Source organism: Nannobrachium achirus, assembly GCF_963921795.1.
Source record: "Nannobrachium achirus genome assembly, chromosome: 15".
Classification (NCBI taxonomy): domain Eukaryota; kingdom Metazoa; phylum Chordata; class Actinopteri; order Myctophiformes; family Myctophidae; genus Nannobrachium; species Nannobrachium achirus.
The window spans coordinates 55,272,749-55,344,837 of record NC_137822.1 but is presented as its reverse complement, the minus strand read 5'-3'; the positions used below and the strand labels follow the sequence as shown (position 1 = coordinate 55,344,837).

Here is a 72,089-nt window from a genome sequence, read left to right as displayed (position 1 = left end):
TGAAAAATCATGAAAATTCAAATTTTTCTATAAGTGTCTTTTGAATCCTTCTAAGGTTTTTTTGAAAAACCTATGTTTCTATGTCAGCAATCTGGCCAGCCATCGTCAAAGAAAAGGTCCTTTTCACTTAACTGGAGCTCAGTTAGTCTGTTCTTGAGAGACTACTATGTCTGTGGTTCTCAAACCTTTTCATGTCAAGGACCCCCAAAATGATATGTATTTGGCCACGGACCCCCATCTCAAAATATTTAGTTCCAGGGACCCCCCCAGAAGCAAAATTTGAGTTACAAACGTTCGCTTTGAAAATGCATATATTCAAATATTTGCACACATTTTCACAACTTTTTCCAAAAATTGCAGATATACAAGCTCGCAGCCGCGCTGTGAGCTTGTATATCTGCTATTTTTCAATAGTTAAAGCATCCAATAATTTTAGGCCTAAATGGTTAAGGATCTTGGACACATTTGAGACGGAAGAATCTGTGTTGCCACTTTTAAACATTTCATCTACAAAAAAATACAAATAATCGACGCAACATCTGTGTTGTCGGATCGGAGATCAAACTGTTACCAGAGTTTTGAGTTGCAATATGTTAATAATAGCTAATAATATAGAATTTAACTTTATTTTGCATTTATTTTTGACAACCTTATTTATATGATTTTCTGAAAAGTGTACAGACATTTAAACTCGTCTACTCCACCCTCCCCGTCTCCCTTGCATAGAAATTAGGAATTACAAATGAAGTAAAATGATAGTGAAATAACAATTGAATGTGAACGTCAAGGGGTCTTAGTTTAACCTATTCAGTCACCAGTACACACCTGAACATATGCCCAAAAGCCTGGTCTCTGGTATTGTCTTGGGTTTTCCGTTCGTGGGTCCACGAAGACATGTCGTCTTGAGGCAGGGGTGAGAAACTTTGATGATGGAGAGGGCCACTATATTTTCACACTCACTCCCGAGGGCCACATTGCATATACAGTCAAACATAGCAAAAGTAGCCGATCTACAAGCTCAAAACACGTCACCAGTGCGGCACAACACGTCACCAGTGCGGCACATTTTGAGCTTGTAGATCTATTTTTTAATTGGGATCCTGAATCTTTTTTTTTTTTTTTTTTTTTTTGCCATTTTTAAATTTGAACCCTGAAAGTTAGCTTTTTTATTTAATTTCAAATGCATTTATATGTTCTTAACTTTATGTACTTAAATACAAACATATTGGACAATGGACATAACAAAAGACTAGTGCTAGTCATTAAGCTACCAGTATAGACTGAAGTAATTAAAGCGGGTCATGTTTGCATGTTTAGAATTGTAACAGCTGAAATCAATTATAGTATATCAGTATTCTGATATTAACCTGCGGGCCGCATTAAGTGCAGGTGGGGGCTGCATGTGGCCCCCGGGCCGCCAGTTGCCCATGTATGTCTTGAGGTTTCATTGTCAATACCGTGCGTGACCCCGTCTCTCCTCTAGGGCATTAACGACTTGTGATTTTTGCAAGTCGACTCGACTCAGTAAAAAGTTGAGTTGAAGTCGACTTTATCGCTTGATGACGTCATCACATCACACACGACCTCCCAATTATTTTATGATGATTAACTTAACTCATACAGTGCCAAACGACTTTCAGATCAACTTTTTTTTTTTTTTTTTTTTGATTTTTTTTTTTTTTTTTTTTTTAATTCTTTTTTGGACCCCATTAAATCTAGTTAACATGATTTCAATCGCGATTTTGCATGTTCCACCCCCCATACAACCCCATCTTTCATACAGGGCAGCCATCTTTGCTTACATAATGTAAAACATAATGGCTATTATCTCAAGAATGCCTGAACGGATTTCCAATCTTTTTTTTTTTGTTTGAAAGCTGTGAACAGCCTGCACAAACATGGTCTGTGCATGGGCGTGCATGATCTGTGCACTATAAATTACATGGAAGTCTATGGAGATTTTCTGGCAATAATGCCACTCGAGGGCATTTTTAATTGGCAGTAACTGAGTTAATGTGAAACATTGTTTTCTCACTCAACTGTAAACAAACCAACATAAGGTTTTAAGTGTATAGAGGGTATCTGCACATTTCTAAAGTGCCAATTTAAAGACTTTTTAATACCTCTAAAATGACAAATTAAACATTGTCCAAATTGTCAAATAGGAGGCAGAAATTGTGAAAATAGCTGATCTACATGCTCACAACGCCTCGCGTTGCGAGGCGTTGTGAGCAAGTAGATCTGCTATTTTCACAATAGAACCATGTTATACCAAATTGACAATAAGCAATCCTACTGTTTGAATGCTGGACAGACGCACACATGGAGCAAAAATAATGATAGAAAAAAATGCAAAGGATTTCTTTTTTCTTTTTTTTGACTTTCGACTTTCTCTGGTGGGAGTCGACTTGTGTAATGAAGTCGACTGTTGTCGACTTTTTTGTTAAAGGAGTAGTTCACCCATAAAATGACTTTTTTTCTATTGATTACTCATGCCATGGAGAGTAGAGTTCAATAATATTTTTTGGTTTTTGTCGCATTCCCAAGACAAAAATGTGATAACAATAAATTTCCCCCATTCATTCCGGATGGTGACCCGTTTCGAAACGGGTCACCATCCGGAATCAATGGGGGTAAATTTACTCAAATCAAATTTTTGTCTTAGGAATGTGACAAAAACCAAAAAATATTATTGAACTCTACTCTCCATGGCATGAGTAATCAATAGAAAAAAAGTCATTTTGGGGGTGAACTACTCCTTTAATGCCCTACTCTCCTCCTGTCTAGCTGATCCACCCCCTGTCCCAGCCACACGTGTCCAACCCCTGCCGTCGCGTCCGGTGTTCCCACCTCTGCGTTCTGTCTCCTGCGAACAAGGCCCTGCCCGGACCGGGGGCCGCCAATCTGGCCTCCCAGGGACCCACGGCAGTGTGCCGGTGCCCACCAGGACTGTCTCTCAACAAGGACAAGGTCACCTGCGCGCTCTCCTTGGACGCCACCTTCCTGCTGCTGCTGTCTCCAGACACAGTCACACAGGTAATGGGGTCGGGGGTGTTTGTGTCAATTCCCCTTGACCAACCCATTTAGGCCTAGAATTATTGAATGCTTTAACCAGTGAAAAATAGCAGATATACAAGCTCACAGCGCGGCACCGAGTGCCGCGCTGCGAGCTTGTAGATCTGCTATTTTTGGAAAAGTCGTAAAAATGTGTGCACGCCTTTGAATATATGTATTTTCAAAGTGAACGTTTGTAACTCAAATTTTGCTTTTGGGGGGTCCCTGGAACTAGATATTTTGAGATGGGGGGGGGGGGGGGTCCGTGGCCAAATAAATATCAGTTTTGGGGTCCTTCACATGAAAAGGTTTGAGCACCACTGACATATAGTCTCAAGAACAGACCAACTGAGCTCCAGTTAAGTGAAAAGGACCTTTTCTTTGACGATTGCTAGCCAGATGGCTGACATAGAAACATAGGTTTTTCAAAAAAACGGATTCAAAAGACACTTATAGAATCGGGTCAAAATTCAAATTTTCACGATTTTTCAAAAATAGCAGGTCTACACGCTCGCAGCGTGCCGCGCTGTGAGCTTGTATATCTGCTATTTTTCAATAGTTAAAGCATAAAATAATGGTAGACTATAATGTGTACCCGTTCTAAATGGGTTAACTCATTGACTGCTTTACCACGAGTTTACCCCATACATCCAGGCCGCCACGCCCAAGTTTCGGGCCCCATTCTATCTTCTAGGCATGATCACGATCACAAAATTGCATGTTTGACCCCCATACCAACCCCATCTTTCAAACATGGCAGCCATGTTTGTTTACATTTGATGAAAACATAATGGCTGCTATCGCATGAATGCCTGAACGGATTACCAAGCAGATGTTTTTGTTTGAAAGCTGTGAACAGCGTGCACACACATGGTCTAGGCATGGGCGTGCATGATCCGTGCACTATGAATTGCATGGAAGTCTATGGAGACTTGTGGCATCCTGGAACTTCAGAGATTTTTAAAATGCAGCGAATGAGTTGACTAAAGAACATTGTTCCTTACACTGCTAGTACTGTGGAGCATGTAGACCACCTTTACATTTAATTCTTATTCTTTTGCCTTGATGGTGTGATAATGCCTGATTTTACATTTGGTTGCGCTCTGAGAATGGCCCGTTGTGAGCGTGTAGATTTGCTGTTTTTCAGAGCACAACACCAGAGTGCAACCAAACATTGTTTGTGACTCACATCACGGAATATCTTGCAATTTCCTCAGAATTGCATCTTTCTAGCTCTTTAGTTTTCGCCATTGGAAAAAAGGTAGTCGACGGAATCGACACTACATCAGGGTTCACACGGTCATGAAATTCCTGGAAATATTTTTAAATTAGAAAAAAAAAATTCCAGTACTGGAAAAGTTTTGGAATTGATCAAGGGTCCTGGAAGGTCCTGGAAAAATAGACATTTATTGTCTTTTGGTTTATTGTATTTGGTTATTATTGTGTAAATACCTCTGAAATTACGAATTAAACATTGGCCAAAATGTCAAATATTAGAGGCAGAAATTGTGAAAATAGCAGATCTACATGCTCACAACGCCTCGCAACGCGAGGCGTTGTGAGCATGTAGATCGTCTATTTTCACAATAAAACCGTGTTGTACAAAATTCCTCAACTCTTAGTGCTCGTCAGGGTGCCCGGTTCAAATATGATTATTTCGTGGGTCACGGCCAGGAAAGGTTGAGAACCACTGGCATACACTACCTGTCTTTGGGCATTGCACATAGGAGTAAGCGACTCCTTATTGAGCTGAATTATTGTTATATACAGTAGTCCTGGAAATCGGGTTAAATATTCTGGAAAAGGTTTGGAAATTAATTGGTAAAGATGTGTGGGAACCCTGCTACGTCTAATCCACTCCCGTCTCATCTCCACAGGTTTACCTGCGCTCCCTCCACGAAGGCTCCAACCTGAAGAGTCTTCCCAGCAGCCGCGTGCTGGGCCTCCCGGGCATGTCGGTGTCCACGGGGCTGGACGCCGTGGTGTCGCACATGTCCGTGTACGTGGCCTCCTCGGGCCTGGTCACCCAGCTGAGACTGGGCAACGCCAGGTCCAGACAGGGACTGACGCCCGTTGGACGAATCCTTAGACTCAGGGTAATGAATACTCCGTTTTTACGCCGTCTCCTTCTCGCTGTCATACTGTCGTCGTCTCCCTCGCTGTCATACTGTCGTCGTCTCCCTCGCTGTTATACTGTCGTCGTCTCCCTCGCTGTCATACTGTCGTCGTCTCCCTCGCTGTCAGGCAGAGGCGTCAGTTGGGTATGCCAAGGTATGGCAGCTGCCAGCTGCCATACCTTGGCTACAGGGGGGAAAACAATTTCAACTTTTTCTTGAAAAACGGATGCTAAAATAAAAATAATGTTTCGAAAATATTTTATAAAAAAAATAAGCTTCATACATGTGTTTCTTTTCAAAAAATGACCACAAAAAGCGTAAAATAATGATAAAATAATCATTTTGGCCTTTGTCAGACCGACACTTTGTTTACATTCTAGTCTATTCTTTGATAGATAAACAAAGTGTCAGCCTGACAAAGGCCAAAATGATTGTTTTATCATTATTTAACGCTTTTTGTGGTAATTTTTGAACAGAAACACATGTATGAAGCTTATTTTTGTATAAAATATTTTCGAAACATTATTTGTATTCCAGCATCCGTTTTTCAAGAAAAAGTTGACTATAGCTCCTTTAAATGTACTTCTTAAAACAATGTATCATGCTTGTTGCTAAGGTATGGCAACATGACTGGTGTCTTGCATGCGGGCCTTCGCACTTCCTCAAGGACCCCTGGGGGTCCCCAGACCCACTTTGAGAACCAATGTCCTACACCATCCTGTCACAATTATTACATAATCGTCTTATTGCAATTATTTGACATAATCGCAATTATTTGACATAATCGCAATTATTTGACATAATCGCCTTAATCATTTACATGTATCCACCTTTAGAATTTACTGTAGCATTATTTGCGGGACACTTCCGGTTAACAGCAGACATACAAACTCGCGTCGCAGATGCAACCGTTGTGAGCTTGTAGATCACTCTCGGCTGCGGCGCCGGAAGCTGCCTGCACATTCTGCGCAATGCACGATGGGATGTTGGAAAGTTGTGGATACAAATGTTCATATATTTTCAAACATTTAAAAAAAAATGTGGAAATAGCAGATGTACAAGCTCACAACACAACGATGCGTTGTGAGTAGACCGGCTATATTTAAGTATAAAGTTGTCAAATATGTCAGTCATTACTTTGTATATTTAGGTTATGTGTCATATCTGTCATGTGCAACTTCAAAGCCTAAAAGCCAAACAGAAATTGAATTGTCAATGACAAAAACATAATTAAATCATTAATCGCAATTATTTGAGTGACAATTAATTGATCATGTAAAATTACATAATAGTCCAGACAGCCCCTACCTCTCAGCGGTCATATTGTCTCTCTCCTACACTGTCTCCCCCTCAGCTTTCTGGCTATCTGTCTCCCCTGCACTTCAGATAATACATTCAAGCTATGCTAAACATGCTGTCTCCTCTAACGTGGTCTTTGTAGGATGACGTCATCACGGCTATGGCGGTTGATTGGGTGACCTCTAACCTCTACTGGAGCAGCTCCAAGCTGCCTCTCCTCCACGTGACCTCTTCTCACTTTGGTTATACCATCCCCCTCCTGCAGGGGTCGCTACAGGTAATGGCCTCAACCCATGCCATGATGTTGCTGTCGCCAGAAACATGCCATGTCCATATTGCATTTATTTTATTTTATCATAAATTAATACTATTTGTCCAACAATATTTATTTTTATTATTTACAAGGGACACACTTTTGTAAATACCAACAGCATGACAAGGCGCTGAACAGCAATAAAAAGAAGAAGAAAAAAAAACTGCAAAAAAGGCAAATCTGTTTGCAGAGAGCTGCCGCATTTTTTTATTTTTTTTTTATTTTTTTGTGGTGGACACAGCCCTTTTACCGCTTGCCCTAATAGACCCTATTCACGGTCCGCATGCGCACTCAGCAAATTTCTCAGCAACTTCCTGGTGCTGACGTCAGCTTTGAAGGGTAAACTAACACAGAAATTGCTGGACATAAAGCCAACAAATCATTATTTCGAACGGTAAAGTAAATTATAGCTTTGTGCCTTTTACTATCTTGTGTTCTTCATCATGCTAGCCGTATTTTATACTTTACTATTCGGAAATTGCATTAAATTTGCGATTTCTGTGTTAACTCTATGGGCTTTTAGTAGGGTTTCCCCTTCAACCGTGACGTCAGCACCAGGAAGTTGCGTAACGTGAATTCGGTCAATTCATACTTTTGTATATACTGTACAAACTCTGAATGTGTGGATCATAGATATAAAACCACTTGCTAACATGTTCTAATCTACTGTATGATTGATAAAATGACATTTTAGTTATTAAAATGAATAGCCAATGAATAGCTTCCTTGTCTTTCTCTCCCTCAAGGGGACCACGTCCATTGCACTGCTGCCCCGTGCTGGGCGCCTGTGTTACTCCGTGGTCAGGAAGGTGGCGGGCAGCAGCCGCTCCCAGATAGAGTGCGCCTTCATGGACGGACGCAGCTGGCAGCTGCTGTGGGGCAAATGCAACATGCCCACCTCTGTTGTCTTTTCAAGTGGGGGAAATGAAGTCTTCTGGGCTGACATAGGTGAGAGCATGGACAGCCGGTAGACGCCTCCTCTGGCTAAGGGGCATTGGTAAAAAAAGGACTGGCATTCTTTCAGGCAAGCTTCTGGAATTCTGAAGGACGCTTCCGCGTGCGTCACAGAAGGGGGTGTTCGTGGAGGCCAAGTCGACTCAGTCGATTTCATTATACAAGTCGACTACCACCAAGTCGACTCCCACCAGAGAAAGTCGAAGTTGAAAAAAATATATATATACTTTCTATTCTGAAAATAGCAGATCTACATGCTCACAACGGCGTTGTGAGCATGTAGATCGGCTATTTTCACAATAGAAAAGATATACTATATACAACTATATATTTGACACTTTGGACAATGTTTAATTTGTCATTTTAGAGGTATTAAAAAGTCCTTAAATTGGCACTTTAGAAATGTGCAGATACCTTCTATACACTTAAACTTTATGTTGGTTTGTTTACAGTTGAGTGAGAAAACAATGTTGCACATTAAGTCAATCATCTGGGGACCCCGCAAAATAATTGAGGGGGTCGTGTGTGATGCGATGACGTCATCAAACGATAAAGTCGACTTCAACTCAACTTTTTACTGAGTCGAGTCGACTTGCAAAAATCAAAGGTCGTTAATGCCCTAGTGTAAACGTTTGTCTCCTCATGCCAATAAAGCTCCTTTTAATTGAATCTAAGTCCTGGAAAAGACATGCAATTGTAGTAGCCCCCATAGTTAGTACAGCCATGAACCAGGCTACAACAGCCCTGCCAATCGGGGCTCAGCCCTATTGGCATGACGGTTTGTGCGTTGGTCTGGCGAGCGGGAGCCCCGGGTTCAATCCCTGCTTCCGCGCATCACTACACTATGATTGGTCAGTAGTGCCTACGACACTTCCACTGCCACTTCTTCTCTCCCCCCATTTCCTGTCAGTCTACTGACCTATTAGTCTCGCGTAGCCAGACAACTATTCCACAATCTCCGAATGCTATATAGAGTCTGGAACAGTTGCGGCGAGTATCGGAAGTAGCCACTGCTGCACTGAACTGTAGTCCCATTGGAAACATAACAGGAACACAATAGCTCAGACAAAGTCATTTTAACGGCCTATTCTTGTTATGGGTGTATAGTTTAAGAAAGCGTTTGAAAACATCATGGAGGTAACACCAATAACACTAGAGAAAGACGAAATAACGCCCCCAGAAATATTGAAAGGAGACATAACACTTCCAGTAGGACATGTTATTGCTACTGCACCAAGGGAGCGGTTGCGTCACATCCACTTTATCTCGCACTCATCGTTTCTATTTCCGTGCCCCAGACTGTTGACGGGAGCATTTCCCAAATCGCGGAGTCAACAGTCTGGCCACGCGATACTACTGTCCTATCAATAAAGGCATAAAAGCTGAAAAACAAATCTTAAAAAAAGGGAAATGCAGCGGTGGATGAGCTATCTAGCTTTTTATATTTGTGGGATGAGACATGGTTCTCAAAATGTGTTGCACTGTGAGCTTGTAGATCTGCTTTTTTTCTGGTAAAATACTTTGTTTTGACAACGGATTTTCCCTGTAATTATGTGCATGTTGTAATGTAGGTGATGATAGCATCAACTCCATTGGACTGGATGGCTCAGGATACCGGCAGTATAAAACTGGGCCAAATCTGGTCACTTTCACACAGACGGACAACCTACTACTGTGGATCACCAGAGAGAAAGGTGAACACACACACACCCTGCTGATTGAGAATGCTTACTACATTTCTTTATGCCATTTTTAACCATAAACATTTTATTTTGCTCAGCCTACCCCAAACTGTAAACACATGCTCTTTATAACTCTTTTGGGGGGTCAAATCTCCTGCACTTATATTTAATTACTATTACTATGCACACATTGTACTTCTATGGATATACAATTTAATTTGTTTACTTTGCTAAATTATTATTCATCATATTCTGTATTATGCTAATGTTTTTGGTAACTTTTAAAAAAAAATCGTATTATTATAACTTATAATTATGTGGCTCATCATTTCAATATTTCACTGTACAGTGAGCTTCCTATTGTTGGGACCACTAGATTGCAGTACAGAGGCTGATTAAGGCCGATTCTTCAAATGTCTTCTAAATACTTCTAAGGTTTTTGAAAAACGTATGTTTCTAAATCAGTGGTTCTCAATTCTTTTCATGTCAATTATGTATTTGGTCGCTGACCCCCATTTCAAAATAGTGTGTTCCAGGGACCCCCAGAAGCAAAGAATTGAGTTACAAATGTTTGCTTTAAATAGCAGATCTATATCTGGAATTTTTGTAATAATTAAAGTATCCACCTGTTTCCGCGATAATTTACTGTAGAATTATTTGTGGGACATTTCCGGAGAACAGCAGACATACAAGCTCACGTTGCCGGAAACTGCCGCACACCTTCTGCGCAATGCACCATGGGATTTGTGGATAAAATAATGGTTAAAGTGGTTAAAATCTGTGACAGATGTTTTCCAGGTCTAAATGGGTTCATTGTCTTTTCTTTATCATTATATTGTATTGAAATATTTGAATTTGCTTTTGAAAAATGTAGGCCTATGCATTTTTCATTTCCTATTCCTCCATCCACAAAGTCTTATTTACTCTCTCAACCCATAAAAATGGGTCATGGAGCCACTGTTAGGGAAACACTGGGTCTAATTGCAGGGGTGGGCAACTTTGATGATGGTGAGGGCCACTATATTTCCACCTTCCCTCCAGAGGGCCACATTTGTCATTCTACTATTGCATACTAGAAGCAAAAATAGCAGATCTACAAGCTCAAAACGCATCGCGCTGCGATGCGTTTTGAGCTTGTAGATCGTCTAGTTTTGCTTCTTTTGAATTGGAATCCTGAATTATTTTTTATTTCTTAATTGGAATCCTGAAATGTAACATTTTGATTTAATTTCAAACGCATTAGTTATATACTCATGTTAACTTTATGAACTTAAACACAAATACATTGGACATAAAAAAAATACATTTTAATACTACTATACTAGTCATTAAGCTACTAATATAGACTGACGGAATTAAAGCAGGTCATGTTTGGAATTGTAACAGCTGAAATCAATAATATATCAGTATTCCGGTATTAACCTGCAGGCTGCATTAAGTGAAGGTGGGGGCCGCCAGTTGCCCATGTATGGTCTAATGTGTGTCTCTCTTGTCTCCCTCCTCCCCCAGGTACATCCAGGCTGTGGTACAGTAACAACACCCAGCACAGAGAGCTGTGGTTCCAGGTGGAGACCAGCTTTGTGACCATGAAGTCCTACAGCCGGACCACCCAGTCAGGTTGGTCTCTCACCGGGAGGCTTCATGCCTTTTGTTCATAATGGTCTTTCATCAGAGACTACCCTGTCAACCATGCGGCAGAGCCTGGTCTTAGTCCAGGGTGTTTAGAGTTGCTATTACCTCTCAACAAACCAACCCTCTAGACCTCCCAACCGTTTTGATCGAATACTTAACTAGTCAATGTAAAGAGCATGAGGGGCAGTCAGACATCAAAGCTAGAAGGATAACACACAAAAAAAAAAATGTTCCGGGGATGACTTTCCATTGCGGTCCTATGTAGTAGCAATATCACAGGCCCCTTATTTTATGGAGACATATAGCCATCAAGTTAACTGTGATTTATAGTATATTGGGGCTGAGAAATATTGAGTTATATTCCCTGTAATTTATATATTCCTGTCTTATCATCCATCAGTTTCATCATTCAATTAAACTATTTATCGATGTCCTGTTATACAGATTCATCTAAAAAAAAAACAAGGATATTGTGTAACATTCATTTTCTTCTGTAATATAATTCAAAAATTAAAACATTCGTACATTCTAGATACATTGTGAGTGCAGTGAAATATTCAAAACCTTTTTTGTTTGAATTTTGAATGTTTATGGCATACATTCATGAATATCAAAAATCAATATCTCAAAATATTACAATATTTCAACACGACATCTCTAAAGAAGGATTTATAATACGGAAATGTCAACCTTCTGAAGTCAGAGTTGCTTAAAGTCCACTTAAGTTTCTGCAGTCAGTGACGATTTGGAGTGTTATGTCATCTGCTTGCTTTTTTACACAATATTGGATATATTTGTCTCCACCAGACGCACACACGGACTGTCCGTCCGTGTGTGCGTCTGTGTGTGCGTCCGTCCGTCTGTTAATCGGATGCCAATTCAGAACCTCTGCCCCACATTTTTCACATGGGCCTGTTCTAGCGCCACCATGAGGCCGATGTTTGCAAAACACATTTCTGTACACTACTCTTACAGATGTTGTCAAAAAATCCTACAAATCGGTTGGCAGTATCTCGAAAGTCATGTGATGGATCTGTCCGATTTTGCATAATTATTCCATCCTGATTGGCTTAAATTGGCTTCAACATTTTGTAGGATTGAGCTGTTTTGAACAAAATGCCTCAAATCACAAACGCAAAGTGCAATTATCATAAAATCACACATTCCCACTAGGCTGAGGAAGAAATGCCACTTATTTTTTTTTTAAATCAGCCTTATGGTGGCGCTATAACAGGCCGATTTGTGGTTTTACCTATAACTCCACCGATCAGTTTCAAACATTGTAAGCGCACTCCCTAGAGGCCAAGGAAAAACCCTTTCCCTACATTTTTCACATCATGCTTTTATAGCGCTTCCTGGAGGCCGACTTATGTAAAACACATTTTTGGTTATTACTCCTTCAGATTTTATCCAAAAATAACACAAATCAATACACATAATCTCTACAGTCATGTGATCAAGACGGAGCTGTCCGATATTTCATATTCTATCCTGATTGGCTAAGATTGGCCTCCAAACTTTGCAAGATTGGTCCGTTTTGAACAAAATGCCTCCAAACTTTGCAAGATTGGTCCGTTTTGAACAAAATGCCTCAAATCATTAATGCAGCTTGCGCTTAACGTGAAACTTTGCACGCACATTCCCACTAGGTAGAGGAACAAATGCCACCCTTTCACATTGGCCTGTTATATATCAGGTCGACCTTTGAAAAACATTTTTTTTTCTACAAAATCATGCATGCAGCGTCCGTGAAACGGACGTGAAAAAGGCCTATTATAATGCCACCAGGCCTATTATAATGCCACCAGGAGGCCAGAATAACCTTCCTGACCTGGTGGAGACCTGTGCTCGGAAGAGCACTGCTTCTAGTTTAAGATGAATCTGTAATTGGTGATTTAGCAGGGGTTGTAGTGGGACGATCTGTCTGTCTGAGGTCTTTCCATATGTGTGTGTGTTAAATGGGTAACACTTTGTAAAGGCCTGTTATTAATAATGTGTAGCCGGCATTGAGTGGACTGAAAAGGCCCTCTCAGATTGTATTCAAGTTGAATAGAGTGCAGTGCAAGGCCACACGATACCTTGTGAGAGACCAATGTTGGCAGGCTTTGAACGACCCCAGTCTGTTTGTTTGTGTGCTGAATGGGTCTCTCGCTCCCTCTCTCTCCCCCTCCCTCTCTCGCTCTCGCCCCTTTCTTTCCCTTCGACCCAGAGCATGGTGCATGTAAATGGTCATGTCTGCAGCAACGTCTCACAATGGTGGTGGGAACCCTTTCCTTGCAGCTAATGTCTATACAAACCTCTACTTGAAATTCTTCTTTTTGGCATGATCCAGTTCAGGGTTTTTATTATCACATTACATAAAACCGTGGTTCTCAAAGTGGATTTCAGGGTTTCTCTAGGTTCCTTTATGAGGGTCTAAATTGACTCGTACAAGTCTGTAAGAGGAGACCTTGAAATGTAAAAGTAAGAGACCTTGTTGTGGCAGACCAAAACATTGATATTTATTACCATATATCATAGATAGCAGAAACCTTGTATCTCTTTATTACAACGTTGTTGTTTTTTTCTCACTACTTTTGCAAGATTGTGAAAGTGGTGAAGTGTCTGTGGATTTGATAAATATTGAAAAGTATTAACAAGAACTTGTGACTAAACAATAACAATAATATTGGATCCACTGGAACACAACACACGTTCTTTGTTCCATGTCCTACGAGTATAAACTAGACTCAAATGTTGGGGACTGACTAGTGGAGAAGAGATCCAGTTGAACTAAAAGAAAGAAATTCCATTTTGATTTCGTGTTTGGTTGTGGCTAAAATATGAGTAAAACTAAATGACATTTTATCCAAAAGACTATGACTAAAACTAAATCAAAATGTTCTGTCAAAATCTGCAAAAGTACAACTTGAAAATATATCTTTTTGTTTTTTAATCCAGGGTCCAACAGCTGCTCGGAGCACAACGGGGGTTGTCAACATCTGTGCCTGGCCCATCCCGGGGGTCGCACCTGCAGATGTGACCGCGACTTCCGCCCCGTGGGCGACACCACGTGCGTGCCCCTCCCGCCGTGCACGTCGGTCAGCAGGTCGTGTTGGGACGGCAGCAAGTGTCTCCTCTCCTCCAAGTTCTGCGACGGACACGTGGACTGTGCCGACATGTCCGACGAAGTGGACTGTGAGTCTCCCGTTTTTTTCATTCAAAACACAATTTATTCCATTCATAACGGGTACACATTATTGTGTATTATTATGTAATGCTTTAACTATTAAAAAATAGCAGATCTACAAGCTCGCAGCGCGGCACCGAGTGCCGCGCTGCGAGCTTGTAGATCTGCTATTTTTGAAAAATCGTGAAAATTAGAATGTTGACCCGATTCTATAAGTGTCTTTTGAATCCTTCTAAGGTTTTAAAACTATGATTCTGTGTCAGCAATCTGTCTGGCCATCGTCAAAGAAAAGGTCTCACACTGGAGCTCAGTTAGTCTGTTCTTGAGAGACTACTATGTCAGTGGTTCTCAAGCCTTTTCATGTGAAGGACCCCCAAAATTATATTTATTTGGCCACGGACCGTCGGACCCCCATCTCAAAATATTTAGTTCCAGGGACCCCCCAGAAGCAAACTTTGAAGTACAAACGTTCGCTCTGAAAATACATATATTCAAAGATTTGCACACATTTTCACGACTTTTTTCAAAAATAGCAGATCTACAAGCTCGCAGCGTGGCACTCGGTGCCACGCTGTGAGCTTGTATATCTGCTATTTTTCACTGGTTAAAGCAGTCAATAATTCTAGGCTAAAATTCTCGAAGGGACTTTGAGGTTGCCCTCGTTTGCAGTGCCGAGGTGCATCGCAAAACAAATGCGATATAAATGTCACGTCCATAATAAAACATGATAAACGTCCCCCTTAGTATGATACAACACAAGATGCTGTGTATGCAGACATTTGTGGATATGCCTGCAATCAAAGTGTTAAAGCTCATATAAGCTTGTAGATCTGCTATTTTTTGATAAGTAAAGCAGGGGTCTTCAACGTTTTCAGGCCAAGGACCCCTTATTTGAGAGAGAGATGAACAGGGACCCCCACAAGCTTTTTATAGATGAAAAGCGCGATTGACAGCACGATTATCAGTGTATGTTGGATTCATGTAAATTTGTGTTTTCAGATGTTTAACCGCTTGAACCGTCAATACTTCATTCTGTACTTGGTCTGCTCTGTTTCCCTTGTACACCAAACCTCTTTGCCAAAAATAGCCGATCTACAAGCTCACAACGCCTCGCAGCGCGAGTTGTAGATCTGCTATTTTTGGTCAACTTCACCAAATATGGATTCGGAGAAGGTTCAAAGTATATATAAAAAAGGAGAAAAAAAAAGTTTCTTTCACACAATTAAGATTTGGAGAACCCCCTGTAGTAACTCTGAGGACCCCCTAGGGGTCCCGGACCCCCTGTGGAAGACCCCTGAACCAAAGTATAAAATAATGGTTAAAGTGGTTAAAATCTAAAGTGGCACTTTCTGCCTTTCCGGCAGAAAATCTTTTCAAATACAATCAATTTGAGGGTTCATGACATGAACATGTTTTTAGAACCACTGCCCTAAACCAGTATCTCTCAACCACTGTGCCTGGGGACCTTTGGTGTGCCCCTTGAAACTGCTTGAAAGCCAGTATTGTATTTATCATTTTAAAAATGATTTGAACTAGTGAAAACAGCCGATCTACAAGCACACAACGCCTCGCACCGCGAGGCGTTGTGTGCTTGTAGATCGGCTGTTTTCACTAATGCTGTGCGACAGCCTTGTGTGATGAAGCAGGGCTTTACTTTGCGAATAAACTTACACATTTGAAACTTAGAGATACAAGGTTTCTTCCCGACAGTGGCGATATTTACACCCCCCTGTATTATGTTGGTGTGCCCATGGATTCTTGGGACATGAAAAGTGTGCCCATGCAGAAATAAGGTTGAGAAACGCTGCCCTAACCCTCCTCCAGGTCCAAACAAGATCTCGATGGCGTCGGACAAACCCAGCGCTCCCGGTCCCGACCTGAAGAAGAAGACGTCGTCGCCGTCCTCTCCCGCTGACGTGCGGACCGACTCCGAACCCCTGCTCGTGCGCGACTCCTCGTCGTGCGGCTTGCAGATTTGCAGCGGCCACGGCAGCTGCGTCCCGGAGGGCAAAGAGACCCTATGCCACTGCGACGACGGCTACGAAGGAGCGAACTGTGACCGGCTGACCAGCACTAGTAGCCACGCCCCGGTGGTCCTGGGAATGATGGTCCTCGTCGCCGGCTTGGCCGCCATCGTTGTCCTTTACAAGAAGAGGTACGAGGGGGCATTCGCCAACGGGTACACATCATTGTGTATCATTATTTTATGCTTCAACTGTTGAAAAATAGCAGATATACACGCTCACAGCGCGGCACCGAGTGCCGCGCTGCGAGCTTGTAGATCTGCTATTTTTGAAAAATCTTGAAAATTTGAATTTTGACCCGATTCTATAAGTGTCTTTTGAATCCTTCTAAGGTTTTTTGAAAAAAACTTATGTTTATATGTCAGCAATCTGGCCAGCCATCGTCAAAGAAAAGGTCCTTTTCACTTAATTCACTGGAGCTCAGTTAGTCTGTTCTTGAGAGACCACTATGTCAGTGGTTCTCAAACTTTTTCATGTGAAAGACCCCCAAAATGATATTTATTTGGCCACGGACCCCCATCTCAAAATATCTAGTTCCAGGGACCCCCCAGAAGCAAAATTTGAGTTACAAATGTTTACTTTGAAAATACATATATTCAAAGATTTGCACACATTTTCATGACTTTTTCAAAAATAGCAGATCTACAAGCTCGCAGCGGTGCCGCGCTGTGAGCTTGTATATCTGCTATTTGTCACTGGTTAAAGCATTCAATAATTCTAGGCCTAAATGGGTTGACACGTTCCCTGTGTAGGCGAGACGGGCAGTGGATGGATTCCTGTTAAGTTTGTTCCATTTGAACATTTTCCCATCTCCAGGCATGGGATCAATTCTCTTTACCTTTTAAAGGACAACTTTGTTTTTTTACAACAAGGGTTCATATTTTAGATTGTAATTAGAGAAAAGAAAAAGTGAGTGTTAAAATGTTTTCATTTGCTTCATTCTATTGTTTTATCGTGTTTACCGTGCTAAAATGTGGGGCATGCGTACGCATGGGGGCATGCGTACAAGTGGCTAAATATGTATTTTTAGACACAATTTACAGTGACACTTCTAGCCCCCATAAGTCACATCCAACCATGAAAGATTGAGTTGTATCTTGGGAATGGGCTTATTCTGTGTAAAATTACATATTTAGCTACTTGTACGCATGCCCCCAACCACTGAAATAAGAATCTCTAAAACAATAGAAAGAAGTAAATGAAATAGTTTTAACACTTATCTTTTATATTCTTTAATCACAATCTAAAATATGAACCCTTGTTGTAAAAAACTAAAGTTGTCCTTTAAGTTATTCAGAATGTACTCTTGTCTTCTGGTCTGTGGAATGGGGTTAAAATAAGAGCACTGTTTTCCTACAATGTGCTGTTGTCACTGTTGCTACACTTACAAATATAAAATAACAAGTGTGAACCCATAGACATATTCAATCGTAGCTATGTAGGCATTTGGATAACATTTTAGGTATGACATTTTTTATCACACAGCCCCAGAAAGTAAAGAAATAAGACTGTTGAATTGAACAGTAATTCAAAATGTACCTATCATTTTATAATGGACAATTGACTTTTCGGGCAAGTGGGCATGACCTTTGGGCAAGTAGAACGTGACCTGTACTTACCCGATGGCAAGTGCCTCTGAGACCTTAGGCCGGCTTTACACTGCCACTGAAATCTAGCCTGTCACATGAAATCCGATTTTGAAAAACCACATCCAGAGGTGGTTTCAAATCCGATCCATATCGGATCTGAGGACATCTGACTCAGTCTGAAAGCAGCAACCACATCCACCCCATAGAGTTATACGCAAGTCACATCAAACTGGCCAAGCGTCACTTGCTGCGCAACCCGAGCGCGGCTGTAAATTACATAATTACAGAGTGTGAGTAGGACTATTTACTATTTGATTACAGCGTACTGAGCACATGAGAAAAACAAAAGAGAAGAGAGAAAACACGTGAAATATATAAAACCAGAGAGAAGAGCGAAACACAAGAGTAAAGAAAAGAGAGAAAAACAATATTGTAACGTGTTTACTATGGTCTATTATGTCTCATTTCCTGAACGTAATCAACTAGCGTCGACGTAGTGACGTAACGTCATGACGCCTATTTCGTTACCAGTACCACGATAACCCAGATCAGATCTGTGTCACTTGCAAATGCTGTGTGAAAACTCGGGCCAAAAGATCGGATTCGACAACCAAATCGGATTTGGGCTGGATTTGACTGCAGTCTAAATCCGGCCTTAGTGTCAACCCCTGCTGGTGCTTCAGTAAGGGGTGGGCGATATGGAAAAATACAATATCACAATATTTTTCCAAGCTGTATCACGATACACAATTTTATCACAATTCTTTTTCACATTGTTTTTTATGGTTATTTTTCAATTTACTTGACTCTCTGGGTTCCTTTTGGGAGGTCTAAATTGAACTTTATAAGTATGTAACTCTGGCAGTATACAAATGAAACCAAATGGACCCTTACGGGTCCATTTGGTTTCATTTGTACACTGTCAGAGTTAAGGGGAGACCTTGACATTTTAACATTTGAGAACTACTGATTTAGACAAAAATGCAGGTTTAAATGAATTCTGCAATGAATCCGTGTTAACGATTAAACAGTATTTTTTACAAGGCTCCCTCAATTGTATGTATCACGATATACACGATACCTCTGAAAAGGCATATCGTGGAGACATTGTATCATCTCAACGATAATTATCAATATATCGCCCACCCCTAGCGTCAGTAATGTGACCATGTTGTGTACTCTCTGTAGGAGGTCTTTGAACAGAAGCACGTCCAGTGAGAAGGAGACCTTGATGACCGACATGGGTCCAGCGATGCCCGGCAACCTCTACGACCATGAGATGGAGGTACTGTACGGCTTTACACAATTAATAATACACTAGATCATCATAGAACAATAAAAGAGAGTAGTTTGAGTAGTTGGGAATTCTCTTTTTTGACAGATATGTTAAGTCATTGTCAAGGGGTTAATACAAAATGAGGCATTCGGTTAATACAAAACATTAAGTGTGTGTGTGTGTGTGTGTGTGTGTGTGTGTGTGTGTGTGTGTGTGTGTGTGTGTGTGTGTGTGTGTGTGTGTGTGTGTGTGTGTGTGTGTGTGTGTGTGTGTGTGTGTGTGTGTGTGTGTGTGTGTGTGTGTGTGTGTGTGTGTGTGTGTGTGTGTGTGCAGGGAATTACTACTTTGTGGGGACCATGTCCCCACAAAGATAGTACAATCGGAGAAAAAAACCTTGTGGGGACAAATTTTAGTGTCCCACAAGGGTTAGGTTTAGGGATAGAGGTTAGGGTAAGGCCACAGGACTTGCATAAAAATGAATGGAATGTCCCCACAAATATAGTAGACTATGTGTAATGTCCCCACAAAGTAGTAATTGCAAACCTGTGTGTGTGTGTGTGTGTGTGTGTGTGTGTGTGTGTGTAATAAATGCAGTATGCGGCAGATTTATAATGGATATAATTTTCTTCTCTTCCAGGATCTGGACAGTCCAGTAGATGCATTTAATGTTCGGGCAGCAGAGTTCAGCAGAGAGGCTCCACTGTTTGACTCTGTACATCCCACGTAGATGAAATTCAATCCAATCTGACACTGTCTTTTCAGCCATAAATTAATTTTCCAATACGACGCTGTCTTGACAGCCATGAAATTCATAGTCTAATATGACGCTGTCTTGGCAGTCATGAAATGCACCGTCCTGGCAGTAGCTATGATAAAACAAATGTGTACACTTAAACAGGATTTGGTGCTGTACCCTCTATTGTCTCCAGGGGTCAGTGTAATCTACTAAAGCCATGCTGTTTTCTATCTGTAATTTATTTCATCATTTGCATCTTGCCGGTCATGAATTTTAACATGGTGATGTCAAACCGTTGTTTGAAATAAATGCTATTGGAGGGACCACAGACTGGACTCTGCCCCTTCTATTACCATTTATCATTTATCAGTTTGCCATTACATACAATAACTATGCAAAGACCTCAGCTAATGACAATTTAATGCCAAGCCCCCCCCCCCCCCCCCCGTAGTAACTGAGGACCCAGGGAAATGTCTGCCAGTGATGGTGTACAACTGTACGTCATACTTCATTTACCGACTTCTATACTGTGTTTAGGGTCCCCCAGGGGCCTATACTTGGTCCCCTCGTTTTTCCCCCTCTGCACCAAATCTCTTCAATGAAGGTAGTCTACAAGTGTGAGCTTGTATATGAGCCGTTTTCACAGAATGTTTGCATATTATGACTATTAGTATAAGAATGCTAGGGTTCATGTGGTTAATAATACATTATGCATTGTGATGAACAGGGTGATGTTGAGAACAACCCTTCTAGTATTAGTCTTGGGTGGACCTCAGAGTCAGACAAACGGATCAATGCATTTTAACACAATCTCCGGGTTAGTGAAACAATGCAGTACTGTATTCAGGGGTGATTACGCATTATTTTGTGCTTTAACTATTGAAAAATAGCAGATACACAAGCTCACAGCTTGTGTATCTATTTTTTTGTATACACTCCTACTAGACCTTACCCGTTTGAAGATATGTGCTCCAATATATGTGCAGAGTGTGGGTTATGGAGAAAGTAACTGTAACTGGTGCGTGCGTGAGAATATGTGGGAGCATCATAATGTAAGGAGCAACCCATGGAGGAGTGTATATTTTTGATGGATACAAATAATTAACAGCTAAATTAGGTGAATAGACGTATGGGGATGTATGCGCTTGCTCTACATAATTTTGCCATACCTGTCGGAAGATAAGACACACATCAAATGCACCCGGTGCATGAGTGACCCGTGCATGCAGGCAAACCACATATGAGAGAGAGAGAGAGAGACTGCAACAGCATTATTGCATCGCGCTGAGACCCACGCAGAGATGGGAAAAGTACTCACGTTCTGTACTTAAGTAAAAGTAAAAGTACTTGTGAAAAAAACGACTTTGGTAAAAGTAAAAGTACTCATTCCAAATAATTACTCAAGTAAAAAGTAAAAAGTACGTGCTTTGAAAAGTACTTTTAAAGTAAAAGTAAAAGTATTTTTACCGTATATTTCTAGAATTTGAAGGATATTAAAATTAAAAGATCCCCACCAAACATACGTCTTAAAACTGGCCCAGAATTGGTTTCCTACTATGATGTGAAATCTAAATGCAGCAGTGTTTTTTTTTAGAATGAGTACCAGTTATAGATAATATTTGACTCTCCAAGAACAATCATTATTATTATAAAAAAATATATGTATATCCCACGATTTTGTAACCCATTTTTTAAGTGCCAATTGACCACCAAGTAGGCCTACACCATTATGACTGATGTTAAAATACAGATAAGGTTTCCTAATAAGAATGTTGTTTTCATTGTTCAATTATAATTACTAGACCTTACCCGTTCGAATATATGTGCTGCAAACTCTCCATACATCTCACATCCACAGACAGACAGATTTCTGACTGTTATACTTTAAGATGTTTTGCATGTCTGTCAGAGGACCCCAATGTAAACAAGCCATACAGACTGTATGGATGATAATCATACAGCAGTGTGTTTGCTATGGGAACTGCTAATCAAGTATTCAATCAATTCAAACAAACGCATGCATGCACGCGCATGAGGGCTCTCTCTCTCTCTCTCTCTCTCTCTCTCTCTCTCTCTCTCTCTCTCTCTCTCTCTCTCTCTCTCTCTCTCTCTCTCTCTCTCTCTCTCTCTCTCACACACACACACACGCTAAAGGCTTTTGCGAGGCAAAGATGACCGAAGCTACAGTTGTGCAGAGTCTGCAGAACGTTTAACTTTTTCCATACAGAACTTTATCCATAATCCAGCATGAGATAAAAAGCAATGGCACTGACTCACCTGCGTGCGTGCATGCGTGAATGAATGAATAAATAAATAATAAAGTGTGCGTGCGTGCACGTGCGTTCGTTCGTTCGCTCGCTCGTTCGTTTGCACTTTATTTATTTATTCATTCATTCATTGAATGAATGCGTTCGTGGAACGAATGCTCACTACGGTCGTCTGTATTTTTTAAGCCCTGGGAAACCCACCTTAACGCCCTCATTAGCATAATGTATGCGAGCATAATCTATGCAAACCACGCCCACACGCATTTCCAAACCATGCCCCGCCCCCAATTTGCATATGTCGACTAAGCTCCTCCCCTTCATTTACATACGGTCGTCTGCATTTTTTACGCGCTGGGGAACCTACCTTAACACCCTCATTAGCATAATGTATGCGAGCATAATGTATGTGAACCACACCCAAACGCATTTCCAAACCATGCCCCGCCCCCAATTTGCATACTTCTACTAAGCTCCTCCCCTTCATTTACATACGGTCGTCTGAATTTTTTACGCGCTGGGAAACCTACCTTAACACCTCATTAGCATAATGTATGCGAGCATAATGTATGCAAACCACGCCCACACGCATTTCCAAACCATGCCCCGCCCCCAATTTTCATACGTCGACTAAGCTCCTCCCCTTCATTTACATACGGTCGTCTGCATTTTTTACGCGCTGGAAAACCCACCTTAACGCCCTCATTAGCATAATGTATGCGAGCATAATGTATGCAAACCACGCCCAAACGCATTTCCAAACCATGCCCCGCCCCCAATTTGCATATGTCGACTAAGCTCCTCCCCTTCATTTACATACGGTCGTCTGCATTTTTTACGCGCTGGAAAACCCACCTTAACGCCCTCATTAGCATAATGTATGCGAGCATAATGTATGCAAACCACGCCCACACGCATTTCCAAACCATGCCCCGCCCCCAATTTGCATATGTCGACTAAGCTCCTCCCCTTCATTTACATACGGTCGTCTGCATTTTTTACGCGCTGGAAAACCCACCTTAACGCCCTCATTAGCATAATGTATGCGAGCATAATGTATGCAAACCACGCCCACACGCATTTCCAAACCATGCCCCGCCCCCAATTTGCATACGTCGACTAAGCTCCTCCCCTTCATTTACATACGGTCGTCTGAATTTTTTACGCGCTGGGAAACCTACCTTAACACCTCATTAGCATAATGTATGCGAGCATAATGTATGCAAACCACGCCCACACGCATTTCCAAACCATGCCCCGCCCCCAATTTGCATATGTCGACTAAGCTCCTCCCCTTCATTTACATACGGTCGTCTGCATTTTTTACGCGCTGGAAAACCCACCTTAACGCCCTCATTAGCATAATGTATGCGAGCATAATGTATGCAAACCACGCCCACACGCATTTCCAAACCATGCCCCGCCCCCAATTTGCATATGTCGACTAAGCTCCTCCCCTTCATTTACATACGGTCGTCTGCATTTTTTACGCGCTGGAAAACCCACCTTAACGCCCTCGTTAGCATAATGTATGCGAGCATAATGTATGCAAACCACGCCCACACGCATTTCCAAACCATGCCCCGCCCCCAATTTGCATACGTCGACTAAGCTCCTCCCCTTCATTTACATACGGTCGTCTGCATTTTTTACGCGCTGGAAAACCCACCTTAACGCCCTCATTAGCATAATGTATGCGAGCATAATGTATGCAAACCACGCCCACACGCATTTCCAAACCATGCCCCGCCCCCAATTTGCATACGTCGACTAAGCTCCTCCCCTTCATTTACATACGGTCGTCTGAATTTTTTACGCGCTGGGAAACCTACCTTAACACCTCATTAGCATAATGTATGCGAGCATAATGTATGCAAACCACGCCCACACGCATTTCCAAACCATGCCCCGCCCCCAATTTGCATATGTCGACTAAGCTCCTCCCCTTCATTTACATACGGTCGTCTGCATTTTTTACGCGCTGGAAAACCCACCTTAACGCCCTCATTAGCATAATGTATGCGAGCATAATGTATGCAAACCACGCCCACACGCATTTCCAAACCATGCCCCGCCCCCAATTTGCATATGTCGACTAAGCTCCTCCCCTTCATTTACATACGGTCGTCTGCATTTTTTACGCGCTGGAAAACCCACCTTAACGCCCTCATTAGCATAATGTATGCGAGCATAATGTATGCAAACCACGCCCACACGCATTTCCAAACCATGCCCCGCCCCCAATTTGCATACGTCGACTAAGCTCCTCCCCTTCATTTACATACGGTCGTCTGCATTTTTTACGCGCTGGAAAACCCACCTTAACGCCCTCATTAGCATAATGTATGCGAGCATAATGTATGCAAACCACGCCCACACGCATTTCCAAACCATGCCCCGCCCCCAATTTGCATACGTCGACTAAGCTCCTCCCCTTCATTTACATACGGTCGTCTGCATTTTTTACGCGCTGGAAAACCCACCTTAACGCCCTCATTAGCATAATGTATGCGAGCATAATGTATGCAAACCACGCCCACACGCATTTCCAAACCATGCCCCGCCCCCAATTTGCATACGTCGACTAAGCTCCTCCCCTTCATTTACATACGGTCGTCTGAATTTTTTACGCGCTGGGAAACCTACCTTAACACCTCATTAGCATAATGTATGCGAGCATAATGTATGCAAACCACGCCCACACGCATTTCCAAACCATGCCCCGCCCCCAATTTGCATATGTCGACTAAGCTCCTCCCCTTCATTTACATACGGTCGTCTGCATTTTTTACGCGCTGGAAAACCCACCTTAACGCCCTCATTAGCATAATGTATGCGAGCATAATGTATGCAAACCACGCCCACACGCATTTCCAAACCATGCCCCGCCCCCAATTTGCATATGTCGACTAAGCTCCTCCCCTTCATTTACATACGGTCGTCTGCATTTTTTACGCGCTGGAAAACCCACCTTAACGCCCTCATTAGCATAATGTATGTGAGCATAATGTATGCAAACCACGCCCACACGCATTTCCAAACCATGCCCCGCCCCCAATTTGCATACGTCGACTAAGCTCCTCCCCTTCATTTACATACGGTCGACTGCATTTTTTACGCGCTGGGAAACGCCACTTAACAGCCTCATTTACATAATTAATGCAGCCTCATTTACATAATTAATGCAGACCACGCCCCAACCTCATTTGCATAATTAATGCAGTCCACGCCCCCCAATTTAAATAATTACGCTAATTAGCTCCGCCCCCTGCATTTGTGTGTAATTAGCAACAAGACGCGCGCGTCAAATGCATGTTGTGCAGTCTCATTCACATAATTAATGCAGACCACGCCCCAACCTCATTTGCATAATTAATGCAGACCACGCCCCCCAATTTAAATAATTACGCTAATTAGCTCCGCCCCCCTGCATTCGCGTGTAATTAGCAACAAGACGCGCGCGTCAAATGCATGTTGTGCAGTCTCATTTACATAATTAATGCAGACCACGCCCCAACCTCATTTGCATAATTAATGCAGACCACGCCCCCACTTTGAATAATTAGGCTAATTAGCTCCGCCCCCTGCATTCGTGTGTAATTAGCAACAAGTAGCGCGCGTCAAATGCATGTTGTGCAGTCTCATTAACATAATTAACGCAGACCACGCCCCCAACCTCATTAACATAATTATTTATTTATTGAAGGAAGGAAGGAAGGAAGGAAGGAAGGAAGGAAGGAAGGAAGGAAGGAAGGAAGGAAGGAAGGAAGGAAGGAAGGAAGGAAGGAAGGAAGGAAGGAAGGAAGGAAAGAAAGAAAGAAAGAAAGAAAGAAAGAAAGAAAGAAAGAAAGAAAGAAAGAAAGAAAGAAAGAAAGAAAGAAAGAAAGAATTTGCCTAAATTTACGGGGTTCTTAACGAGGAGGCAATTAATTAATTAATTAATTAATTCATTCATTCATTCATTCATTAATTGAGGCACGCACGCACGCACGCACGCACGCACCACGCCCACACGCCCACACGCATTTCCAAACCATGCCCTGCCCCCCATTTGCATAAGTCGGCTTAATTTACATAATTAATGCGTGCGACACCCACAAAACTCATTACGTTAGGCCCACTCGTTAAGTCAGACTCCTCCCTCTTGTTGAAACCACGCCCACTCGTTAATAGCAGATCTACAAGCTCACAACGCGTCTTGATGCGACGCGTTGTGAGCTTGTAGTTGAAACCACGCCCACTCGTTAAGTTCGACTCCACCCCTTTGCGTGTAATTAGCACGTCAGCGCGGTGACGAGAACGCTTGTCATGCGGCCTCATTTACAGGAAGGAAGGAAGGAAGGAAGGAAGGAAGGAAGGAAGGAAGGAAAGAAAGAAAGAATTTGCCTAAATGTGTGGGGTTCTTAACGAGGAGGCAGTAATTATGCATGCACACACACTTTATTTTTTTATTTTTTTATTTATTCATGTGTTCGTTCATTCATTATATATGTATTTATTTATTTATTTATTTAAATAAATACTCTGTTGCTAGTATCCACAACTTTCCAACATCCCATAATGCATTGCGCAGAAGCTTTCCAACATCCCATAATGCATTGCGCAGAAGTTGGATGGAGCTTCCGTGAGCTTGTATGTGTTATTTAATACCAGTAACACGAGAAGCCAGACAGCGAGTTTGGCGACGGTAGCACGCTGCAAAGTGGAGTTATGGCTCTTTAAAGCCCAGCCGATCGATAGGCAGACGCCTGGGGGGGGGGGCGGAGTCCAGGGGCGGAAATAAATTAATAATTAATTACATAAATAATCAGTCTCGGAAACAGTCGGGAAATAAATAAATAAATAATCAGTCTCGGAAACATAGTCGGGAAGTAAATAAATAAATAGATAAATAAATAATTAAACCAGTAAGACTCCCTAATATATACTGACTGCGTAGCGATTTGCGTGATTTTAGGGCAAAATCTGTAGGAGTAGTGTCCAAAAATGGGTTTTAAAAAATCGGCCTGAAGGTGGCGCTAAATGGGACAGATCCATGTTGATGACATGAGTGTAGAGCAAGTATGTACCGATTTGTGTGATTTTAGGCCAGGATTTGTAGGAGCAGTGTCCAGAAAGAGTTTCGGCCTCATGGTGGCGCTAGAAGAGGAGGGCCATGTGAGAATCGATGGGTGGAGGGCAAGGACTGTCTGTGCAAAATTTGGCACGGATCGGGTCAGCGGTTGCGGAGATATGAGCAGGGCAAAAGTGTGACGGACAGACAGACACCTGGTCGAGGTTTCGATAGTAACTGCGACCTGACGGTCGCAATTTATCAGTCAGTGGCGGCGCAGTTGGGCCTGGTGTGGAGACAGGGAAATAATTCATTCAATAAATGAATAAAGCTCCTTTTAGTTGAGCTTGTACCAGTGAACTGTACTGTCATGAAACTTGTCATAAAGTCTTCAATCAATCACTCGATAAAGGGATCAATACTGCATTAGATAAATAACCCACATTTACCCAAAACAGCTGATCCACAAGCCCACATGCAGCCTTATATATATATATAGAAATTCTTTATTAGGATAACACCTTGAGATGTATCATCTCGTTTTCGAGGAGCTCCCACAGATTGACAAACATCATCCATTTTATACATATACACATAGAACTTTCACATATAGGTAAGACAACATCAACAAGACAAGAAGACAACAACAACAAAACAAAACAAGACCAAAACAAAACATACTACAAATAGGACAACACAACAACAGTAATAGAAAAGTACAGAGAGTGCCTTGTAGATCGGCTGTTTTTATTGTTTTAGTTTTTAAATTGTTTCCCCCTTTTTTCCCCCTGACTTAGTCTTTTCTAGGATCACCTTTTAGTTGAGCTTGTACCAGTGAACTGTACTGTCAATGACACTGTATACCTATGACAGTCCTATATCAATAATTAGTTCATTCGTGAATGACTTCCCTGTGGAAATAAGCCAAAAACATTACTAGGATCTCCTTTTAGTTGAGCTTGTACCAAATCATGTCTATTACGTATCTATCTATCTATCTTCCTAAGTCACATGCATTCACATTGCACTGAACGAACGAACGAACGCACGCACGCACGCACGCACGCTGCGCAGGTCAGCTCAGCAGCTGGCTTTTTCTTTCTTTTTTTTTTTTTGTAAAGCTCCAGCCAGAGTCAGGCGCCGAGGTGGGGGGACGGCACCAAGCCGGACTTGCGAGCCCAGGCAGCGGCCGAAGGCCGCTGCCCCCCCCACCCCCCTGGAAGTGCGGTAGACTGCATGCCTCTAGAACCTATCAGTAGGTCCCCATCCATAGACGGCGCTCTACCCAAGGAATTCTCCCCCAGTCACCAGAGAAGCAACATGCATGTTGCACTGCTGCTGCTGCCTCGAGGTAGGAATCACTCATCTAGGGTTAAACTGCTCCACGTTGTCACAGTAATCATTGCTATAGAGTGTTTGTTCAGTAACAGTGTTAAACGGCTCTATATTGTGACAGGAATCGTTCCCGCCGAGTCTTTGTTCACTAACAGTGTTACAGTGTGATATGAAAGAATCCACATGAGGGCAGTGTTTCCATTCTCAACTCACTGCAGTTGAACAGAGGGCAGAACCCAATGCAATAACAAGTCCTATTATTTAGAAAGGAGTCACGTCAATGTCAGCATTTTTTTTCGCTCTCTTTTTGCCAACATTTTTTAAATCATTTTTTTAAAATCATTTCACAATGTAAAAACAAAAATCCTTTTGAGAAAAATGTAATGACCTATACACAGTATCTATAGGCTGTGTCTGTGTATATTCTGAGTGTATTATGTATTTTCAAAGCGAACGTTTGTAACTCAAATTTTGCTTCTGGGGGGTCCCTGGAACTAAATATTTTGAGATGGGGGTCCGTGGCCAAATAAATATCATTTTGGGGGTCCTTCACATGAAAAGGTTTGAGAGCCACTGACATAGTAGTCTCTCAAGAACAGACTAACTGAGCTCCAGTTAAGTGAAAAGGACCTTTTCTTTGACGATGGCTGGCCAGATTGCTCACATAGAAACATAGGTTTTTCAAAAAACCTTAGAAGGATTCAAGACACTTATAGAATCGGGTCAAAATTCTCATTTTCACGATTTTTCAAAAATAGCAGATCTACAAGCTCGCAGCGCGGCACTCGTGCCGCGCTGTGAGCTTGTATATCTGCTATTTTTCACTGGTTAAAGCAGTCAATAATTCTAGGCCTAAAATGGGTTATTCTCTATGGGACTTTGAGGTTGCCCTCGTTTGCAGCGCCAAGATGCATCGCAAAACAAATGCGATATAAATGTCACGTCCATAATAAAACATGATAAACGTCCCCCTTAGTATGATACAACACAAGATGCTGTGTTGCAGACATTTGTGGGTATGTCTGCAATCAAAGTGTTAAAGCTCATATAAGCTTGTAGATCTACTATTTTTTGATAAGTAAAGCAGGGGTCTTCAACGTTTTCAGGCCAAGGACCCCTTATTTGAGAGAGAGATGAAGCAGGGACCCCCACAAGCTTTTTATAGATGAAAAGCGCGATTGACAGCACGATTATCAGTGTATTTTGGATTCATGTCAATTTGTGTTTTCAGATGTTTAACCGCTTGAACCGTCAATACTTCATTCTGTACTTGGTCTGCTCCGTTTCCCCCTCTACACCAAACGTCTTTGCCAAAAATAGCCGATCTACAAGCTCACAACGCCTCGCAGCGCGAGTTGTAGATCTGCTATTTTTGGTCAACTTCACCAAATAAGGATTCGGAGAAGGTACAAGTATATAAAAAAGGATCACACAATTAAGTTTTGGAGAACCCCCTGTAGTAACTCTGAGGACCCCCTAGGGGTCCCGGACCCCCTGTGGAAGACCCCTGAACTAAAGTATAAAATAATGGTTAAAGTGGTTAAAATCTAAAGTGGCACTTTCTGCCTTTCCGGCAGAAAGTCTTTTCAAATACAATCAAGTTGGGGGTTCTTGACATGAACATGCCCTAAACCAGTATTTCTCAACCACTGTGCCTGGGACCTTTGGTGTGCCCCTGAGAAGGGGTCAAGTGTGCCCCTTGAAACTGCCAGTGAAAAAGCCAGTATTGTATTTATCATTTTAAAAAATGATTTGTGCGAGGCGTTGTGTGCTTGTAGATCGGCTGTTTTCACTAATGCTGTGCGACAGCCTTGTGTGATGAAGCAGGGCTTTACTTTGCGAATAAACTTACACATTTGAAACTTAGAGATACAAGGTTTCTTCCCGACAGTGACGATATTTACACCCCCGTATTATGTTGGTGTGCCCATGGATTCTTGGGACATGAAAAGTGTGCCCATGCAGAAAAAAGGTTGAGAAACACTGTTCTACTGTATGGTTGATAAATTGAAATGCCAGTCAATGAATAGCTTCCTTGTCTTTCCCTCCTTCAAGGGGACCACGTCCATTGCGCTGCTGCCCCCTGCTGGCCGGCTGTGTTACTCGGTGCTCAGGAAGGTGGCGGGCAGCAGCCGCTCCCAGATAGAGTGCGCCTTCATGGACGGACGCAGCTGGCAGCTGCTGTGGGGCAAATGCAACATGCCCACCTCTGTTGTCTTTTCAAGTGGGGGAAATGAAGTCTTCTGGGCTGACATAGGTGAGAGCATAGACAGCCGGTAGACGCCTCCTCTGGCTAAGGGGCGTTGGTAAAAAAAGGACTGGCATTCTTTCAGGCAAGCTTCTGGAATTCTGAAGGACGCTTTCCGCGTGCGTCACAGAAGGGGACGTTCGTGGAGGCCAAAAACTCCCTCTTTCCCAGAGGCACTTGCTTTGGCAATGTAAACTAGGGCATTAACGAAAAAAATAGCAGATCTACATGCTCACAACGCCTCGCGTTGCGAGGCGTTGTGAGCATGTAGATCGGCTATTTTCACAATAGAAAGTATATACTATATATAACTATATATTCAACACTTTGGACAATGTTTAATCTGTCATTTTAGAGGTATTAAAAAGTCCTTAAGTTGGCACTTTAGAAATGTGCAGATGCCTTCTATACACTTAAACTTTATGTTGGTTTGTTTACAGTTGAGTGAGAAAACAATGTTGCACATTAAGTTAATCATCTGGGGACCCCCCGTGTGTGATGCGATGACGTCATCAAACGATAAAGTCGACTTCAACTCAACTTTTTACTGAGTCGAGTCGACTTGCAAAAATCAAAATGTCGTTAATGCCCTAGTGTAAACGTTTGTCTCCTCATGCCAATAAAGCTCCTTTTAATTGAATCTAAGTCCTGGAAAAGACATGCTGTTGTAGTAGCCCCCATAGTTAGTACAGCCATGAACCAGGCTACAACAGCCCTGCCAATCGGGGCTCAGCCCTATTGGCACGACGGTTTGTGCGTTGGTCTGGCGAGCGGGAGCCCCGGGTTCAATCCCTGCTTCCGCGCATCACTACACTATGATTGGTCAGTAGTGCCTACGACACTTCCACTGCCACTTCTTCTCTCCCCCCATTTCCTGTCAGTCTACTGACCTATTAGTCTCGCGTAGCCAGACAACTATTCCACAATCTCCGAATGCTATATAGAGTCTGGAACAGTTGCGGCGAGTATCGGAAGTAGCCACTGCTGCACTGAACTGTAGTCCCATTGGAAACATAACAGGAACACAATAGCTCAGACAAAGTCATTTTAACGGCCTATTCTTGTTATGGGTGTATAGTTTAAGAAAGCGTTTGAAAACATCATGGAGGTAACACCAATAACACTAGAGAAAGACGAAATAACGCCCCCAGAAATATTGAAAGGAGACATAACACTTCCAGTAGGACATGTTATTGCTACTGCACCAAGGGAGCGGTTGCGTCACATCCGCTTTATCTTGCACTCATCGTTTCTATTTCCGTGCCCCAGACTGTTGACGGGAGCATTTCCCAAATCGCGGAGTCAACAGTCTGGCCACGCGATACTACTGTCCTATCAATAAAGGCATAAAAGCTGAAAAACAAATCTTAAAAAAAAAGGGAAATGCAGTGGTGGATGAGCTATCTAGCTTTTTATATTTGTGGGATGAGACATGGTTCTCAAAATGTGTTGCACTGTGAGCTTGTAGATCTGCTTTTTTTTGGGGGTAAAATATTTTGGTTTGACAACGGATTTTCCCTGTAATTATGTGCATGTTGTAGGTGATGATAGCATCAACTCCATTGGACTGGATGGCTCAGGATACCGGCAGTATAAAACTGGGCCAAATCTGGTCACTTTCACACAGACAGACAACCTACTACTGTGGATCACCCGAGAGAAAGGTGAACACACACACCCTGCTGATTGAGAATGCTTACTACATTTATTTATGCCATTTTTAACCATAAACATTTTATTTTGCTCAGCCTACCCCAAACTGTAAACTTCTTTTGTTCACAACAGAGAACACATGCTCTTTATAAATCTTTTGGGGGGTCAAATCTCCTGCACTTATATTTTTACTATGCACACATTGTACTTCTATGGATATGCAATTTAATTAGTCTACTTTGCTAAATTATTATCCATCATATTCTGTATATACTAATGTTTTTGTTAACTTTAAAATTGTATTATTGTAACTTATAAATATGTAGCTCATCATTTCAATATTTCACTGTACAGTGAGCTTGCTATTGTTGGGACCACTAGATTGCAGTACAGAGCTGAAAGCTAACTTCAAATAAACCCTAGAATGAGTTGATCAGGTTCCCCTGAGCTCTATAGGTCTGCTCTTTATAATTCCTTCAACACCAAATCTCTACGCTGAAAACGTGTCACAGCGTGATGCCTTGTTGGTTTGTAGATCGGCTTATTGTCAATGGTGGAAAAGTACAATATGAGATCGTACACTCTTATGTAGTTTTTGTTTAATGGAACAGTTTTTGTTTTTGCTTTATGTTGCTTTTAACCTTGCTCTGTGCAGCACTTTGGAACTTTATTCTGAAAGGTGCTATACTGATAAAATGAATTATCGTTATCATGAAATAACCCCTCTTTAGTATCTAGTGAAATCTCCAAAACCAATGAAAAATGTATCCATAATGGCAAGCCCAAAACACGTCAAAGTGATAGGTTATGAGCTTGTTAATCTCTCGAGACAGCCTCAGAGTCTCTACGCTTCTCAAAGGAAGAGAGACAGACCGAGTGGGCGTTCCCCTTTCTTTGACGACGGCCAGATTGTAAGCTTGTAGATTTGTCATTTCCACTGTTAATCTTCTGAAAACTAGGGAAAATTTCCAATCTACAAGCTCACAATGTGTGACCTTGTAGATCTGTTATTTTCACTACTTAACACATTAAGACCTGAGGCTGATTAACTCATTGAATGCCATTTCAAGATGGCCCCCAAGTACCAGACTGCCACTATCCTAGATTTCTAGTGCACGGATCAATTTTTAGTGCACGGATCGTGCACGCCCATGCACCATATATGCATCATATGTGTAGTACTTTTTAACAGCTTTCAAACAAAAAAATCCGCTTGGAAATCCGTTCAGGCATTCATGAGTTACAAGCCTTCAAAGTCAGACAAAACAGCCATTTTTGACATTTTGAAAGATGTGTTTGTTTGTTATGGGGCTACACATGCAATTTCACAATTGCGATCATGCCTAATACATTTGAGGCATTTTTAGAATTTTTTTTATAAAAAAAATCTTTGAAAAAAAAAAGGCTGTGGCAGCCTGGGACTACTGTAATAACTCGGGAAACTCGGGCCTTGGCAGTCAATGAGTTAAGGCCAGTTCTTCAAATGTCTTCTAAATACGTCTAAGGTTTTTGAAAAACCTATGTTTCTAAATCAGTGGTTCTCAATTCTTTTCATGTCGAGGACCCCCAACATTATGTATTTGGTCGCTGACCCCCATTTCAAAATGGTGTGTTCCAGGGACCCCCAGAAGCAAAGAATTGAGTTACTGTTGCTTTAAATAGAAGATCTATATCTGGAATTTTGTAATAATTAAATTATCCACCTGTTTCCGCGATAATTTACTGTAGAATTATTTGTAGGACATTTCCGGAGAACAGCAGACATACAAGCTCACGTCGCCGGAAACTGCCGCACACCTTCTGCGCAATGCACGATGGGACGTTGGAAATTTGTGGATAAAATAATGGTTAAAGTGGTTAAAATCTGTGACATAGATGCTCTCCAGGTCTAAATGGGTTCATTGTCTTTTTTTTATCATTATATTGTATTGAAATATTTGAATTTGCTTTTGAAAAATGTAGGCCTATGCATTTTTCATTTCCTATTCCTCCATCCACAAAGTCTTATTTACTCACAACTAGGGCATTCACCAAATATTCGAATATCAAAGTCACTATTCGACGTTGTTCACCAAAGTCGAATATTCGCTTATTTTTATTTTTTTCTTGTTTTCTCTTTAAAAAAGATATAGTTTATAAAGCTTGACTAGATGGGAAGTCATAAAGAATGAGTTGTCAATGCCCCTGGTGGATGAATTTGTTAATGCTCTATACCAGGGCTTCTCAAACCTTTTTAAGCCGTGACCCCAAAAATAAACATATTTGAACTGGGGACCCCCCACCCTGACAAGCACTTGGAATTGTAGGTATTACATGTAATGTGACTCGGTTCCGCAGAAACATATTGTGAAAATAGCAGATCTACATGCTCACAACGCCTCGCAACGCGAGGCGTTGTGAGCATGTAGATCGGCTATTTTCACAATGTTCGCCTCTTGCTTACTTAATATTTGACAGTTTGGCCAGTCCTGTCGAATACTCAACTATTCGAATACTTTGAGGTCGAATAATTCGAATACTAAAAATCACTATTCGTGAATGCCCGACTCACAACCCATAAAAATGGGTCATGGAGCCACTGTTAGAGAAACACTGGGTCTAATGTGTGTCTCTCTTGTCTCCCTCCTTCCCCAGGCACATCCAGGCTGTGGTACAGTAACAACACCCAGCACAGAGAGCTGTGGTTCCAGGTGGACACCAGCTTTGTGACCATGAAGTCCTACAGCCGGACCACCCAGTCAGGTTGGTCTCTCACCAGGAGGCTTTGTGCCTTTTGTCCATAATGTTTTTTTTTTTTTTTTTTCAGACAACCCACACTGTCAGTGGCGTCAGTTCAGAAAAAGCTGAGGTATGGCAACATGACTGGTGTCTTCTTCGCACGCGTGCAAGACACCAGTCATGTTGCCATACCTTAGCAACAGGCATGATACATTTATTTTAAGCTTTACATTTTATTTTTTTACCCCAGTTTCTACGGTTTCTTGGGCTGGATATGGCAGCCTGGAACGGCTGTTCAAGTGCAGCTAAACTTGGCATGTTAGTAAACGCGCCGGAATTAACAATAATGCATTGCACCTGTGCAGCTGACCTGCGGAACCTGGGAATATACCATGTTGTCAAGATGGGGAGAATACAAGTGTGGAGAATATAATTATAATACCTTGTTAAAGTGGTCATTTTGCAAAAGGTTGCATTTGTAGTTATTTTACTGTAATTTAACAACATAACCAGCACAGATGGACAAAGAGACATTCATGGATTTATGTTTAAAAGTATGTTTTATTTTCCCCCCTGCTATACCCAATTGACGCCCCTGTCCACTGTTGGTCTGTGTCCCGGGTGTTTACAGTTGCTCTCTCACCAAACCAACCCTCTGGATTGGATGCACCATTTTTGATCGAATACGTCAGAAATGTAAACGGCATGGGGCGCCGGTTCGATTCCCGATCCGGACGACCTTTGCCACATGTCATTCCCCATCTCTCTCCCCATTTCCTGTCGGTCTACTATCCTATCAAATAAAGGCATAAAAAGCCCAAAAAAGAAATCTTTAAAGAAATGTAAACGGCATGAGGGGAAGTCAGACATCCAAGCTAAAAGGATAACACACAAAAAAAGGTTCCGGGGATTTCTTTCCATTGCGGTCCTATGTAGCAATATCACAGGCCCCTTGTTTTATGGAGACATATAGCCATCAGGTTACTGTGATTTACAGTATATTGGGGTTGACAAATATTGAGTTGTATTCCCTATCATTTATATATTCCTGTCAGTCTTATCACCCATCACTTTTATCATTCAATTAAACTATTTATTGATGTCCTGCCATACAGATTGATCTTAAAAAAATAAGGATATTGTGTAAAAGTAAATTTTCTTCTGTAATATAATTAAAAAATGTAAACTTTCATACATTCTAGATACATTGTGAGTGCAGTGAAATATTTAAACCTTTTTTGTTTGAATTTTGAATGTTTATGGCATACAGCTCATGAATATCAAATCAGTATCTCAAAATATTACAATATTACAACACAACATCTCTAAACAAGGATTTATAATATGGAAATGTCAACCTTCTGAAGTCAGAGTTGCTTAAAGTCCACTGTGAAGTTTATTTTTTACAAACATTGGATATGTTTTTAAGATGAATCTGTAATTGGTGATTTAGCAGGGGTTGTAGTGGGACGATCTGTCTGTCTTAGGTCTTTCCACGTGTGTGTGTGTTAAATGGGTACAACTTTGGAAAGGCCTGTTATTAATGTCTAGCCGGCATTGAGTGGACTGAAAAGGCCATCTCAGATTGTATTCAAGCTGAATAGAGTGCAGGGCCACACGATACCTTGTGAGAAACCAGTGTTGGCAGGCTTTGAAGTAGTCTGTTTGTTTGTGTGCTGAATGGGTCTCTCGCTTGCTCCCTCTCTCTCCATCCCTCCCTCTCTCTCTCTCTCTTCCCCTCTTTCTTTCCCTTCGACCCAGAGCATGGTGCATGTAAATGGTCATGTCTGCAGCAACGTCTCACAATGGTGGTGGGAACCCTTTCCTTGCAGCTAATGTCTATACAAACCTCTACTTGAAATTATTCTTTTTGGCATGATCCAGTTCAGGGTTTTTATTATCACATTACATAAAACCGTGGTTCTCAAAATGGATTTCAGGGATTCTCTAGGTTCCTTTATGAGGGTCTAAATTGACTCATACAAGTCTGTAAGAGGAGACCTTGAAATGTAAAAGTAAGAGACCTTGTTGTGGCAGACCAAAACATTGATATTTATTACCATATATCATAGATAGCAGAAACCTTGTATCTCTTTATTACAACGTTGTTGTTTTTTTCTCACTACTTTTGCAAGATTGTGAAAGTGGTGAAGTGTCTGTGGATTTGATAAATATTGAAAAGTATTAACAAGAACTTGTGACTAAACAATAACAATAATATTGGATCCACTGGAACACAACACACGTTCTTTGTTCCATGTCCTACGAGTATAAACTAGACTCAAATGTTGGGGACTGACTAGTGGAGAAGAGATCCAGTTGAACTAAAAGAAAGAAATTCCATTTTGATTTCGTGTTTGGTTGTGGCTAAAATATGAGTAAAACTAAATGACATTTTATCCAAAAGACTATGACTAAAACTAAATCAAAATGTTCTGTCAAAATCTGCAAAAGTACAACTTGAAAATATATCTTTTTGTTTTTTAATCCAGGGTCCAACAGCTGCTCGGAGCACAACGGGGGTTGTCAACATCTGTGCCTGGCCCACCCCGGAGGTCGCACCTGCAGATGCGACCGCGACTTCCGCCCCGTGGGCGACACCACGTGCGTGCCCCTCCCGCCGTGCACGTCGGTCAGCAGGTCGTGTTGGGACGGCAGCAAGTGTCTCCTCTCCTCCAAGTTCTGTGACGGACACGTGGACTGTGCCGACATGTCCGACGAAGTGGACTGTGAGTCTCCCGTTTTTTTCATTCAAAACACTATTTATCCCATTCAGAACGGGTACACATTATTGTGTATTATTATTTCATGCTTTAACTATTAAAAAATAGCAGATCTACAAGCTCACAGCCGCGCTGAGAGCTTGTAGATCTGCTATTTTTGAAAAATCGTGAAAATTAGAATTTTGACACGATTCTATAAGTGTCTTTTGAATCCTTCTAAGATTTTTTGAAAAACCTATGTTTCTATGTCAGCAATCTGGCCAGCCATCGTCAAAGAAAAGGTCCTTTTCACCTAACTGGAGCTCAGTTAGTCTGTTCTTGAGAGACTACTATGTCAGTGGTTCTCAAGCCTTTTCATGTGAAGGACCCCCAAAATGATATTTATTTGGCCACGGACCGTCGGACCCCCATCTCAAAATATTTAGTTCCAGGGACCCCCCAGAAGCAAACTTTGAGTTACAAACGTTCGCTCTGAAAATACATATATTCAAAGATTTGCACACATTTTCACGACTTTTTTCAAAAATAGCAGATCTACAAGCTCGCAGAGCGGCACTCGGTGCCGCGCTGTGAGCTTGTATATCTGCTATTTTTCACTGGTTAAAGCAGTCAATAATTCTAGGCTAAAATTCTCGATGGGACTTTGAGGTTGCCCTTGTTTGCAGCGCCGAGATGCATCGCAAAACAAATGCGATATAAATGTCACGTCCATAATAAAACATGATAAACGTCCCCCTTAGTATGATGCAACACAAGATGCTGTGTTGCAGACATTTGTGGGTATGTCTGCAATCAAAGTGTTAAAGCTCATATAAGCTTGTAGATCTGCTATTTTTTGATAAGTAAAGCAGGGGTCTTCAATGTTTTCAGGCCAAGGACCCCTTAGTTGAGAGAGAGATGAACAGGGACCCCCACAAGCTTTTCATAAATTCCTTATTCTTTCTTTGTTTGACAGCACAATTATCAGTGTATTTTGGATTCTTGGTCTTGGTCTGCTCTGTTTCCCCTCTACACCAAACGTCTTTGCCAAAAATAGCCGATCTACAAGCCTTGTATGATGAAGCAGGGCTTTACTTTGCGAATAAACGTACACATTTGAAACTTAGAGATACAAGGTTTCTTCCCGACAGTGACGATATTTACACCCCCATGTATTATGTTGGTGTGCCCATGGATTCTTGGGACATGAAAAGTGTGCCCATGCAGAAAAAAAGGTTGAGAACCACTGCCCTAAACCAAGGAAGATCAAAGAAGGAATGGACACCGACGTCATTTTAGGCTCCATGGCCATCCGCCATGACACTTTTGGGTGGCGGAAGTGGCACCGGAGGTTCGGTGAATAACATTAGCGGTGCCACTTCCGCCACCCAAAAGTGTCATGGCGCATGGACCGTGGTGTGCCAACTTCCGGGTGGGTGTCTTCTCCTTCTTTGAGCCTTCTTGCCTTAAATCTCCTCCAGGTCCAAACAAGATCTCGATGGCGTCGGACAAACCCAGCGCTCCCGGTCCCGACCTGAAGAAGAAGACGTTGTCGCCGTCCTCTCCCGCTGACGTGCGGACCGACTCCGAACCCCTGCTCGTGCGCGACTCCTCGTCGTGCGGCCTGCAGATTTGCAGCGGCCACGGCAGCTGCGTCCCGGAGGGCAAAGAGACCCTATGCCACTGCGACGACGGCTACGAAGGAGCGAACTGTGACCGGCTGACCAGCACTAGTAGCCACGCCCCGGTGGTCCTGGGAATGATGGTCCTCGTCGCCGGCTTGGCCGCCATCGTTGTCCTTTACAAGAAAAGGTACGAGGGGGAATTCGCCTTAACCCTTAAGTGCTGTTCGGGTCATTTTGACCCGTTTTACATTTTCATTTGAAAAAAAAAGGTAGAAGTTTACATTTTTTCCACCTGAAACTCACTGGCCTTAAAGATTCTTCTGAGATGAACATGTAAAAAAAATATTTTTGCACCACCCATGCTACACCCCCTCATAATTTTGAACCTTTAGTGCTGTTCGGGTCATTTTGACCCGGAAGCACAGATGCACAGAAATACACAGTATTATGCCAAAACACGGACACACAGACACCCCCACTTCTAACACTCCCCTTCCGAAGCCCCCATTCCGAGCCCAGTATTAAATAAAGTAGTTTTTTTTACATGAATTTCAGCTAAATCAGTAAAAACGCCTAGCTCTTTCAGTGTTTAATGTGATATAGCAAAGCAGAAATGCAAACATTTACCATATATATCATATGAATTGTTTGGTATTGAGTCAAAGTCAATGTATCATGATGATTTGTTAAGTTAAAATTTATATTAGTGTTGTTTTTTTTAAACCAAATATCCCCCGGGTCAAAATGACCCGAACAGAACGAAGGTGTAGTGAATCTGAACAGAACTTAAGGGTTAACACGTTCCCTGTGTAGGCGAGACGGGCGGTAGATGGATTCCTGTTAAGTTTGTTCCATTTGAACTTTTTCCCATCTCCAGGCATGGGATCAATTCTCTTTACATTCAAGCTATTCAGAATGTGGGTTTAAGGGAATGTTCTCTGTAATCTGTCAAATTAATGTTAATGTATTATGTAGAATAGATAGATGCCTTTATTGTCCCACGAGGGAAAATCTGTAATAACGATCACAACCAAACGTTTTATTCTTTTTGTTTTTTTGTGTGTTTTTTTTGCAGTGAAATAAGGTAGTCGATGGACCTCTTTGGTCATATTTTTGGTTGATGAAATCAACTGTACTATATACTTATCATGGGTGTAATTTGAGGTCCCAGTGGATGGTAGTTGTCACCTTCCTGTATTGACATTTAACCTTAATTTAGCATTTCACAATGACCCTGTATGCATATTTTCTCCAACTCAAAAAACGAAGGATTTTAAGGCCTAGACCAGACGGAGCTGGATATTTCATATATCCTGTTTTTTCAGATATCCACATAGAAAAATATCTAGGTCCACACGACAAAGATATCTAGGTCTAAAATAATCCGAGTCCCCAGACCTCCACTGGGGGACAAGCACACACACAGTAGAGTCTTCAGAGATATCCGTGTTCCATGCCTACACGGATCCAGTGAATCGGATATGTTTCAATGTCTTCACTTATTATTTATCCGGTTTCAAAAATATCCAGATTCGTGGCCGAAATGTCCAGCTTTGTGTTTTCTTGTCTGAACCATACATTCAGTAACACTTCCAATGTGGCGTATTTTGGGAATTAGAGTTAATGTTTATTCTTCAAAAAAGGAAGTGTGTGTGTGTGTGTGTGTGTGTGTGTGTGTGTGTGTGTGTGTGTGTGTGTGTGTGTGTGTGTGTGTGTGTGTGTCATGACTCATGACCGAGCAAGTGCTCATTTGAGGGGACACAACCGTCTATAAACACGAGATATCTCTCTAAAGTGAACGTGGCCAGCGTGCTCTGTCTTCTGGTCTGTGGAATGTAAAATAAGAGCACTGTTTACCTACAATGTGCTGTCGTCACTGTTGCTACACTTAAAAAATATAAAATAACAAGTGTGAACCCATAGACATATTCAATCGTAGCTATGTAGGCATTTGGATAACATTTTAGGTATGACATTGTTTATCACACAGCCCCAGAAAGTAAAGAAATAAGACTGTTGAATTGAACAGTAATTCAAAATGTACCTATCATTTTATAATGGACAATTGACTTTTCGGGCAAGTGGGCATGACCTTTGGGCAAGTAGAATGTGACCTGTACTTACCCGACGGGCAAGTGCCCCTGAGACCTTAGTGTCAACCCCTGCTGGTGCCTCACAGGGTTCCCATGGTCATGAAATTCCTGGAAATATTTTGAAATTAGAAATTTCTTTTCCAGTACTGGAAAAGTTTTGGAATTGATCAAGGGTCCCTGAAAGGTCCTGTCTTTGGTTATTGATTTTGTTAATCAATAACCTGAAATAAATAATCTGAAATGACAAATTAAACATGGGCCAAATAGTCAAATATTAAGAGGCAGAAATTGTGAAAATAGCAGATCTATTGCGAGGCGTTGTGAGCATGTAGATCGGCTATTTTCACAATAAAACAGTGTTATACAAAATTCCTCTACTCTTAGTGCTCGTCAGGGTGGGGGGGGTTCCCAGTTAAAATGTGATTATTTCAGGGGTCACGGCCTGAAAAGTTTGAGAACCACTGGCATACACTGCCTGTCTTTGGGCATTGCACATAGCAGTAAGCTACTCGTTATTGAGCTGAATTATTGTTATATAGTCCTGGAAATCGGGTTAAATATTCTAGAAAAGTTTTGGAAATTAATTGCGACCGTCAGGTCGCAGTTACTGTCAAAACCTCCACCAGCTGTGAGTCAGTCCGTCAGTCTGTCTGTCACACGTCACATGTCACACTTTTGCCCTGCTCCTATCTCCGCAACCGTTGCCCCGATCCATGCCAAATTTTGCACACATACTCCTTGCCTGCCAAATCACGACTTCCATCAATTCACACATCACGCAAATCGGTACACAGTATGTCTACACTCATGTCATCAACATGGATCTGTCTCATATAGCGCCACCATCAGGCCGATTTTTTCAAACACATTTTTGGACCCTGCTCCTACACATTTTGCCTTAAAATCACGCAAATCGCTACACAGTCTACACTCATGTCATCAACATGGATCTGTCCCATATAACGCCACCTTCAGGCCGATTTTTTTCAAACACATTTTTGGACACTGCTCCTACACATTTTGCCCTAAAATCACGCGAATCGGTACACAGTGTGTCTACACTCATCTGATCAATATGGATCTGTCCCATATAGCGCCACCAACTGGCCGATTTCTACAAACACATTTTTGGACACTGCTCCTACACATTTTGCCCTAAAATCACGCTGCGACCTGACGGTCGCTTATCTCCCTATTAGGGAGTCTTACTGGTTGGTAAAGATGTGTGGTAACCCTGTCTTCAGTAATGTTACCATGTTGTGCTCTCTGTAGGAGGTCTCTGAACAGAAGCACGTCCAGTGAGAAGGAAACCTTGATGACTGACATGGGTCCAGCGTTGCCCGGCAACCTCTACGACCATGAGATGGAGGTACTGTACGGCTAATGCAATTAATAAAACACTAGATCATCATAGAACAAAAGAAAAAGTAGAAAACAGAGATTAAGGAGCGCATCTGTTTGGCCCAAGGTGCTCTTTGGTAGCCAGGTGACACAATTGATGCAAAAGAAAAGTTAGACCAAGGCACTCTGGGGGGGGGAAAATTAAAAAGCCTGTATCTTAGGGGTAATATAGAAAGAAAATGTTAAAAATGTTAAAAGATGCACATAATATTTTCTTGCACACCAAATTCTGGGCCCTGGGTACAAGGATTCACTGTGGGTCCCCCATGAATGTTAGCTATTGAAAAATGGCAGATATACAAGCTCACAGGGAGTACTGCGCTGCGAGCTTGTAGATTTGCTATTTTTGAAAAATTGTGAAAATGTGTGCAAGAAACCCAAGATAATATGTATTTGGCCACGGACCCCCATCTCAAAATATTTAGTTCCAGGGACCCCCCCAGAAGCAAAATTTGAGTTACAAATGTTCGCTTCAAAAATACATATATTCAAAGATTTGCACACATTTTCACGACTTCAAAGAAATGGCAGATCTACAAGCTCGCAGCCGTGCTGTGAGCTTGTAGATCTGCTATTTTTCAATAGCTAAAGTTACTAAGGCCCCTCCACATTGGGCCATAGTAACTCAGTCCCACTCCTCCCCCCCCCCCCCCCTGTGACGCCTGTGTGTGTGTGTGTGTGTGTGTGTGTGTGTGTGTGTGTGTGTGTGTGTGTGTGTGTGTGTGTGTGTGTGTGTGTGTGTGTGTGTGTGTGTGTGTGTGTGTGTGTGTGTGTGTAGTATATGTATACTAAATGCAGTATGTGGCAGATTTATAATAAATATTTTCTTCTCTTCCAGGATCTGGACAGTCCAGTAGATGCATTTAATGTTCGGGCAGCAGAGTTCAGAGAGGCTCCACTATTTGACTCTGTACATCCCACGTAGATGAAATTCAATCCAATCTGACACTGTCTTTTCAGCCATAAATTAATTTTCCAATACGACGCTGTCTTGGCAGCCATGAAATTCATTGTCTAATATGACGCTGCCTTGGCAGTCATGAAATGCACCGTCCTGGCAGTAGCTATGATAAAACTTATAACATACACTAGAATCCTAAGAGCGAATTCAACTCCATATACAAATGTGTACACCTAAACAGGATTTTACCTTGTGGTGCTGTACCCTCTATTGTCTCCAGGGGTCAGTGTAATCTACTAAAGCCATGCTGTTTTCTATCTAATTTATTTCATCATTTGCATCTTGCTGGTCATGAATTTTAACATGGTGATGTCAAACCGTTGTTTGAAATAAATGCTATTGGAGGAACCACAGACTGGACTCTGCCCCTTCTATTACCATTTATCATTTATCAGTTTGCCATTACATACAATAACTGTCATTTAATGCAAAGACCTCAGCTAATGACAATTTAATGCTAAGCCCCCCCCCCCCCCCCCCCCCCCGTAGTAACTGAGGACCCAGGGAATGTCTGCCAGTGATGGTGTACAACTGTACGTCATACTTCATTTACCGACTTCTATAGTGTGTTTAGGGACCCCCAGGGGCCTATACTTGGTCCCCTCGTTTTTTTCCCCTCTGCACCAAATCTCTTCAATGAAGGTAGTCTACAAGCGTGAGCTTGTATATGAGCCGTTTTCACAGAATGTTCGCATATTATGACTATTAGTATAAGAATGCTAGGGTTCATGTGGTTAATAATACATTATGCATTGTGATGAACAGGGTGATGTTGAGAACAACCCTTCTAGTATTAATCTTGGATTTTGGGTGGACCTCAGACAAACGGATCAATGCATTTTAATACAATTTCCGGGTTAGTGAAACGATGCAGTACTGTATTCAGGGGTGATTACGCATTATTGTGTGCTTTAACTATTGAAAAATAGCAGATACACAAGCTCACAGCTTGTGTATCTATTTTTTTGTATACACTCCTATATCTGGCTTTGTCTGTTTGTATGTATGTATTGTATGTCCCACGTACTGGCTCATCGGCCAAGCTTCGCGGGACCCTTAACCCATTTAGGCCTAGTCATTATTGAATGCTTTAACCTGTGAAAAATAGCAGATATACAAGCTCACAGCGCGGCACCAAGTGCCGCACTGCGAGCTTGTAGATCTGCTATTTTTGGAAAAAGTCGTGAAAATGTGTGCAAATCTTTGAATATATGTATTTTCAAAGCGAACGTTTGTAACTCAGATTTTGCTTCTGGGGGGTCCCTGGAACTAGATATTTTGAGATGGGGGGTCTGTGGCCAAATACATATCATTTTGGGGGTCCTTCACATGAAAAGGTTTGAGCACCACTGACATAGTAGTCTCTCAAGAACAGACTATAACTGAGCTATAGTTAAGTGAAAAGGACCTTTTCGTTGACGATGTCTAACCAGATTGCTGTCATTGAAACTTAGGTTTTTCAAAAAATCTTAGAAGGATTCAAAAGACACTTATAGAATCGGGTAAAAATTCTAATTTTCACGATTTTTCAAAAAATAGCAGATCTACAAGCTCGCAGCGCGGCACTCGGTGCCGCGCTGTGAGCTTGTATATCTGCTATTTTTCAATAGTTAAAGCATAAAATAATGAAACACAAAATGTGTACCCGTTCTAAATGGGTTAATGAAATTAGAAAGGTGCAACTCTGAGGAATCCACTGGGAAATGAATACTGTCTTACCATGTATATTCAATGTTTTTATGTCAAGTAAAGCATGACCAATCCTGTCTGATTGGATAATGTCCAATCAGAAAATGGACAGAAATGGACTTTTGGTGTTTTGGGGTTGTAGAAAAGCTAAATTAAAACAGTTTTACTTTAGGTGACATAAAGGTTACAGAAAACGTTTAAATGAAACCGGGTTTATTTAGGTGACATAAAAGTTCTCTGTAAACTTTAGACCTAGAACAATAGTCTGGTTGCCTACAGCAAACACACTAACTAAGGTTTTAAGAGCAAAAAAGGGAGGTCGCGCCATGCATGTCTTGGCCATCTGGCCAAAGGATTTGGTTCCCCTGGCATCACAGGGATCTCTATATCTAAAACATCACAGTGATTATATATTGGCATTCACAGATATGGGCTTAATATTGATGACATCAGGGATCTCTATATATGGGCATAAAAGGGATTTGGTTTCCCATGGCATCACAGGGATCTCCATATATGGCAATAAAAGGGATTTGGTTCCCATGACATCAGTGATGACAGAGCGTGATGTCAGAGCGTGAGGCAATCAACCAAAAAGACAGGCGTTGCTGTCCGGACAAGGACAAGCTGTGGCGGTTCTCATAGTAAACTGTGACCTACGGGGTCGCAATTGAGTACTTTACACCTCTGGTGGCTGGTGTTCTCAACATGCTGACACACACACACACACACACACACACACACACACAGCATCAGATACATAGTTTGGTTACATAGATAAAGACTTCCTGGGGTGGTAGCAGGATGTGCTTACACCATCCTTACTGTCAGGTGGAAACCTGCTATGTCCAAAACTGGTGCTTTTTTAAAAACAAATTAGTTGGGTAATAATAATAATAATAGTGACAATAGCCTATCTTGTAGATCGGCTATTTTCACTAGTTTTGTGCAACTCTTATGTGATGAAGTAGGGCATTTTTTTAAGAAAACAAACAAGCATAGAAAGTAGAAATGTGGAGATATGAGGTTTATGCCTGACAACGATGACATTTGGTACGTGCAGATAGTTACGATAAGAATATGTCTTTAAATCAGTGTTGTTGTTGTTCTCAAACATTTTCATGTCAAGGATGTGCCAGGGACATACCAGATTTGTGTTGTTAAAATGTCCCACATTTTTCAAATGTTTTCTCAAGATTTTCATGTTGTGAGTTTTTAGATCAGCTATTTTCTAATAGCAGATGTGGGTTAAACTGGTTCAACTGATTTTTATGCCATATTAAGTCATTTTAGGGCCCGCCCCCCTCCGCGCGTGTGTGTGTGTGTGTGTGTGTGTGTGTGTGTGTGTGTGTGTGTGTGTGTGTGTGTGTGTGTGTGTGTGTGTGTGTGTGTGTGTGTGTGTGTGTGTGTTTGTTCATGGGACCTTGTCGCTTCCTTTGGGCTTGTTTTCGTAGACCTCGTCGCTTGTTTATCTCGCAAAACCTGCCAACTGGAGGCAACCTGCAGAAAGTAAAGACGGAGAAAAGGAAAGAGAAGAACGAGAGGGAGCAGAACACTTTGTACGTTTATTTTAAACATATTTCTTGTTTGTAAACTGATATATTAATCTAATTAAATAATTGCTATACTAATAACATTTGTCTGGTCAATAACATTTGACCTTTAAAAGGCTGAATTTATGACGCAAAACTGAAACTCTGTTAACATTGATAATCAGGGGTCATTGCCATGTTGGCTATTTTTTTGCCACGGCCATACAAAATGAGTAGACAATAATGTTACCAGAAACACATGAAGAGATGGCCCTGAATAACCATAATAGGTCTGTAACTAACTAGTGTACAATGTACATGTGGAACCAAAATTTGGTTTAATGGAAGCTACGGGTCCATTTGTACACTCTCAGTGACAGTTATGGTGGCAAATAAAACATTTGAGACCACTTATACCAGTGGACCCATAATGTGTAATAGTGTCTTTAATTGGACATGTAATTGGGTCTTATGATCACAATAAGAGCATCATAATGGTGTGTGTACAGAAAATCTAAAATTGCCACACACACATTTTATCTGTGTACAGACATAGCCTGTTGATGACCCCTGTTGAGTCCCATGGTTTAAGACGGATGGATATTATTCTGGTCCCAACTTCTGAGTCAGGGAGGTTTAGTCAGTCAGGGAGTTCAGTTGGAGACCGAAAGACATTTCTCTCACCAGTGAAAATAGCCGCTCCACAAACATGTTACATCACAATCTTTTAGTTCTTATGTATGTATGTGACATTTTGTCATTATGTCATTTAGTTCTTATTACAACACTAACACTAATGCCACGAATCGTCTTTCTCCCTCAGAACAGAAGATCTCGTCATCTCTCTGAAGCCACCATGAGCACTCTGTCCAGCTTTCTCACTCCCTCCAACTCCTCCACCCGTCTGTCCGTCCCTCCGCCCTCGACCGTGCCATCCATCTTCTCTACTCCATCCACCATGTCATCCGTGCCTCCACCTTTCATGTCATCCACCCTCGCTCCATCCTCCACCATGTCTACCATCTTCTCTCCACCTATGATGTCATCCATCCCCTTTCCATCCTCCTCCATGTCAACCATCCTCTCCAATCTCTCCAACGTGCCGACCATCCTCTCGCCGCTCTCCTCCACTCTCCTGCCCTCACTGAACACCCTCACCCCCGACTCCAACCAGACGGAGTGTATGTTCGACGACGACGACGAGGATCTGAGCAGGCCCCTGGCGGTCCTCTACTCCCTGCTGTTCCTCTTGGGCCTGGCGGGGAACGTCCCGGCCCTGTGGGTGTTCCTCTTCCTCCGGCGCCGATGGGACTCTCTGCACGTGCTCCTCACGAACTCCGCCGTGGCCGACCTGCTGCTGCTGGCCTGCCTGCCGTTCCGGGTGTACTACTACGCCAACGGGAACAAATGGGAGCTGGGCGCCGTGGCGTGCAAACTGGCGACCTCCATGTTCTACATGAACATGTACGTCAACATATTTCTGCTGGGCCTCATCAGCCTGGACCGCTATGCCTGGCTGAGGCGCCGCGCCGGTGGAGCGCGGCAGCACTCACTGAGGAGTCCGTGCGGCGTGCCGTGGGCCTGGGTGGTCTGCGGCCTGCTGTGGGCGCAGGCGCTGGGCCTGATGGCGTACACAGTGCGCAAAAGAGAAGAGTTCCCAACAGAAGAGGCCAATAAGTGCTTCCATCACAGGCTTTGGGTTGGTGGCAGTGGCAGGAGCATAGCATACGTCAACATATATCTGGAGGTGATGTTCTGGGTGGTTTTCGTCGCGCAGGTGGTCTCCTATGGGAAGATCGCCACCAGCCGCCACGGGTCCACGGCCAGGAAGTCCTTCCTCGTCCTCTTGCTGTTCACCATGTGCTTTGTGCCGTACCACGCCTTCCGCCCTTTCTACATCCACCACCAGCTCCTCGAACGACCAACCTGCGAGGACCAGCGCTTGATGCACAGGACCCATCAGGTGATGGTGTTGTTCTCCGCCTTCAACAGCTGCCTGGATCCCGTCATGTACTTCCTGCTGTCCGGCCTGATGCGCAAAGCGGCTGCGCGTGTGCTATGCATGCATTCGTACAGTTTGCGGGATGGAGAAGGACTTTAAGGCCCCATTTAGACTGCAGTCAATCCAGCATAAATCTGATTTATTTCTCAAATCAAATGTTTTTGCCCGACTGTTCACACTGCATTTCCAAGACCAGATCGGACCTGTGTGTTCAGACTGATGTTAACAACTTCAACCCAAAGCCACTATGCGTCGACACATCTGCTTTGGTGACGTCATGACCTTTCTTTCTTTATGTGTCCTTTAAATTCCAAATTTTCCTCTGACATTGCAAATAGGACCTTGTGAACCCATTTTCAGTCAAGCCATGATATGTCTTCATATATTGCCTTGCTTGCTCGTTCCTGTACATTTCTCATGTTGGCATACGGCATCCCTTTAAAGTGCTAGTCCAGTGTCCACTGAATGCTGTTGGGCATTTCTTCTGTAGTGTAAAGCTTATGCTGAACTATTGTTTTATTTTCATTACACCCCATTTACGCGCTCGCAAATTAAAATGCAATTCTCGTGCTCTGTAATGATGTCAATGACGCTTGGGTCACACTGCAAATGACGTTTTGGAGCGTTTTGGACAGTTTGTGACTTGGCTCCTTAGATCAGGTTACTGCGTCCAGAGAACTTCAGACTGAGACGCATCTTTAGAAATCAAATTTGAATCAGATCTGAAACCACCTCTGCATGTGGCTCATGTCACATTTGTAATAATCGGATTCCATTCTGGATGTGGTATAGCTCTCTCTGCATGTGTAATTCGGTCCTCCTGCGCGGCAGTAGTGAGTTGGCACCTTGATGGCGACGACAAATAGTGAAAAATTAGAAGAAATGGAGTCTCCATTCTGTAGAATATTTTTAATTTTGCCCTTTCAACTGTCCACTGATACCTTTGGTTTGGTGAGGGGCGAAACAGTTTTTGTTATTTTCAGTCCAGATGACGGGTCTTTCTGAATTTGCCAAGGATTTGGGAGGTAGAGGAACATAGCGTTAGGGAGAACTCCACTAACGCTATGGACCAGAGCTAGATGTGGCACAGATCTGATTCAGGCTGGATTTGATTGCACACAGGATCCACTATCACACCAATCTGTATTAGAGAGTCGGGTTGGTGCAGATCTGGATTGTCTGAGGCTGTCTGTCTGCTGTTGGGCTGTTGGTACTGCATTTGTGAACTCTGGCTCATATTCTGATATTCCCGGGTGATATTCCTGGTCCCTAATATCTGGCCGCAGACATAGCCTTTTGTGGGATTAGGATGTTGTGAGTTAACTAAGTTAACTAAGATAACTAAGTAGGCCTACGGTAAATAGTAATAAAGAAATCGATGGCTTATTGTGTCTAAAAATATATAATAAACAACTTGTACACATGGCATGCCCCCTCTAAAATTGCAAAAAAAAAAAAAAAAAAGGCTAGTCAAGTGATGCATGACCAATCCTGTCTGATTGGACATTATATTGTCCAATCAGAAAAGGGACAGAAAAGTGCCATTGAACTCAATTGACATTTTGGGTTTTGGGGTTACAGAAAAGCTAAATGAAAACAGTTTAGGCGACTTAAAAGTTACAATAAAATGGTTAAATGAAAACTGTTTTACTGACACCACAAGCATGTTGGCTTATGGTTGACACAGACAAAATTCTAATTTTGCCACGGCCATTTAATAAGTAGACGATAATATTACCATCAACACATAAAGAGATGGCCCTGAATAACCATAACAGGTCTGTAACTAACTAGGGTGGAGTCCACTGTGAGTTATGGTGGTCCTTACCTTACAAATAAAATATCTGAGTCCATTATGAGAGTACTAGTGGACTCATGATGTGCCATAGTGCCGTAGTAAATCAGTGTCATACACATATAGTAGGTGATTCTAGCCTCTGCTAGCAGGGGTGCAAGACAGGCTGGTAAAATGTCAGGTTTTGTACGGTTTTATCCTGTTGTTTTAACAGGTTTCTACGGTTTATTCTTTACCTAAATGTAGCACAATATAAACAAAAACAGTTGCTTCTTTTTCTAGACACCATGAGCATATGTCTGTATGATTTATTTACTTATTTTCCAACAACTAAGTAGTAAATGTAGGCTATATTCTGTAATAATAATCAAAATCTACAAAGTAACTAAAGTTTTCAAATAGTTTCAGTTGAGTAAAAAGTATAATATTTGCCTCTGCGATGTATGGAGTAAAAGTAAAAGTACTAACAATTGGAAGTACTCAAGTAAAGAATGAGTAAATGTACTTAGTTACTTTACACCACTGCAAACTGTTTCGACTTTTTCGACTTTTTCTAATGAACTAATTAGAAAATCAGGTCTTGATTACTTCACTGTTGCCCCATGCATGCACTGCACTTCAAGTCTTTTGTTTTGTCTTTTGACACCTAAAACGGTTTCATGTTGTTTTTAATATTACTGTTACTTTTAAACTAAAAACTTAGGCTATAATATTTCATATATCTTAATTTTCTTTGCAATGCTTTTACTTTCTTATAACCCATTTCTAAAGAATAATACGTTCATAAATGTTATACTGTTAATGGACAGATATAGCCTACTGGCAGGTCATTCAATAAAAGAGGCTCACGTTGTTGCAACATGATTTATTACAGATAAAAAAATAATAAACTACATTTTGGCGATTAGACTCCATTAACATTAAACATAATGATTAGCTTTTAAATAACATACATATAAGATTAGATTTAATAGGGAGATCCCCCCTGTAGTCTAGATGCTGGTGGTGGCAGTGCAGGTGAACATCCGTCTTAACTCTTGATGAAGGAGACTAGGTGGGGAGTAGGCGAGGTTAGGTGGGGATGGGGATGGAGGTGGGTTGCTTGTTGCATGCTGAATAGAGAATGACAAGGTTCAGAGGCAGTGGAGATATTTAAAGGAGGAGTCCAATCGCCTGATTGGCTGACTGCAGGTTGGATAGAAATGCACACCCTTTGACAGTGGCGAAACTAGCCCCCGGTGTGCCCCGATGCGAGATTTTCACCAAGTGCCCCACAACAACAACAACAACAACAACAACAACAACAACAACCACCTTTTTTCTACAGCGCAAATGCAGACAGCGCAAATGCGGGACACCAGGCTCCAACAGAAGACATCTACACACTCGCCATCTAATTCATGACAATATGTAGCCCAACCAAGTAGTGTCTCACTGTCTCCATCTCTCTCTGGTGCTAATGAACTCTTCCCTATGGCACTCCAACACAACAACTCTGACATTAGTCTTCACACTACAAACATCACCACGCCGTTTTTCCAAAACAGCATTATAAATATCATCCATTAAGACAACTAGGCCTACATTAATGACAGCACACAGTTTAATTGACAGTGATGCATCACTGCAAACCAGCATTATTTATATTAATTACTTAACTCACCTGCTAAAGTAAGGTGGATGACAACAACAAGACCAGTTGGGCACGTTTTGTTCCATATTCCACAGTGTCTTGGTTTTAGAGAGAGCATGGCAAATATTAACTGTTCCCCAAAGTCGTGTGTTGAAACTTTATATTCCATAATGCCCGAGAGTGTTGTTTTTACTTCATAAGTTCAGAACGTCTCTTCAGCCTGTGTTCCGTCAGCAGCACGACAGCTATGACAGGGGCCCTGTCATAGCTTCCTGTCATACCAGTGGACATTTCAAAACAAGAGTCATTGTATTGGATATTTGTAAAGTGATCATTCAACACATGTTTTATTTTGAAATGGTAGCAGCCTACTACAGGAAATAGATGCAACAGATCAGGACAGAAGCGGCTCCGTCTGTATACATTGTTATTATTAGATTATTTATTTTTTCTCCTCCACCTGCGTGTGCCCCTGGACGTCACGGGCCCTAATGCGCATGCGTCGGCTGCGTCAGCGGTAGTTACGCCCCTGCCCTTTGAGCTGAGAGTGACAACTTAGATCTTTTTATTGAACTTATGCTTTCAGCTACATTTGTTGTCCTTGTAAACATTTTTCAAATGATACCAATCATGGCCACAATGTGTCACCAAAGTATCACACTATTTTCAGTCACAATAAGCAAATATTAATGTCACGTTTTGTATACAGTATGCTATTATGAGTTTGACAGCCTTAATGACCAACCAGAGATCACACTATCAATGTAATCACAACATTGTGGTAAACATGTTCTTCACACAAGGAGGAAAATTCAGTGAAGATCAATTGAATTTGAAAGAGTGCAAAACACAACAGCTAGAATTAAACTTGCGCTGCTGCCCTCATTGTTTACAATCATAGCTCTTCAAATTAGTGTCTATATGATTTCCCTGAATTACTAATAACAAAATTATGCTATTAACTTTGTTCTTTCTTGATGAACATGTCCCATATTATTATTATGACTGCATGGGATGGCTTAAATACAACAAGGGTTCATGTTTTAGATAAATTAGAGAAAGAAAAGATAAGTGAAAATGTTTAATATACTGCTTTCTATTGATTTGAGTGATTGTTCAGGTGCATAGTTGTTCAGACATCTCATTACTTTGCCCGACTCTCCCCATAACCACCCTGGCCACAATATGTGAGGAATACACTGGTAAATGAATACTGTGTCTTACAATTTATATTCAATAGTGTGATGTCAAGTGATGCATGACCAATCCTGTCAGATTGTACATTATATTGTCCAATCAGAAAATGGACAGAAAAGCACCAATGACCTCAATGGACATTTGGGGTTTTGGGGTTACATAAGGTAAATGAAAACAGGATTATTTTAGGTGACATAAAAGTTTAGAGAAATCATTATACCTAGAACCATAGTGTAGGTAGACACTAACTAAAGTTCTCACACACACACACACACACACACACACACACACACACACACACACACACACACACACACACACACACACACACACACACACACACACACAGAGAGAATTAGATCAGTTACATAGATAAGACTTCCTGGGGTGGTAGCAGGATGTGATTAAACATCCTTAATGTCAGGTAGAAACCTGCTATGTTCAAAACTGGTGCTTAAAACAAAAATAGTTGGTAAAAAAAAAAGTTTTAAATTTGTGAAAATAGCCGATCTATAAAGCCTCGCGGTGTTGTATATCAGCTATTATCACTATCGTTGTGCGACACTCTTATGTGATGAAGAAGGGCATTTTAAGAAGAAACATATAAAGTAGAAATGTGGAGATAAGAGGTTTCTGCCCCAAGAACGATGATATTTGGGTACATGCAGCTTTTTAAGATACGGTTACGTTTTATGGGGCAAAACCTTGCAGGGACGTGGAGAGAATGTTTTAGAGAGGCAGGGGCTGAAATTTCTAAAGTGGTCTTTCGGTGAAAATAGGCAATACTGGAGATATGGGTGTACACATACAGCATGGATTTCTACACAGTGAGGGCGATTCAAGTTCGCTTCTCTTGAATGGCAGCATTCAGGTATGGCATGGCATTTGCATTTCTTTCGTCATGGTAAAAACTGCATTCATGGTTCTGGAGAGGGCACTTTTTACAGACGGGTAAAAGGGCAGGGGCTCAAGCCCCCTTTGATGTCTATGTGTGCACGTGCCTGAAACCTGGCAACACTGGAGGCAAACTGCAGAAAGTAAAGACGGAGAAAAAGGAAGAGAGAGAGCAGAACCTTTTGTAAGTTTATTTTAAATGTATTTCTTTGTTGTTTGTAAACTAATTTATTAATCTAATGAAATAATTATTGTGGCGGGTCAATAACACTTGACCTTTCAAAGGCTGAATTTGACACAAAACTGAAACACTATAAGAAAGCTTCCTGTTAATACTGATCATCAGTCATATTGATGACCCCTGATGATGATAATAATTTGGTCCCACGGTTTAAGATGGATGGTTAATCTGGTCCAAACTTCTGACCACTTACACACGGTGTAGGGGAGGTGTTCAGTCAGTTAGGGACTTCAGTTGGAGACCGAAAACATAGACCTAAATGTGACATTTCTCTCAGCTGCTCCACCAGCTCACACCATGTCACATCACAATCGTTTAATTACTGTAGTTACTGTATGTGACATTTTGTCATTATAATAATAATAAACTTTATTTACATAGCACCTTTTTAAACAATGTTACAAAGTGCTTAACAACATGATAAAAACAACAATCAGTGAAGCATATATTGTAAAATTACAGCAAAAATCAAATAAAGTAAAAACAACACAACAGTATCACAGAAGTGGTCTGTTAAAAGTAAGTCTTTAATTTAGATTTAAAAATGGTTATGGAGCCAGAAAACCTGAGCTCCACAGGAAGGCTGTTCCATAATGTCAGGGCCCTGACGGCAAATGCCTTGTCCCCTTTGGTCACCCTATTTGGAATTGGAACCTCTAAAAGTGCCACGTCGGAGGACAGGCTTTTAGGGAAGATAGGCAGTTGGGCTTTGAAGTATTGAATGGCTGGTATAGTTATCATCTGCATAGCAATGGAAGTGAATGTTGTGTTTCCGTAAACAGAGAAAAGTAGAGGACCCAGAATTGATCCTTGTGGGACACCGTGGCTGAGGCGGACAAATTATGTAATTTAGTTCTTATTACAACACTAGGCCACCACACTAACATCTGAATTGTCTTTCTCACTCCATAACAGAAAAGAAGATCAAGATCTTGTCATCTCTCTGAAGACACCATGAGCACTCTGTCCAGCTTTCTCACTCCCTCCAACTCCTCCACCCATCTGTCCATCCCTCCGCCCTCAACCATGCCATCCATCTTCTCTACACCATCCACCATGTCATCCATGCCTCCACCTTCCATGTCACACATCCTCTCTCCATCCACCTCCATGTCAACCATTCTCCCTCCATCATCAACCATGTCATCCGTGCCTCCACCTTTCATGTCATCCACCCTCGCTCCATCCTCCACCATGTCTACCATCTTCTCTCCACCTACGATGTCATCCATCCCCCCTCCATCCTCCTCCATGTCAACCATCCTCTCCAATCTCTCTCCCTCCAGTCTCCTGCCCTCACTGAACACCCTCACCCCCGACTCCAACCAGACGAAGTGTATGTTCGACGACGTCGACGAGGCTCTGGCCGTGCCTCTGGCGGTCCTCTACTCCCTGCTGTTCCTCTTAGGCCTGGCGGGGAACCTCCTGGCCCTGTGGGTGTTCCTCTTCCTCCGGCGCCGGTGGGACTCTCTGCACGTGTTCCTCACGAACTCTGCCGTGGCCGACCTGCTGCTGCTGGCCTGCCTGCCCTTCCGGGTGCACTACTACGCCAACAGGAACAAATGGGAGCTGGGCGCCGCGGCGTGCAAACTGGTGATCACCGTGTTCTACATGAACATGTGTGTCAGTGTGACCCTTCTGGGCCTCATCAGCCTGGACCGCTATGCCTGGCTGAGGCGCCGCGCCGTTGGAGCACGGCGGCACTCGCTGAGGAGTCCGTGCGGCGTGCCGTGGGCGTGGGTGGTCTGCGGCCTGGTGTGGGTGCTGGCGCTGGGTCTGACGGCGTACGCAGTGGCCAAAACAAAGCCAACAGAAGAGGCCAAGTGCTTCCATTACAGGCGTTGGGATGATGACAGGTGCATAGCATACGTCAACATATTTCTGGAGGTGATGTTCTGGGGGGTTTTCGTCGCCCAGGTGGTCTCCTACGGGAAGATCGCCACCAGCCGCCACGGGCGCACGGCCAGGAAGTCCTTCTTCGTCCTCTTGCTGTTCACCCTGTGCTTTGTGCCGTACCACGCCTTCCGCCCTTTCTACATCCACCACCAGTTCGTCGAAACACCCTGCAAGTACATACGCTGGATGCACAGGACCCGTCAGGTGATGGTGTTGATCTCCGCCTTCAACAGCTGCCTGGATCCCGTCATGTACTTCCTGCTGTCCGGCCTGATGCGCAAAGCGGCTGCACGCATGCTATGCACGCATTCATACAGTTAGCGGGATGAAGAAGGACTTTAACACCCTCTCTTCCAGGTATTAATTGTGGGCTCGCTGAAAGGTGAGACCAGTATGTTATACCAAATCTTCATAGGTCAAGTTTATTCTCTGCAAAAGAATTACAGACAGTACAAAGGCAGGTTCCTTGGCCAATGGGGAGCAGCGTTCATGACATCATCACCAACAAGTGCGACCTGATATAAATAACAACACGTTGGCTTGAGACCAGTATGATATATATCAGTATGTTATGCTATATGTTACGCCCCCACTGTTATACCAAATCTTTATAGGTTTATTCTCCTCCAAAAAATTACCGACAGTACCAAGGCAGGGCCCTTAGCCAATGAGGAGCAGCGTTGCTATACCAAATCTTTATTGGTCAAGTTTATTCTCCTCAAAGAAAATGACCGACAGTACAAAGGCAGCAATGAGTTGAGGAGCAGGTGACTAGTGTTGAGTTCTAGGTGACATCATCATTCATCACCAACAAGTGCGACCTGATATAAACTAGTAAGACTCCTCAGGGCGACATGCAAAGTCGCCCTAAAGGGTGAGGTCGTGCCAATTCTTGGCCATCTGGCCAATGATGTTTATCGGACCAGTTACCCATATGGAGAGCCCTGGTACTGGTACCCATATATGGAGATCCATGTGACATCCATGTGATACCCTTTTACGCCTATACATGGAGATCCCTGTCTGTAGAACCAGCCGTTAGTGTGGTATGTGGCCGATGTGGCCTCCATATATGGGCATTCCCATATGAAGTCCTGTTAGATATTGGCTTAATATTGATGACATCAGAGAACTCCATATATGTGCATAAAAGGGATTCTGTTAGTGTGACATCACAGTGACCTCAGAGCATGAGGTCAGACCGACAAACCCATAGAACCACATTGTCAGGCGTGACCTACTGTACAGAGAAACGCGGATGCGCAGACAAGATGTGACGGTTTTCACAGTTAGCAACAAGACTGCACTCTGACGAGGAGCAAACTTGCACCTTTTCTTTAGTGTGTCTTTGTGTAAACCCTCTAACATAGGTGGTTTCACAAAATGATAAAAAAATTATATTATAGAAAAAAAACAATTTAATATATATATATATATATACCCCTGTATATATATATATATATATATATATATATATATATATATATATATATATATATATATATTACAATTTAGTGATATAATGTGTGCCACAGACAAAAAAAAACATCTAACTGAACGCAATACTTGCGCCTCGCTTTTCTGACGGGCGCAAGTAACAACACGTTGGCTCGAGACCAGTATGTTATATCAATACGTTATGGTATACTTTACAGTTTGTATTTTTTTTTTTTTTTTTTTTTTAATCTTTTATAATTTTTGAGATTTTTTAAAAAACAGGGAGGAATCCATGTCTTAACCATTTATTTTATTACTGCTTGAGCTTGAGCTGAATCAAATGTCCGTCTGAGGAGGGATGTGTAGGCCTACAGTACATTTTCTACTGTACATAATATGCTTAGCCTTTGTGTGTGTTTTCAGCCAGCCCACACAGTTTCTGCAGGAACTGCTTTTCTAGTTGTCTCTGCCAGGCAGGATGGCTGAAGGCCGAAGAAAATATTTCCAAAAAGTATACGATTTTCTTTTAAAGATAAATACAAGCAATAATAACTGTGTAAAGCTGAACAAGGACCCCCTTGAATATGAGATGATGTCAAGGGGTTAAGCTTTCAATAAAGGTGAAAATATACATGGGCATATAATGACATCATCTTGGGACGGGAGCGGTCCCCATTTCCAAAATAAATATAGGTGTTTTATTTATTTTCATTTTATTTTAGTTCAATTATCAGTCAATTATAATGTAGTAAGGCAAATAAGGCTAATAAGCCAGGGGTCATTTCAAGATTCAACTAAATAGAAGATGTGACTGATTTCAGTTTAGTTACTGTTACTTAAGTAAAATCTCCCTAGAAGGTGTGTGGACATGTTTAGTTGAGTAGGTGGGGCCCTCTAGTGGTATAACCCAAGCATGCTTCCGAACCACTGGCTGAGAAAGTGAGAAACACTAAATTATAATATCATTAAGCAACATTCTGATTTACTTTCATCTCTAGATGAGTGAAGAGCCAAATGAGACCTTCATTCTTCTCAACTCTTATCTCTGGACCAGCCAGGCCACTCTTCTATGTCTACTAAACCAACTCTGCTTACTTTATGGGGTATTATAACAGCCCATACCCTAGCAGTCCACGGCTGTACGCAAATTACCCTTACACCAGTGGTAACAACATCGCTCCTTTTGTCATTAGCCTGAACAGGCTACTGGGATTACAGGTTTTTGAACGAGAACGTTAGCATCTCTCTGGGTCCTTTTCCACCGGCAAAGAACCGGTTCCGGTTCTTTCTCCCGCCTATGGGATGAACCAGAGGTGTGCTTTTCCACTGAGAACCGGAGTTGGTTCCGAACCGTAAAAGCTGGTTCGGAACCGGAACCACAAAATCCTTGTTTTTTGTGGTTCCAGAGCCAAATCCATGGCTCTGGTTCAGTCTGGTGGAAACGCAAGCCGGTTCACAAGAACGAACCAAGGTTCCCAAGAAAGTTGAACCGGCACTGGTTCTGGAACCGGTTATTTGCCGGTGGAAAAGGCCCCACAGGGTCCCTCGACGAATAGTCTATGTCAGCGATTCCCAACCTACGGTCCGGGTCCCACTGGTGCATGGGCCCCCAAATAACTGGCAAAACGTCAACGTTACGGTTTTACGAATAATATAACATTAAAAATGTATGTAAAACTAAGTGTCATGTTAGATTTTGGATGAACTGCTAAAATTAAGCTGGTGGCGAGTAAACGTTCATGATTGTAAATCATAGTCATACTTGTTTCCTGTTGAGATTGGCATATTTCCTGGGGCAAGCTGCCCAGATTACACATTTCACACGAGTCTTCTTAAATCACTCTCAAAAAACGCCTGCAATGTAGTGCATTTGAAACTACATTGCAGTGCACATCATGGGGTGATCACTGCTTACCTCCTTTGAATTGTTTTATTTTTATTTTCTGTTTATTTAGTTGCTGACTGAGTGAGGTCAGCAGACAAAGTGACGTGAGTGAGATGAAAAAACCTGGGTGAAATGTGCCAATCTCAACATGAAACAACGGGTATAAGGATGGAGCCTAGTAAGTCATGGGGGACTGCGGTCATCGTGTGTGTCAACCACAGACCTTATTTCAGGCAAAAGGAAGTGGAAAAAAACTATAGTCCGAGGTTTGACCTGCGTATTTGGGTGTAAGATAACTCGTTCTCCTGCTATACCATCAACATGTGGAACGCCCTTCCACAAGCCTTAAAGGAGAGTAAATCCCTAGCCTCCTTCAAAATTGGTATGAAAAGTCACCTTTAGACAGCTGCTACCCGTGACTTGTAAATAGACTAAGCCCCCATGCCCCCCCCCCCCCCCTTTTCTTTTTTCTGCCTTTGTATTTGTTGTTATGCTTTTGAAATTGATATTATCCTAGATAAAGTACTATGTTCTATCCGTCTGTCTATCAATGTTATATGAGATATACTTAAAGTGTGGTTCCTGTGGAAATAAGCCTCGGCTTTCTAGGATCTCCTTTTAGTTGACCTTGTACCAGTGATTTGTACTGTCATGAAACTGTACTTTTTTCTATTGCAAACTTCTAATAAATTCTTCAATCAATCAATCAATCAATAAGATCACAGGTTCTGTTCCCTAAACAATGTATTCTTGTGATGTGCTGTCAAGCAAGGCAGCACTGCCACACAGCACGCTGCCTTTTAATGTTGCTCCTCGTTTTATAGAGTGACTCCTGTAACCAAAAGATTACAGATTTTGATGGACTCACTCTTGATATGAATGTCAGTGAAACGGTATGTATACAAATAAATACATTTCTTCTGGTATTGTGTGAAACTGACAGAACCTTCGCTAAAAACCCCAGGACAACGCTCCACTTCACCCTCTTGGCCCCCAAACTGTGGAATGAACTCCCCATTGGAATTAGAACTGCAGACTCACTCCCAAGCTTCCGCCGTGGTCTGAAGACTCACCTCTTCAGACTCACCTCTTCAGACTCCACCTTAGCCCATAGCACTTACACTTTCTTGCACCCTCAATGACCATACACTTAATTTAGATGGCATTGATATAGACGGATGTCAGGCCATTCTCAACATCCTAGCTATAATGTTTATACATTTGATGTACAGATTATTGCTGTTTTAATAGTTTTTGGAAATGTATGAATAGGTTCTTGGTCTGCGTCTGCCTACGTTTTTTCGATTACTATTTCTATGCATTTTATTTTATTGATGTATTAAAAAATTACGGAGGCAGGCTTAAATAAGATTAATCTTCTGCCTGCTCCTTTTCAGTTCAGTTATGGATGATATGTAAATGAAAGAACAAAGTAAATTGTATGTAATGTAAAAAAAAACATAAATGAAATGAAATGAAATGTATTATTTGCTGTCATTACTTATTGTAAATTGCTCTGGATTAAGAGTGTCTGCTAAATGCTTAAATTGTAAATTTAGAGATTGTGAGAAATGTAGACGTGGGAGAATATTGAGTTGTAAGTGCACAGTTGTGTTTACACCTATGATTTCTCTTTTTGTGCGGTGCTAACCGCTCCAAAATATGTAGCTTTGTGTGTATGACCATGTGTTTTTTCAGTGTACCAAATACTGATATTTGACCCCCCACATTTGGGTCTATCAGCAGCAGCAGCACCACTCACTTCACACAGGTGTGAATTAAGATATCCAGCAAGTAGGCAAAAGAAAAAATGTTAACCATGACTTAGCACTAAGATGTTACATGAAATGAACTCATGGTCTTCTCTTCTAGGGGCCCAAAGCATTGCTGATTTTGACAGCAAATTTGATAACATTAAATGTATATATTTTTTACTTTTAGTCTAGTTGTTGCTGACTAAATACCATTAAATTTTAGTCGACTAAATCTACAGTTGATTTTGTTGACTAAAATGCATTGAAAGGCCTTGATGGCGTCGTAATAGCTGACACTTGGTTCCATGCTGAAATAGCTGATCTACCTGCTCACAACGCGTTGACATGTTGTGAGCTTGTAGATCTGCCATTTTCAGTCAGCGCAACTACCGCAACCATAAAATGACTCGACGTCAACTTGTGGGACCTCACAAAACAGGAAACGATAAACATCCAAATCAGGAGGAGGAAATGGAACTGGATAGGCCACACACTTAAAAATAATTAAATAACAAAACATGCTCTAACATGTAACCCGCGAGGCAGGAGGAAGAGGCCTACACTGCTGTCAAACAACACAATTTCATACAATTTATAGTGAGGTCAGTGGCGTCAGTTCAGAAAAAGCTAAGGTATGGCAACATGACTGGTGTCTTGCACGCACAAGACACCAGTCATGTTGCCATACCCTAGCAACAGGCATGACACATTTATTTTAAGAAGCACATTTTATTTCCCCCCCGTTTCTACGGTTTCTTGGGGTGGATATGGCAGCCTGGAATCGTTCAAGTGCAGCTAAACTTGGCATGTTAGTAAACGTAAATGGCCAAAATGATTATTTTATCATTATTTTACGCTTTTTGTGGTCATTTTTGAATAGAAACAAATAAATGAAGCTTATTTTTTTATAAAATATTTTCGAAACATTCTTTTTATTTTAGCATCCTTTTTTCAAGAAAGAGTTGACTATAGCTCCTTTAACAATAATGCATTGCACCTGTGCAGCTGACCTGCGGAACCTGTGAATATACCATTTTGTCAAGCTGGGGAGAATACAAGTGTGGAGAATATAATTATAATACAGTACCTTTTTAAAGTGACCATTTTGTTAAATTTTGCATTTGTAGTTATTTTACAGTAATTTAACAACATAATAACCAGATAGATATAGACAAAGAGACATTCATGGATTTATATTTAAAAGTAACTTTTATTTTCCTCCTGGACCCAGGGTATGGCAGCTGCATACCCCTGCCATACCCAATTGACGCCCCTGAGTGAGGTCTGTCAGTTAAGGGGTCCTTGGCCTGTCCGTCACTGGCATACCTTCTTGCAAATCAGTGTATAGTATACACAGTAATCTCCACCCACAGCCGTTTAGCTGGAACTGATGGTCGCTGTTCATCCTTTGATTTTTATCTCTGTTCCGAGGGAAGTCAGTGTTGTTGGTGTCAAATAACAATGCTTCAGTACTTCTCTGGAACACTGGTTGAATGTGTGTCACCAGACCAGAAACAGATCCGCATTTATGCTGTTCTAACTTCCATGACATCGCGTCACACTGGGGCATATTTTAGGGCCTCTGTCATGCAAAGGATGTTGGAATATTAGTGCCAACTAATCCATCTCAATTCCTACTGTCTCACCTACCCTGTCTCACACTCAGGGATGTCTGTTTCTCCTATAGTCTCACTCTCAACTTTCCTACTGTCTCGATCCCCTGCACTGTCCCCATGTAAACCTTCAGGAACGTGCAGAGAATGTTAGAGAGGCAGGGGCTGACATTTCTAAAAGGGCCTTTTGGTGAAAATATTGAAAATAGCAGACCTCCAAGCTCACAATGCGTCGCGCTGCGACGCATTGTGAGCTTAGAGGTCGGCTATTTTCAGTACTTGATACCACACAAAACTAAGCATAAAAAAGGCAATACGGGAGATGTGGCGTAACGGCATGGATTTCACAGAGACAGCAATTCTTTCGACATAAGACGCTGCATTCAAGTTCAGGAGAGTTTTGACAAGGCAATTCTCTTGAACGCTGCCTTCAGGTATGGCATGAAAAGAGGGCGTTTGCATTTCTTTCACCATAGTGAAAACTGCATTCATGGTCTGGAGAGGGCACTTTTTACAGACGGATAAGAGGGCAGGGGCTCAAGCCCCCTTTCATGTCTATTTGTGCATGTGCCTGTAAACCTTCATCTGTCTGTCTGCCTCCCCTATTCTTAGCTTTCCTACTGTCTCTTTCCTACACTTTCTCCCTCGCAGCTGTCCTACCGTCTCCTACTGTCTCCTCCTACACGAGTCGTCTTCCCACTCTCCTTTCCATGGCCGATTAAGACTAGGACAGTTGGCTGACAGCTATAACGCTCTCATAAGGTATGTTTGTGGTCAGGCACGTGCACACATAGACAGCCCTTTTAAGTCTGTAAAAAAGTGCCCCTTCCAGACCATGAAGGCAGTTTTCACTATGGTGAAAGAAATGCAAATGCTCTCATTCCATGCCATACCTGAAGGCAGCATTCAAGATAAATTGCATTGTCCAAACTCTCCTGAACTTGAATGCAGCATCTTATGTTGAAATAATTGCCCTCTCTGTGTAGAAATCAAGCATCGAAAATAGCCGACCTCCGAGCTCACAACGCGTCGCGCTGCGACGTGTTGTGAGCTCGGAGGTCGGCTATTTTCGATATTTTCACCAAAAGGCCCTTTTAGAAATGTCAGCCCCTGCCTCTCTAGCCTCGGAAACCCAGACTTCTTTTGGCGATCGGAAGAAAAAGAAGCCTGGGCGATCGCGTTATGATCGCTGTTGTAGGAAGTGTAGAATTAACCTAACCAATCAGAGTGCAGAGAGCGTCACACCAACTGTGTTGTTGACGTCATGACGCAGCAGCGTTCTCTGCGCTGAGCAGAGGAGCAGAGGGGGGTGGGGGGAGGAGAACACATGCTATTGGCTGGAGACTTGCGGAGAGACTCGCCGCGCCCGCCCGTCTGCCTACACTAAACTGTCCGCGTTAGGTTAGAGTGCTGCCTCTCTAACATTCTCTGCACGTCCCTGTTTGTGGTGAGCATATCTCTGCCTGGTCCAGACTCGGATCCCTGGGGAAGTGTTCCTGTTGTAACTTGTTGTTTTTCTCTCCTCCTCCTCCTCAGTTGTTTTTAATCTGACCCTCCCCCCGCCGCTTGTCCTGAAGGAACACGCCCTATCCACAGAAATGTATCTGCATTCACCTGGGGGCGGGAAGAGGAGGGGTCCGTTCTATTGTTGTATTGTAAACGAGAAATGTGATTCACTTCAACCACTCAAGCTCAGGGGTGTCACACCAAATTCTGGGCTCTGGGTACAAGGATTCACTGCGTTATTTTGTGCTTCCACTATTGCAAAAATAGCAGATATACAAGCTCACAGCGCGGCACCGAGTGCCGCGCTGCGAGCTTGTAGATCTGCTATTTTTGAAAAATCGTGAAAATGTGCGCAAGTCTTTGAAGGTTTTTTGAAAAACTTGCGTTTTCATGTCAGTGGTGCTCAAACTCTTGTGAAGGACTCCCAAAATGATATGTATTTGGCTACGGACCCCCATCTCAAAATATTTAGGTCCAGGGACCGCCAGAAGCAAAATTTGGGTAAAAAATACACATATTCAAAGATTTGTACACATTTTCACGACTTTTCAAAAATAGCGGATCTACAAGCTTGCAGCGTGGCACTCGGTGCCGCGTTGTGAGCTTGTAGAACTGCTTTTTTTCAATAGCTAAAGGCCCCTCCACCTTGGGCCCTAGTAACTCAGTCCCACTTCATCCCCCCCCCCCCCCCCCCCCCCCTTGTGACGCCCCTGCTCAAGCTCTAAACTAGTGAAAGTGAAAACCGCCAATCTACAAGCTTGTTGATTTGTGTGTGACGAAGAGATTCGGTTTAAAAGGGCCCTTAGGGCCGTAGCCCGCAGGGGACCCTGGTCGACTAAGTACATATAGGGTGGTTAACTCAGTGTTGGAAAGTCCTATAATTACTTTTTTTTATCCTAGCATTGTGACTGTGTGCACATAGGCCTGAGGGAACATAGGGCTGAGGGAACATAGGGTCGAGGGAACATAGCCATGACCCCATTGAGGATTCATTTAATGTAATCTTTAATAAAAACCTGTTGCGTTGCCGTAGGCTACCTTAGCCATTACATCACACTTTGTAAGAGTTGTGTGAGGAGTGTGTTTGTATGTGTGTGAGTCACTGAGAGAGCTCAGGTAAGAGTAGGAGGGAGGGAGGGAGGGTGAGGTGTCTGGGTGGAGGGGCAGGTATTTACAAGGGCTCGGGTTCCTTCCTCTTCATATTGCCTTTGTTCCGAATTCCTTCACTGAAAAGAGAAGTTTTAAAAACCTATTCCCACACATAGAGACGCCCGCACCTCTCTCACACGCGCATTGTACGTAGCCGGTGAAACTGATTTCAAAAGCAAGCCCTTGCATTATAGAATTTCAGCTCTGCATTCCTTGTTCTGGTGAGTAGATGCGTTTCGTGATAAGACACAGTACAGGTATGTTCTATATCGCTAGACCTATGTGTGTGTGTGTGTTTATGTTGTCCTGCCCCTCTTTGTTTAACACTAATCTATTGGCTTTTTTGCTGAACCTGAACAACCTGACAGACTCTTGACTCGCCGTCATAAATTCTTTTGAATTGTTATCAGCTGGTCCGAGCGCTCCTTAAGAGTTCACAGGCAGTAAACTCAAGTCTTCATTTTTCCATTTGTAGCTCGAGAGCATACACATTTACGGGGTCCACTTGGTTCAATTTGTACTTACTGCGATAGTAGGCTGTGTTGGTGTTGCAATCTTAATCTTAATCTTCATTCATGACTGTTCATGTTGGAGGGATTTCTAGTTACTCGTTGAGTACAAAGTTAGAATGTGGACTCATGGCGTGTTTAACCGCAAGGACAATGGTTCTTTCTCAACAATAATGTGCTGTTTTAACAGGCAGTGTCGTGGCACTTTTAACCCATTCAAACATGGAATTGTTTTATACTTAAGCTATTGAAAAATAGCAGATATACAAGCTCAAAGCAAGTTTTTTTTAAAGCAAACCTTTGTAACTAAAATATTTGCTTCTGGGGGGTTCCTGTCCTGATACATACTATTTTCGAGATGGGGGGTCAGCGCATATAATCTTAGGGGTCCTTGACATGAAAAAGTTTGTCAAAATATTAAAATATATTTTTTAAAATAGCGAGTGCCGCGCTGTGAGCTTGTATATCTCCTATTTTTCAATAGCTAAAGTATTAAATAATTCCTTTTTAATGGGTTAAACTGTCGGAAGTAGGTACTGGTATTTCAGTTCCGCCTTATTTTAGCTTATGTTTGGCGTTTCAGCCGCACTATGATGAGCTCTAGTCTCCGATTTAGATTTTTGTCTTTCCGGTTTCAGGGTTTGTTACATGGAAGGGATATAGACATTTACTGTATTGAGTGAGTCGTCATTGTGTCATCCCTACACAGGGGCGTCAATTGGGTATGGCAGGGGTATGCAGCTGCCATACCTTGGCTACAGGGGGAAATAATAAAAATGTACTTTTCATCGTGCCTGTTGCTAAGGTATGGCAACATGACTGGTGTTCGCGCGCGTGCAAGACACCAGTCATGTTGCCATACCTTACCTTTTTTCTGAACTGACGCCACTGTCCCTACAGAATGTTTGGACTTCAGTTGGGAAACCGCTGACTTGTACCATCTTGCCTATATCCCAAGTCGCATCTCTCAAAGGGACACCGGTGTCTTTGTTTTGTCCCGTTTACAAATGCAAAAGACGTGTCCCTACTTTACACTCCACGTTTTCAGACCAAGGACCCCTTAGCTGAGAGAGAGAGATGGAGCAGGGACCCCCAGATTCCATATAGCGTCATCGTTTGACGGCACAATCATCAGTGTATTTTGGATTCACGTCAATTTGTGTTATCAGATATGTAACCACTTGAACCGTCAAAACTTAATAAACTTGACCTTTCACTCTGTACTTAGTCTGCTCTTTTCCCCCTCAACATCAAACCTCTTTGCCGAAAATAGCCGATCTACAAACTCACAACGCCTCGCAGCGCGAGGCGTTGTGAGCTTGTAGATCTGCTATTTTTGGCTAAAGTTCTCAGAATATGGACACTAGGGTTCAAGTGGTTAATATAAAAAAGCAAAAGGAGAAAAAAGTTTCTATCACACAAAGATTTGAAGAACCCCCTGTAGTAAATCTCAGGACCCCCTAAGGGTCCCGGACCCTCTGTTGAAGACCCCTGCTCTAATGGCTGACAGCGTGTCGCGGGTTCGAGTCCCGTTCCCGATGACCTTTGCAGCGTGTCACTCCCCATCTCTCTTCACATTTCCTGACAGTCTTCTGTCCTATCAACAAAGGCATAACACTCCCAAAACAAACACACAAAACATTTAAATAAAAAGAATAAATACAAATAACAGCAGCAGTTAGTTCTGCATCTAAGTCCCTTTTAAACCAGTGATTTTTCAACCACTGGTCCCCAGACCACCAGTGGTCCTTGAGGGGGTTCCAGGTGGTCCCCAGCTAAATGATGGAGAGTTGGTAACCGAATGGACCGTAACATTTTACGCTCTCAAGCGTTACATTATTGTTCGAGATGGGGGGGGGGGGGGGGGGGGGGGGGGGGGGAGTGGGACTGGGTTACTAGGGTCCAAGGTGGAGGGGCCTTCATTGTTTTATACTGTAAAGTTATACCATGTAACTTTTTTTATAAAACAAATCTTAATTATTGTCCTAGCTCCTAACTCTTAAATCGCTAAAGTTTTAGAACACCCACTCCGTTATTTTCAGCTTCTGAAGCCTTCTCTTTATATATTTTCTTCTAGCAGTGACAGGGGCGGGATTTCCCGGCAAAATGACGTCATCATACACTACCGGCCAATCACAGCGAGGGTTATACACTGCCGGCCAATCACAGCGCATCTTGAAGTGGGGTCGCTAGCTATCACAATAGGGCGGCCATATTTGTAGGCGCCCGTGTGTCTCTATCTATACTCGGGTGAAACACTCCGTTTCTCCGGAATGCCTGAACGCACAGGAACCAGGGACCCCTCCAAAGATAGATCTCGGCGAGATGGAGGCAGACGCGGGGGTGACGCGGGGGTGTGAGGCCCGGTCCGTGGCGAAAAACGGCCGAAAGACGCAGACGCTACTGACCACTAGTTGAGCAACTTACACAGTATAGCTTTAACTATTGAAAAATAGCAGATAGGCCTATACAAGCTCACAAAAAAAGTTGTGAAAATGTGTGCAAATCTTTGAATATATGTATTTTTTAAGCGAACATTCGTAACTCAAAATCTTGCTTCTGGGGGGTCTCTGGAACTAAATATTTTGAGATGGGGGGTCCGTGGCCTAATACATATCATTTTGGGGATCCTTCACATGAAAAGGTTTGAGCACTACTGACATAGAAACATAGATTTTTTTATTTTATTTTTTACTTTGAAATATTCAAATACTTCAAAAATAGCAGATCTGCTATTTTTCAATAGTTAAAGCACAAAATAACTGAAGTGAATCCTTGTACTCGGGGCCCAGAATCTGGTGCGACACCCCTGGTGGCAGGCGTGCTCTGTTAGGTCTGTGCTAGAAATGTCAGCACTTGTGCAGGACAGGGGCGTCACAAGGGGTAGGAAAGTGCGACTGAGGTACTAGGGCCCAAGGTGGTGGAGGGGCCTAAATTATTTTATACTTTAGCTATTGAAAAATAGCAGATATACAAGCTCACAGCGCGACACCGAGTGCCGCGCTGCGAGCTTGTAGATCTGCTATTTTTGAAAAGTTGTAAAAATGTGTGCAAATCTTTGAATACGTTTTTTTTTTTTTACATTTGTAACTCAATATTTTGAGATGGGGTTCCGTGGCCAAATACATACCATATTGGGGGTCCTTCACATGAAAAGGTTTGAGCTCCACTGACATAGAAACATAGGTTTTTCAAAAAACCTCAGAAGGATTTGAAATATTCAAAGATTTTCATGATTTTTCAAAAATAGCAGATCTACAAGCTCGCAGCGCGGCACTCGGTGCCGCGCTGTGAGCTTGTATATCTGCTATTTTTCAATAGTTAAAGCACAGGGGGCCCGCAGTGAATCCTTGTACCCAGGGCCCAGAATTTGGTGTGACGCCCTTGGTGCAGGAGGCTGAAGCTCAAATCCAACAGAACAGTAAAGCTACATAGAGCAGCTTTAATATGCATAACTTAGAAGTCAATACAATATCACGAGATGCAGGTGGGAGGTCACACTAGGGAAGCTGAGAGGGAGAGAGTATAGGAGAGACAGACATTAGGAAAGCTGAAAGGGAGACACAGTGTTTTTTAGATTCAGTGAGATTGAGACCAGGAGCACTTGTTTTTGGGCACAAGGTGGAGCAAGCGTTGCCTCATTCGGGGGACTGCCCATAATTAGTCCTACAGGGTTAGGTTTTGGGTTTAGGTTTAGGCATAGTTTTACTGAGGTTAGGTTAGAGTTGGGATTAGGGTTAGGTTTAGGCATAGTAGCATTCACCAGGGTCCCCCCTGTTCAAATATGATTATTTTTTTGGGGGGGGTCCCCTGTTCAAATTTGACTATTTCGGGGGGTCACGGCCTGAAAAGGTTGAGAACCACTGTTATAAGTGTGTAGGTTCTGATCCTAATCAAACAGTCCAGTGTCTATACAGTGCTTTGTTTGGATGTGAAAAATGCAGCCTGCTCACACACAGTAACTGTTCATGTATCCATTTGTAACTGAGTGATCAGATGTACACACAGGTGTGGCTAATTGAATGCTTTGCCAACAAGGGCGTGCTCTGTGTTGCGGTTCCTCTGTGTGAAACAATGGTGTGTGTGTGTGTGTGTGTGTGTGTGTGTGTGTGTGTGTGTGTGTGTGTGTGTGTGTGTGTGTGTGTGTGTGTGTGTGTGTGTGTGCGTGCGCGTGCGCGTGTGTGTGCGCGTGTGTGTGTGTGTGTGTGTGTGTGTGTGTGTGTGAGAGAGAGAGAACTGAGCTGTGCCACTGGACACCAAGAAAGCAGTTAAAACTGACTGGTATCTCGATATAACAATACATTTAGTGATGTGGTTGAGAGCTCCCCCAATACTCCGGATGTGATCGTGATTAATGAAACCACTGAGATGTTCCAACATGGCCTGCTTCAGCTGTAAAATACTGACATATCACGTATGCCATCTCTGCATCCGGGTACAACTGCAAAACAATTGCTTTGATATTTGGCAGCATAAGGCTTGTCCATAAGATGTGTGTGTGTGAGGACTACAAATTGTCGGGCTGGGCCTGGCTAAAACAATGAATGAAATATTGTCCTGTGTCTATCATTATTGACAGTCACTTTCAATGGAAAAGACGCTGTCACCTATATCCATAAATGCATAGTATTCTTTTTTTCTCTGATATAGTATGTCAGAATCCATCTTTATTGTCACATCACATTACAAGTAAGTTGGGTGAGATTCTTAGTTGTGTGACTAATCTGCATAACACAACAATGTGACTAAGTGTTTAATAAATACAAGTCACACGGTTTACTTGTTGTACTCTGAAGTTTCCAAAAATGTATAGTTTTACAAATCCCCCAAAAATGTGAAAGAATTGTCCTTTCTCTTCAAACATTGAACTGCACTAATACTAAAAGTATTCTGTGGCACTCCTGGACTTGTGTCACAAGCGACAGCACCCACTTTGAGAATCTCACTGTACATTATGTGTGTGTGTGTGTGTGTGTGTGTGTGTGTGTGTGTGGATAGTGTGCATGCACAACATGTATGCATTAGGGCATTCACGAATAGTGATTTTTAGTAATCGAGTTATTCGACCTCAAAGTATTCGAGGAAATATATATATATATGTCGGGTGAAAACCTTGTATGTAAACTAGTGAAAACAGCAGATCTACTGCTTGTAGATCTGCTGTTTTCACTACTTTTGTTCGACGGCCTTGTATGATGAAGCAGGGCTTAACTTTGCGAAAGAACATACACATTTGAAACTTGGAGATACAAGGTTTCCATCCGACAACGACGATATATTATTAGCATTATTATTTTTTTTTCATCCAATAAAAATGAGCAGTTCTCTGTCTAGTGTCTAGACAGTTGCATTAGCTGGCTCTTCCTCCATCATGACATCGAGTTTGCCGGCTGGCTGCTGTTTTTCCCAGTGGTAATTAGTTCCGGGAGACGAAACGTAGTATCTCAATGGGGTTGGTG

The 72,089-nt window shown here is 42.3% G+C and overlaps 2 protein-coding genes across 2 annotated transcripts; both read left to right on the top strand.

Moving 5' to 3' along the window:
• Positions 1-48,188: 48,188 nt before the first annotated feature.
• On the top strand, positions 48,189-49,220 carry LOC308299970 (putative G-protein coupled receptor 34; the record flags this gene model as incomplete). The annotated part of the gene is made up of 1 exon (XM_080743738.1): positions 48,189-49,220. One exon carries the CDS (start codon positions 48,189-48,191, stop codon positions 49,218-49,220), a length of 1,032 nt encoding a protein of 343 aa, XP_080599864.1.
• A 6,912-nt stretch (positions 49,221-56,132) lies between these two features.
• Positions 56,133-57,098, top strand: LOC308299969 (putative G-protein coupled receptor 34; the record flags this gene model as incomplete). Its single annotated transcript, XM_080743737.1, has 1 exon — positions 56,133-57,098. The coding sequence occupies one exon, from the start codon at positions 56,133-56,135 to the stop codon at positions 57,096-57,098; it is 966 nt and encodes a 321-aa protein (XP_080599863.1).
• Positions 57,099-72,089: the final 14,991 nt, after the last annotated feature.